The sequence below is a fragment of the Carassius carassius genome, chromosome 15, assembly GCF_963082965.1.
Source record: "Carassius carassius chromosome 15, fCarCar2.1, whole genome shotgun sequence".
NCBI lineage: Eukaryota > Metazoa > Chordata > Actinopteri > Cypriniformes > Cyprinidae > Carassius > Carassius carassius.
The window spans coordinates 6,755,008-6,806,747 of NC_081769.1; the positions used below are offsets into that span (position 1 = coordinate 6,755,008).

General features: G+C 38.3%; 1 protein-coding gene across 1 annotated transcript; it reads left to right on the forward strand.

Moving 5' to 3' along the window:
* The first annotated feature begins 709 nt into the window (after window positions 1-709).
* On the forward strand, window positions 710-29,495 carry foxo6a (forkhead box O6 a). The gene is made up of 2 exons (XM_059567307.1): window positions 710-1,368; window positions 27,456-29,495. Exons 1-2 carry the CDS (start codon window positions 940-942, stop codon window positions 28,869-28,871), a joined length of 1,845 nt encoding a protein of 614 aa, XP_059423290.1. The 5' UTR covers window positions 710-939; the 3' UTR covers window positions 28,872-29,495.
* Window positions 29,496-51,740: the final 22,245 nt, after the last annotated feature.

Sequence of the window (51,740 nt, forward strand, 5' to 3'; positions counted from 1 at the left end):
GAGCTGTGTATATTTTTCTGAATATGTGAATGTGTTCTTCATCTGTTTGTCCTCGTTGATTTTAACTATCCAAAATTAGTTACATTTTATTAATTTAAAAAAAGATGGGGGTTTTGACAAATGTGAAAACTATTTTAACTACAAAATATTAAATTTTTCTTGCATATATATATATATATATATACATATACACACACATATATATATATATATATATATATATATATATATATATACATATATATATAGATAGATAGATAGATAGATAGATAGATACACACAAACTAAAAATGCGTTATGTTTATTAATAGGAATGACACAAACCTGGATTTATGCAGTTTAAATTGCATTCAGACATTCCAAATTTGGAAGAGAATTACAAACTCCACAGAAAAAATGAATAGAAAATCAGAATATATAGAACAGAATACATAAGAATCGGTTACTGAAAAGAAACACAATCAGATTAATGCCTCTGTGGTCACTCTGTAGAGGGAAAAACTGAGTCTTCGCAGTATTTCGGTTTTTTTTGCATTCTATATTGTTTTGAAAACACTATAATAATAGCCTACAATATAACTGAGTAAAACCGAATATGTTGGGGACCAAATATGCATCAGTGTTACGACACCCACATGCATTGTGAAGTTTTTAGATTTGTCATCTGTTGCTGCTCCAGTTTGCTTGTAATAACCGGTATAGAGGAGGAGGAGGATACTGCTGCGGTCAGAGTGAGTTAAAACCGGGATGGAAATTGAATATGAGCCGCTGTCTGAACACATAAACCCATTATTTCTGCAAGACAGACTCACTTCAACGCGATGCGCTCTCGTCCACAGCACCTCTCTCTCCTCCTCTGTGAGGTGGGCTCATTGAGGCGTTTCTGAGAATACAGTATCACCTGACGACGTCTACCTGGCATCGGCTTATTAAGAACAGATGATGATGATGATAGAGGAGGATGAAGCGGAGGCTCATCAGGTGGATATGGAGTCGGATTTGGTCAGCAGACCTCGCTCATGCGGCTGGACGAACGACTTCTCATGCGAGGTGAACGCGGATCTGTCGCTTAACCTCTCCATATTTAAAGTAGATTCGGATCATGTTCCATCACCAGCGTGCAGGAGGAGGATGATGATGCTGAATGCCGGAGGATTTCACGACTTTACGGGAGCTGCGCTGCGCAAAACCAAGGCATCCTCCCGGCGCAACGCGTGGGGAAACCAGTCCTACGCGGAGCTCATCACCCGAGCCATCGAGAGCACACCCGAGAAAAGACTCACCCTGTCTCAGATCTACGACTGGATGGTCCGATATGTGCCCTATTTCAAAGATAAAGGAGACAGCAACAGCTCTGCCGGATGGAAGGTAACACATGATACATGCGTGCTGTGCACACGATGACAATTCACGTTTGTTGGTCAAGTTACACTTAGGCTTGACTTGGTGATTTGCTCTAAAAATAGTTAACACTCCACAGCAATTTGTCATAGCATTACATGAAAAGCAATATATATTCACAATTCAATAGGTACTGTATAGACATCCATAATACTATATAATAATACAGTACACAATATAAAATATGTATGCAGGGTGCATAATGAGTAAAGAGAGCAAATGAAAGCGTTCTTAAAATATTATTGTTCATTCATCTGTATTTACAACCCTATTCCTGAACCTTTTAAATAATCTGAGACAGATTCATTTAGGAAAGACTGAGCCTCATTCTTAACCTCTGGTTATTTCATAAAGAGAAAAAAAGCAAAGAGAGGAAAAATGTGGGTGTGGGAAAGAAAGTATTTATGCAAAATGTATAAATATAATACAATGTGTATTTCATAATACACATAAAGTGGATGATGATGGAACACAAAGCATTTTAGGAGGGAAACATCTGCATAATGTAATCATGCGTTATCAGTTTCCCACTGCTCCAATACTCTGCAATCAGACTGATTCATTCCAAACACTTGATTCACTGGGACACCTTTGTAATTTTCTTTTATTTCTGATTTGAACTTCACACTTTATTAATTTACAGTTACAAGCATCAGATTTCAAGAACAACAATAACAACCAGTATTATTTACTTCACCAGAGTTCTGAAACAACTCACCTTTAAATGGTCCTTTATTTTCAATTTGGAGAGAGCTGTAGTCTTTGTTCAGGGGCGTCTCAAAGTTCCCAATGCATTCTATAATTTTAGCTCTTACTTGTTCTATGCATATTATTTACAAGATAGAACAAGTATGTAATATACATATATATATATATATATATATATATATATATATATATATATATATATATATATATATATATATATGAAATGTATTTGTCTTAATTTTTTTGTCTTGCTCAGTGTTAATATCCGAATAAAAATGTCACTTGCGGACTAATCAGACAAATACAAGTTATTTAGCATTCAAATTATACAAGTTGGGATTTTCAATGATAAATAATTTCCTCTAAGAATTGTAGGGCTGTTTGTTGGGTTACACGTGAAACAGATAACTAGACATCAACCGCAAATATTACAAATGCTTATGACAAAAGTATTGTTTGTTGGCTATAATAACATCAATTCTATGGTTTGCCACTTGGACAGAATGAGTTAGCAGCCTCACAATGGACCCACAGTCTGCTTAGCCCTCAAAGTTCAGGGCAAATGTAAGCCCCTGTCATTAAAATGAGCTCTTCAGAGGTGTGTTGAGAGGGAATTAGCTGCATTATCTTAGTATCCACCACTGCCGCTAAAAAAAAACTGTTGAGACGTGTCCTGACCCACACAATGAAGCCGATCCTTAGCTTTATCCTGACGTTGAAAAATTCATATCCTACTGTCTGAAACAATGGAAAACAACTGGAAACTTTAAAGAGGACAGACAAGCATCAAGGGCAGACATTAGATTGTATTCCAATAGTTCTTCAAATTTAATCAGATCAGTTTTTTTTATCATACTATGACCATTTGGTGACTATATATTTCTGAAATTAAATCCATGGACAATTCTTGTTTAGCTGTCTAAAACGTTTTACATTTGTTATTTATTATTAATAATAATAATAATAATAATAATAATAATAATAATACAATTTTATTATATTATGCCAACCAGTAACGATGTGGGAATTGTTGACACAGTCCTATTGATTTAAGAGGGAAGTAAAAAAACAGAAAATATTTCTGTAAATATTAATAAACTTTCATATATTTTAGATTTAAGATTAGAGGTTTTTATTTAAACGCACAGTATGGAATTTTTGGCCACCAGGGGTCATCAATCAAAATAATAACATAAGACGTACTTTGATGACGTCGGGAAAGAGCGTAGGCTCATGGGAGTTGTTGTTCATTGGAACACGCGCTCTGTCGCTCCCCACATTCCTCACTCATTTTAACTGAGGCCAGCGACACACTGGATGCGTGGCGCAAGCGTCTCAGCTGCGTGGCGTGTCAGTTTTTAATCCGGCTCCCATGTTAATAGGTTAGAGCTTGCAGACTGCCTGTGTGAGCCGCGCGTCTCAGGCGCGGCTCAAGGCGCGCGGAAAACGCGTGCTTGCTAGAAATAGAACCGACGCCTATTTTTCACGCGACACGCACGCGTGTTGGAAGCGTTTCCAGGCAAAATATAATAGGAAAATATGTTTATATGTAATTTTGTACACAAATACATATTAATTCATGACATTTTGTTGTTTGAAATCTATAGGTTGACATAAATTCAGATATAAATGTAATTAAAAAAACAAGTAAATAATTATCGATTTTCAAATATTGCACCTGTCAAACATCGTCTATTTTGCCGTCAATACTGTTGACAGGTGTCCTTTATCAGTAGGCTTTATATTTATGTTCAACATGAAGTATAGATATTGTTGTCATGAAGACAAGAGCCTGGTCTGTCAGCGGTCTCCCTTCACCTACAGCAGCAGCAGCCTAGTATTTTGACAATCACGTCTTTTCGAACGGAGAGATATATGAATTATCAGACCCCTATCAAATCAATATTCCATCTAGCTAGCAGTAATATATGTATAAAACACAATATATGTTAAAAAAGCTACTTTATCCAGCTAGATATAGAACACATGTAGATTTACATTATACTCTACATGAGAGCTAGTCCGTCTGCGTTTTACACAAGACATCATCGTTTCACAAAATATACGGATAGATATAGTAAGCTGAATGGATGCATAACTGTTTATTAGAATGCAAGCATCTCTCTGTAGTTTCAGCTTGTCACGAAGCTCTCTCTATCTTGGAAATGCAACTCCAATATTTACCCGTGTCTTGTTTGTTCTCTTGTCCCAAAACCTTCTCAGGTCATTTATTTCACCCGTACGGTTGCGCTTCACAGAACGTGCAGGCAAAGCATAATCATGATCCATAACTGTTATTGATTGAAGTATAAATACGAATATAAACCATATAAATATAAAATATAATAGTCTCGATCAAGACTAGCTACTACTTTTTCTTCTTCGTCTTGTCTTTGCTTCTGTTCACCTTTGTATTTGGCGGATCCGCCGGGTTCCGCAGGATGTTAGATAAACTAGAGGGGTCAAAGTTTATATGACGCCATAGACAGGCGACAAAACGGAAATAAAGAAACGTGACGTGTCTTCTAATTAAACTATAATTTTCTCTGGATTTGAAAGTTCGTGGAAACTTTTGGGATAATGTAAGTACACAACTAAAAAATATATATAACATAGATATAGTGATATCTGCTATTTTTAAAGCAGAAAAATTACATATTGCGCCTTTAAAGGCAGGGTAGGTAAAAAATGTATAAACAACTTTCTTCCAAATTTGTTTAAACTTTCTATATATATCAATGCATAATTAAAATGTAAGTACTCTGATAAAAAGAGTATAAAAATCGAGTGACTCTAAACCGTTTAATCTGTATTAAACACAGCTCATTATTTCCATTCGGGACGAAACATAGGATTGGCTTAAGCGACTGTCACTCTCTCGCAACCATGGCAACCACCCTTTTGCCACACATGACCTGCCCACTTGCGCGCGCACGTTTGATTTGAGGAATTCAAGAGGCACGGATCCTAGGAATACCAAAACAATGGCAGAGAAACAGCAAGCAAAATTCACAGTACCGGTCTATGCAGTTAGTGAAGGCAAACCAGGCAAAAAAAGGAAGACAGTAACAGTACAAGAAAAGGCAATGAACAAAAAGTCTTTGGATAAACAAAGAAATAAAACGTGAGTTAATATCGGCGTGGCTTTCCAGCGATGGCGAGAACTGAGGGAACTCAAGGGGCTGAAAAGTGACTCCTTGATGGCTTTATATCTGCTGGACAGGTAAATCTTTCTTTTTGTATTTTGATCATACATATTTTTTTGTTTATTTTTTCATGAAGCATGTGTCATTAGCACACGTAGCTGCATAATATAGCTAACATAACATTACTTAGCGAGCCGTAGTAGAGACGATAAATAATCTATAGGAGCCCAGAAGGGAGGGGGTGGAGTGAATGGAAATAATGAGCTGTCTTTAAAACAGTCATGAGAGGTCTACAGACACTCGATTTTTATACTTTCTTTTTCAGAGTACTTACATTTTAATTATGTATTGATATATAAATAAAGTTTAAACAAATTTGGAAAAAAAGTTTTTTATACATTTTTTTCCTACCCTGCCTTTAATTTTTATTTATTTTTTTATCACTAATAGAAAAGTTGTCTTGACAGAATGAGTGTGAATCAAAATGACAATCATTTTGGTGACACTGTCCATTTATAAAACAGAAATTAGGTTGTTACCCAACCCAGATTCCTTTAAATATTTTATAGTATTGTTATGAACACTCAGTTATGCATTCATAATTTCTACATAATTAGCACAGTTGTGAACTTTGATAACTGCTCAGTGTAACTTTCAAATGCACGTAAATGATGGTCTTTCACTCTTTCTTGACTGTCATTTACTCTGTCTGTGGTCTGGTTGTCTGTGGTCTAGTTGAAATGAGTAGATGAAGAGAAGTGATAACATGACTTGAAGCTGCTATAGCAAGCAGCGCCCTCTGTTGCACTAAACAAACCCCACATGACAGAGATGGAGTCTGTCTTGCCTCATTAGGTATCATCTCACTGTTGCTGAAACAGTAAAAAGTACCAGGAAAACTGATTTTTTTGGCAACTTTGTGTGAGGAACAGAAAGCTTCAATGTGATTACATAAAACAGACTGTGTACCACAAAATAATGGCTAGCTATATATATATACAGTACAGACCAAAAGTTTGGACACACCTTCTCATTCAAAGAGTTTTCTTTATTTTCATGACTATGAAAATTGTAGAGTCACACTGAAGGCATCAAGGGCTATTTGAGCAAGAAGGAGAGTGATGGGGTGCTGCGCCAGATGACCTGGCCTTCACAGTCACCGGACCTGAACCCAGTCGAGATGGTTTAGGGGTGAGCTGGACCGCAGACAGAAGGCAAAAGGGCCAACAAGTGCTAAGCATCTCTCGGGGAACTCCTTCAAGACTGTTGGAAGACCATTTCAGGTGACTACCTCTTGAAGCTCATCAAGAGAATGCCAAGAGTGTGCAAAGCAGTAATCAAAGCAAAAGGTGGCTACTTTGAAGAACCTATTATATGACATATTTTCAGTTGTTTCACACTTTTTTGTTATGTATATAATTCCATCTATAATTCCACATGTGTTCATTCATAGTTTTGATGCCTTCAGTGTGAATCTGCAATTTTCATAGTCATGAAAATAAAGAAAACTCTTTGAATGAGAAGGTGTGTATACATACATATATATATATATATGTTTTATATATATTTACTGACTCAAATGACTTTCCTATAAGCCAGTTCTTTTTGGTGAGTCAAAAACACACAACATTTTCTCCTTAATATTTTTGTGGAAACTGTGATAGTAAACAATTTAATTGAACCATTTAATAAATTATTATTTTATTATTATTATTATTATTCTTTTTTTGAGAGAGAGAAATTAATTATTTTATTGAGCAAAGATGCATTGAGCTGATCAGAAATGACATTTATAAGGTTACAAAAGATTTCTATTTCAAATATATTCCGATTTTTTTTTTACTTTCAATTTACAAAATACCGATGTATCACAGTTTCCTCAAAAATATAAAGCAGCAACAACTGTTTTACTGTAGTTTGATCAAATAAATGCAGTCTTGGTGACGAAGATGTACACCCTAGTGAGGTGAAGTAAATATATTCAAATTGATCTGAAATACATTTATTTCATGCTAAGTATACTACAATTACAACTTCATGTACTTAATATAAATATCCTGCAATCATACTTTTGGTGTACTAAACTGGTATAATTAAAGTCTGCTAAATTTTGTACATAATGCACTTTACTTGTGCGAAGGTAGTGCTTTTTTGCATTTAAAGACCAATATTATTAAAAGATCATACAATCCTTATCAATAGTGACATTAAAATATATTTTGGACTTAATATTAAAAAAGTAATATGCCAAATAAAGTTTCATTATGATTTTTTTATATCAGTAAGTCTTGAGTGATATGTCAGTAAATATGTTAATAGATTGAAACTATATTTAATAAATGTATTTGAAATATATTAATTTTTTTGACTAGGGAAATGTTCTCTGAAACCAGTCTCTAAATGATTTCTGTACAAAAACAAGTAAAAAATACCAATAAGCTTCATGATCTAGAGTAGACTGTCTCTGGCAAAATGTTGGTCTACTGATGGATGCATAAGTGATTGCCTGTCACAACAGAAAATTACTCTCTCTTCATTATTGTCTTCTTTTTTTCAATGTTTTCAATGCCCTTATGGGTGTGCGCATTTTTAATTTACCATTTGAAAGAATGTAATGTTGATCTTGTGTGTGTGTGTGTGTGTGTGTGTGTGTGTGTGTGTGTGTGTGTGTGTGTGTGTGTGTGTGTGTGTGTGTCAGTGTGATGGCTGGTAATGTGCTGCCAGGGTGTTGTGAGGCAGGTCAGTACGGGTGCCAGGCAGTCAGTCAGACTGTAATGTGAAGTGACTAGAGTGTTATTTATAACATGCCTTTAAGGTCTTTAATGGTTCAAGGCAGCAGGGCAAATAGTCAGGAGCCAATGAAAGAGAAAGAGAGACAACAGACATTGAAATAAAGAGAGAGCAAGCAGGTTCAAATTTTGTATTTTTAAATACAAAAACAATTATTACATCTGTTGTCTAATATTTATTTAAGATAGATTTTAAAATGCATCATGGGAGACCAGTAAGTGAAGTACTGCTTCCAGCATTTGTATAAAAGACTGTAAAAAACTGACACAAAGTATTTGATTAATATCATGACACTAAAGATTTCTGCTGAGAAATTCTGATTTACTGATCAGTTTGTTTCTTTAAGTGGGAACAAAAATGGCTTCTTTGCAACAGTGCAAAAGAATACAGGAAACAAATCATGTGGAAAATCTTACTTATGGGGAAGAGGGGCTGGTTGCTTATCCACACCAAGGTTATGGCTTCATTTCAGTTGTGTATATTTGGATAAAAACATTTACCAAATGCAAAATGTAAGGTATGTAATTATCTAAAATGACTTGCACAGAAATACAGCAGAACGTTGCACGTTGCACAATGCAATAAACCACACACAAATGTGTTTGTGCTTTTAAAAATGCACAGTCTGATAGATATTTCTAGTTATTTCCCCAATCGTAAAGAATGACTAATATAATGAACAGGATTTGTAGTCCTTACCACTAGTATATGACATGTTGCTATTTTTTCATTCATTCATTCATTCATTCATTCAGTCAGTCATTTATTAAATGAGCAGATTTCAACCAATTTCTTGCTCAATGTTATATGAATGTCATTAGATAAATAAATATTTTTACTAATTTAAATGCATTTTATATGTAGATTTTATGGCTTAACCCTTGTCTTAAACCATCTTAAACTATGAAAACTTGAGAACAGCGAGTGGCATCAAAGGTGCAGAACAAATTAGACATGCACATGCCACTCATGGCTGGCAGACAGTGGTGGCTCTCTGGCTGTTGTTGCCTCCAGGAGTGGTTGTGGTGTCATGGTGGATGCTGTCAGGTGGTGTGCTGTGGGGATGTAGGCTGTAGCAAGGTGCAGGTCCTCAAACTTGTGCAGCAGGTGTCATGGCTGTGTCACCTGTCATCCTAAAGTGAGTTGGTCTGGGTAAGAGGGTTGTTTTGGGTGTTGTTAGCCAGTAGGCTATCCATGGTATGGTACCTGTGGTTTGAAACAGTTGGGTTGGACTTTCACTGGTGAGAGTGCAGGTAGTTCCGGGGTCGCAGGGAATTGTTATGGAGATTTTGTAGTGTGAAGAGAGTTTTAAACTGACTTAGTGATGGTGCCAGGAGGGTAGCAGGTGGTTGTTAGCCCTGTGTGTAGCTCGATTGTCACTAGAAATCTGATGTTTGCAATGTCGCTTTGATCTTGTGGCAACACTGTCTTGAGCTTGCCTGAGTTGTGTTGGTAGAGGTTTCGCTGTTGGGCATGTGGGCCTGTTGCTCAATCCATTGTTGTCTGGCTGCTTCTGGGGTGTTGACTGATTTTAAGAGATGCTCCTCCCTTGGAGGGGTCTGATGCTGTGTTGCATAAGGCAAGGGGTCAGAAGTTTGTCCTTTCCAGTGCTACTCAGTTGAGTTTTGTTCAAGGAGCTCTTTGCCAGTGTCAGCAGCTCCTGTAACTCAGAACCCAGCTGTCCTTGTGTAGCCTCCATTCTGCACCTGTGTGAAGGGTGTGGAGGAGGATGTTGTGGGGGACTGTCGCTGGACATACTGTGGGGTTCGCAAAGTGAGGATAGTCTTTCTGGCTTCTGCCAGTGCACTGTAAAACATTTCACGTTGGTTAAACTTATAAACGAAAGTTCACCTGCTGCCTTAAAAATGTGAGTTAACTCAACTTACAGATACTCTTTGTTTCAACTCAAGAAGATAAGTTTTACAATTTATTAAACGAATGGTCATTTGTTGTTTCAACTTGATGCTCTGAGTTAAAACAACTTACTGTGTTACATTATCAGTTCAAGAAAACTCAAATCAGCTCATAATAAATAGACTTGTAACTGGTCTGCTCAAAAATGTAAAAAATTTATTGAAATATTCAAAAATTCAAGTAATGTTGTACAAGCTTTAACATTGGTTTGGGAATACAAATTCTTGTAAGGAAACAAGTTTTAAAAAGCCATTTAAGAACACAAGTGCTTAAACATCCATTTCATCAAAACATCAAAGATTCTCTAATAATATACAGAACTAGAAGAAAGGTAGATGAGTGGTATAAAAGAGGTACAGAAGATGTAACTGAGGGGGAAAGAAAAAGGCATGAATTGGGGAAAAATGAGGAGTGGCAGGCCGTGTGTAATGATACAAAATAACGGCTCATCAATCACTTTAAAGATTGTAAGTGTTCTCTATATAAACAAGTACATGTAGCTTTCTGACCTTTGAATGATTTGCACAATACATGGTCATTGACTGTGTTGAAAAATACTCTCACTAAAAGCAATAAGAACACACATGTGAAATTGGTCAATTTACGAAAAAATGCTCAAAGGTTTTTCCTTATAGTAAACACTTGACCAACATTCAGCATTTGAGATTCCAGATTCCAGATAAAGCAAAAAATTAAAATTAAAATGAAATAAAAACTTTAATATTTTGTTAGATTTGTACATGATATTATTGATGACATGTTTAGGCACGATATATAGTATAGTACTTAGATTGACTGACAGTCAAAAAAACATTTTAGCATAAATTATTACTGATTCTGGGATAAAATTATAATAAATATATTGTAATAGTTAAGCTGATTTACTTTTTCCCTACACATACTGTTTTACAATGAATTCAGTATCATCAGTACATTCACAAGATTTAAATATATTTTCTTACATCACACATCTTGATTATCTCAGAAGTCTCCTCTGAAAGGAAGCGTAGAAGGCCAAGGCAGCTTTTCTTCTGTTCCAATGTGTATCCTACATACAATCATAAACAAGACTGAGTGACTCCAATATATATATATATACATTAGAACATTTATATTAGGGCAAACTGTTCAAATTGAGTTCATTTTTATTCATACCTCCTTATCAAGGCACTGTATAACTAAGGCTCAAGCTCCTGCTTGATGATACAGATGCTTTGTACAGCTCTAAAAGACACCAAAGCATCTAGTCCATCCAAGAATGACTGCAGACGATCGATGGTGAACTCTGTGCTCATCTGAAACAGACACAAGACAGGAGGAAAAATGGAGCCGAAGAGACTAGTAGTGGGCAGCAAGTACAGATGAAAAATAATCACATATGTAAATCACATGCCATCTTATAAGATATTAAAGAGGTCATGTATAGAGGTCATGACACAAGTAATTAAATCAAGAATAAAGAATATTTTAAAAATAAGCAAGTTCACAATTACCTTATTGTAAAATGAACATCCTTCACACAACTTCTTTAAAATTTTGTAGGGTGACACTTTATATCTTGAGGTGACAATAACTTTGAAGAGGAATCAACAGCTGTAACGGTGCAGAAAAGCAGTAGCATATCAGCAGAAGCAATATAGACTAAGCATATGAAATTGTACAAAAAGAATTGCATGGTCTGCATTAAATATGTTGTGTGACTGCATTAGGCCTACAACAAATATACAAGTTAAACAGCAAAAGATTTTAATATCAGTAAGGATGTGTTAACTGTACCTCATTGTAACATGAATGTCCTTAAAATCAGCTTCTTGAAAACTGCAGGGTGACAACCTTAACCTTATATCTTGAGCTGACAATAACTTTGAAGAGGAAGAACTGTAATGGAGTGCAAAAGTATTAGACAAACAGCTGTCAGAAACGTATTAAAGTAACTAAAATATAAACATTGAAAACTGAAGTGAAATATTAAGCTATTTTAGCATTTGACGCTTTAGTAAACTGTAAAATTAGCGAGGGAAAACCCTGTGTCCTTATATTGCCCCATTCAAGTGAGTCTTTATCAGTGTAACGTTACCCGGTCAAGCAGCCGCTGCCTGGATTTGAACATTTGTCTATTTTTGAATTACAGTACAAGTGCGTGGCGTGGCCAAAAAGCAGAGAAAGACGCTTTTTGTAAGCTTAATGTATCGCGGCACCTTACATCCACAAACAGACGTGCAGCAAAATGCGGGCGGCGACAGGCTTGACCGGGTGTTCACAGACGGTGGCTCAACTGACCGCGGTCACTCGCGGAGCACGGTCAATGCAATAAATAATAATACCTGCAGACTTCAGGTCGAAGACCAACTAAAATATAAGCACCGTGAACCAAAGTGATATAACTATTTTAACGTTTGAGGCTCTGGAAAACAGTGAATTAACGAGGGGAAAACGTGTGTTGTCGTATTACATTCGCGAAGCACAGTAAAATTGGCTAACATGCAATAAATCGCAACATTATTAATTTACCATTACAAATAAAAAAAGAAAAACTCACCTTCCTCGCATTCTTTGTGTTTCTCGACACAAATTCGTGTAAGGTCTCCAGGCAGCTGCATTAACTCAAAATGGCGATGACTTCTCTCTGTATTTCGCGCTCTCCGTGTATCGCCCCTCCCCCAACATATAACTTACAGACAGGAGTTAAATGAACTTTTACAAGCCAGACAAAACTCAGAAGAAGTCAAGACAACACATTACTTTACGTTTAATTTTCAATAACGTATAAACTTAAGTTCAAGTTCCAAAACTTAAAGTGACAATTTAAGTTAAAGAGGAAAAGTAAGTTCATATAACTTATTTGGGCTGTGATGTTTTACAGTGTGGTTGTTCTGGAACCTAGGTCATTTATCATGGTGACTGCTCTGTCCTCTGCCGGCTAGGGGCTTTCTGTAGAAGGGGTTTGCATTGTGGCAATGCTGGGTGCCTTCTGGTGCTCACTTTGGATTCTGGGTTGTGAAGTTTAGAATCAGTAAGGTCTTACAAACACCTTCAGTGGAGGCCTTATGCTTGTTAAAGGCATTCTGTGTTAGGTCATGCAGCTGTTGAACAGGCATTGTGCGGCAGGCCATAATGCCTAAATGATCACTTACAATAGGAGTCTTTCTCCATCCTAGGTTCATTGCGAGCTCCGAAGTAAGCTAATTGAAGTCCGTGGTAGTAAGCATGGGGAGTTTCATGCCGGCACTGTTTGGTTTCAAGGGCAGCGATTAGTCCGTGTTAAGACTCTGGGTCTGAGAATTCTCTTATGACGGCTTGTTTAAGCTGCTAGTAGTCTGATTGGATGTGTCCTGGCTGTTGAGCCTCTGGGCTAGAGGTGATCCAGAGCAGATCGGGTCTGTCTTGGTGGTTCATACTGGTCCAAGACTGCTGATAAAAGTCAATGTCTTACAGTTTGGCATGGACGTCGTGGTCTCCTGCAAGTTCTGGTGTGAATGCAGTGATGTTTCTGGCCATTAGGTTGAAGTCTTTGAGTGGGTGTACAGGGGTGAGGGGGTTTAAAAGGTTTGCAGTGTGACGTGCAGCAGGCTGACCATGCACGGTCTGTAGGACTGTTTCAGTTCTTTCTGAACTGTGTCAAGCTCCTCTTTAATGATGCAGAATTGCAGAGTCTGGGTTTGGACTTCAGCTCTGGCTGCATTGCAGATGGCCTTCTAAGGACTTAGCTCTAGTGTCTCTCTCATTAAGTTCCACATACCCTGTTTTTAACAATGTCTTTGTGTGAAACAGTTCTCTTTCTAAGTCCTGTCTGATGGCTTTTTCCAGCTGTGCTTGGTGTCCAGCAGCTGTTAGAGCCTTCTGAAGAATGGTGATTTCCTTCTGTTGCGCCATTCTGTAAGGTTATTTACATCCATTCTGTGCTTTCTTTTGCTGAGCGGTTGTCAGTTCCCTGTAGAACTCGGTGACTTGCAAGTTCAGTTCATTTACCTCCTGTCTGAGGCCCTTGAGGGTGTGGGCCAAGGAGAGGATGATGCTGGTCAGATCCTGGTGGTTGAAGCTGGGTGTCAGGTGTCCACTTGTCTTGCAGTTCCTTTGTCTGCCATTGCAGGTCGTTGGCTGCTTTGGGCTGAAGGATGTCCATCACAATGCTCTGCTGGGTTTCCAGGTGGTCCTGGTGAGCTGGCAGGGCTGGATGTCTGTGTAATGTCTGTGACATACTGGAACACTTGTGGGAACACGAGAGAGAGTGGCAGAAGGCAAATGCAAGAACGTACAGAGGTGTTAAGCTATCTGTATGGGGAACGGCTGCATAGGCCGTGTAAGATGTGAATAGTTGGTGAGGGTCAGCTAGTGAGGTAGGGTGCTATTTTTTTGTGTTTGTGAACACAAAGAGAGAGTTTGAGTAACTTTGTTGATAAGGCTGTAAGCAGGGGTTACCTAATGACCGGGCTATAAGTAATATGAGGGTTCACAGGTTTGGTCACTATGAAGGTATCAAATCAAACAAAACTGAAATGAAATAAAATCAGAAAGAGACAGAGTGAGAAGGAAGGGCTTTCCTTACCTAGTTAAAGCTAGGAGAAATGACTAAGCAGTTATCACTTGTTCAAAGAAATGCAGCAGTATTTGTTATTAAATTGCATCACCTTAATGACTACAATGATACACAATAAAGTAAGGCCTTAATTTAGGGAGATGACAAACATTGCTCAAATCACTATTAAAAGTAAATATATTGCAGCAAGATTTTTTCTTCGCCCAGTTTTAATATAACTGCCAGTGCCATTTCTTCGCCAGGCATCTTAATTCATGCTGCTAATCTGAGATTTCTTTGTCAGATTTAAGATTTATGCATTTAAAACTGAAAGTGGGGATTTCTTCATCCAATAACAGATTAATTTATTCTGGTACCATTTATATGGTCTGCTAATCTGAGATTTCTTTGTCAGAAAAGGCTTACGTTCTACTAACAACAGAATTAAGGATTTCTTCGCTAAAATCTGATTCGTTTCTTATCGTACGATTTAAACATATTATAGCACTGAAAACTTTCTATTGCTCGTAGAAAGGCACATTCGTTTATCTGAATTCATCAGAAGCTGGTATGCATGTGTAAGACGTTAATAAAACCAATGAGACAAACACACAAGTCTGATACTGAGTCCTCTTGCAAATAATGTTTAAAACGATTTCCCCCCATTCTCCTCCATAATATGTAGTAAATTGGAATAGGAATATGAACAACAGAATATGTTTATTGCTAACATTTTTATATTAAACTGCCTTGCGCTGACAACTGCCATTTATTTGGGTAAATATTTTGTATACAAACATGTTACTTGCACTTAAACATTGAGTTAACCTGCTAAATACAATTTGATTGCATTTATCATCCCATCATCTCACAACCTGTTGATTGGTGGTTATCTTGCAAGTTAATCCATTACACATATCCATGCATGTGTTTAATGCATACATATATGCTTGTCTTTGTGTCTGATGTTTGTGTCTCATCTCATGTGAGCACGAATGTACGCACAGGGTGTGTTGGGTGTTTGTGTGTGTGCTGATGAACTCAGTTGGAGACTGAGTCCTTTAGGGAACAGCTCTTGTTAATAATTCAGACGTGGCTTATTATCAAGGAAATGCAGATTTCATCTTAATTGCAGGCAGTCTGTTATGCTCAGTATCTCATGAAAGCATAGATGCCTAAATGTTCAGCTCTGCACACACACGAAACAGCCTCCTAATCTTTAAGTAGCTTTCAGAGGCAGTATAAAATAACTCCCTCGCAGAGACAAATGGATGCCAATTGTTAAAAAACGTCTAACAAGTCACAAGCCATTGTGAAGTTTGGTGAAGTGTAATTTTTACACTTTAAAGACCACGTATAAAATTCGCTGCATGTTAAAATACTTCCTCCTTTCCTTGTTTATTGTGCTAGTTTATTCATGCCATGACTTGAGAGTTAGAAGATGAGGAGGTAGGAGTGTTTGAGAAACCTGTTTGGATACAATTATATGAAAAAATAAATACTGTACAAATATGGTGATGACGTTTCAGGAACGTGTATAATATTGATATCGATATAGTTTTAAAATCATTCTTAATTTCTAAGAACAGCAGAGTCAACGCCACAGCTATAACAATGGCACAGAGTTATGATATTATTGGAATCAGCCAATCAGAATCCATCCTGTTTTAAAGAGCTTGAGGCAAAGGACACAATTGCAGCACATGCTTATAAAAATAAAGTTATAGTGCATTGTGTGGACTCTAATGCAGTATTAAAGCTATCTTTATAGTTATTGTTCTTGAAGTGAACAGGCCCTTATAACCATATATTTCGTGATATAGCGCCAGATCTATGAAAAGGCGAATTAGTGTCAAGGGACCGCAATCCCACAAAAGCGTTGAAGATAGTATAAAGTTGATCTACTGATAATGAAAAACCAAACAGAACACAGACACAGCTGGATCATTTCCATAAATACCAACACTGTCCACCAACTGTTAAGTCATGCAGTTGTTTTTTGTTAAATAATTGCGCAAATACCAGTAAATTTACTATCACAAACCTGAGTCAATCACATTGCATGATTTATTTTAATATTGTCGTCCCCATAAAAAAGTATCTTAAATTGAAACTGTGGTTTTAGTAAATACTTACAGGATTTTTTATTTGTATTTATTTTTATATTTTTTTCACACTTAAAGAGGGTTTGCACAGATGCAAGCTATTACTAAATCTGGCTCATATTGTTAATAAAACAGTCAACTTGAACTACCAAAATTTGATAAAAAGTACTGATATCCACCATAATAATGCATGCCACTTTATGAATCAGAAATGGCCTGTCTTTAAAATATGCCATTATTTATTTATAGAAGGTGATATGATTTATAAACCGCATACACAGTAAAATAAGGTAACTTACATTTAACCAATTAACGTGTTTTTAATGTAGAATTTTTACAGATTCATTTTCTGTAAAAGATTGTGTTTTTACAGTTTAATATTTTTCTACAACAGATACTGTGGAAGCAAATATCTCCATCTAATTATATAACCAATCCAAAAAGTTTAATAATTTCAGTATGCTGCAAATGTTCCATTGTCTGCATTACACCAATAACACACTGTAGCGTTGTTTCTCTGCTTTGGCAACTGCAGTTACTGGTGTGTTAATATTTGCAGTATACAGTGTATATAAAAGTGAGAGTTGTGGTTCTGTTTGGAAAGTATACTGAACTGCCAACAGCCAGATTTAGAGTCTATGACATGGTATTGTGTTGCTGGGTAATGATCTGTCTGTGGTGATTGATGTCTGGGAGAGGCTATATCTCACACCATTCACAGTTACCGCTGACAGGCTGACACACTGTTCAAACAGTTTGGGTCATCCAAGGTCCTGGCTTTTTATGATTCCTGGAAAGCAGTGCTGATGCTCTTTAACAAATATGGAAGAAAAATGCCAATGGTACACTTCATTTAGTATTGTGTGTTTCTGTTCATATGAATGAGTTTCCTATTTGTTAATTAATGACACAAAAGTGCACTCACGAGTGCCCCCTGCACCGGTGGTCTTTATAGCAAGCGATTACCTGAGAGTGAGGACAGCAAATGCTGTGGTCATCAGGACGTTTGAGACAAGGCCAGAGTAAAACTCACTTTGACGCAGCATGTGTGTGCTGCTTCTTTAATGTGCACTGACTCAGAGCTGTCCAGATGAGTGCAGACGGAAATGTGGTGAGGAGCTGAGCAGTAGAGTAGAGAAGTACAACAAGCAGACAGACAGGCAATGTGGTTTACAGGAGCCCTTGTGAATTCAAAAGGCAACGTCTAATATCAATCAGGAAATGGTTTAATAACCAAGTACTCAATATGAAGTCAAAACTAATCCAAAACCACAGGAATTACACCATAGAACTAGAGATGATGTGTTCAGAATAGCAGCAGTAAGAACTGGATGTGCACAGTGTACTCAGCAGGGGTAATTGAGGTGCTGAGGGAGGTACACACGGTTGAGATGTGGCCGTGTGCTGTTTGATGAAAGTAGGTCAGTCTGAAGGCTGGATGTTTGCTATTCCATCCATGTAAACTCTGAGCTCGGAGCCAGCAGATAGCAGCCCCACATGAACCCATGCTCTTTATCTCTTCCATTATGCAACTCTTTTCATTTGTTCTCTTCATCTCTTTTCCCCAAACTTCTCTGCTGTTCTTTTTTATCGGCATATTCAAGATTCTGCCTTTTTTTATTTCAACTTTTCCAAAATACTTTTTTCCTTAGTCATTGTTCACTCTTGTTTCTATTACACCACTGTTTGTCTGGAATATCTCAAAAAAGCATACATACATACAGTTTTCATATGTATAAATTTCATATGCACAAAGAAGCAAAGTCTCGCCAGTTTGGAACGACACCAGGGTGAATAAATAATTGATTAAAAGTGTTTTCATTTTTGGGTGAACTATTTAATATAAAAATATAGAATTCTCATACTTGCATATGAGTCATACATCCTAACCTAATCAGATCATTGCCTTTCTTCTGAGAGATATTCAGCAAAAATTACTTTTTTATTATTATTATTATTAAAATGGATCAATGGATTTGCCTTATTTTGCAAGGTTCATGCCGTAACATTAAATTTGACTTTACTTTTCAAGAGAATCCGTAGAAGGTCACAACCTGCCCCAACATTCTTTAAAACATGCACTGCCAAAATCTCCTCCAGACATGTATCAGCCATTCATGCTCCATCTTATTACCGCAGACACTGGACTCAGCAGTCTGAGCTGAAATGCACATGAATATTTTAGCATCTCGTGTTCAGGATCTCAGAAATGCATCTCTTTTGTTTCTCTTCTCCATCTCTGAAAGCTTCTGCCTTCTTCTCTCTCTCTCTCTCTCTCTCTCTGCTGCACATTTACTATCAGACTCTAATTCAGAGTGACTTAATTGGATTTTTTTTGTTTTGGGAAATAGCTGGCAGCTCATCAAGGAGATGAACATTTGTAATTACCCAGCTTTCCTAACACTAACATCAGGAAAGCGGCATGTTGTTTCTGCTCCTCATTTATCAAATATATTCTCTTGATACTTTTTGTCTACTCTTGCAAAGCAAAGTGTTAGTTTAGAGTTAGTGTTAGTTAGTCTATCCTGCTTGTGTTTTAGCCTGTTGTAATCCCTAACATGCTAATTAACCCAGTTGAAATGAATCCCAAAATCATTCTTTTCTCAGCTATTAGTCAAGTCAAGCAACCTGCATCTTTTGCTTTCTCCCACCATGCGTGAGTGAATCCCAGTCCCTCCCCCAAACTCACCCATGTCACTTCCACAGGGATGGGAAACTGGTTAGGAGGAAAAAAAGCTGCTATGGCAACAAGAACCCTGCCTTTCTCATGAGTCTCCTTAGCAACTGGTCGCTTAGTAGTATTGCTCCAAGTGTGCCCATTGTGCCAAGCGTGAATATGTGTGTGGGTTATTACTCTGCATAGCGTGACTGGGGCATGGCATACAGCCTGAACGTGGCCTTTAAAGTGTCTGAGCTTAATTTATTTATGGGATGACTGACTTTAAAATGAGAGCTGACAATGTCTACATGGACAGGGAGACCTCGTTTATATTAGTCAGTGTTCAAATGTAAGACGTACACATGCAGTTTTGTATGTCTGAATAGACGCAGCATCAGCATTCTGACAGGATCTAAAATGTGAACACTTTTGATATGTATAAATCTTTATGAATCTTCAGAACTGAGATCACAAGAAGCTAGATCACTGCTGAATGTAAGCAAGCTCAGAACTCAGACACAATCTCTTTTTCAAACCTCGGCTGAGAATGGTCTTTTTAATGGCAAAATTATTCTTAAAGGTTCTTTCCTTTCAATTTCTGTGTAAATAGTTGAATACATGCATTCTTACAATTTACCCAAAACGTATAGATGAAACATGGATCATTTATTTATTATTTTCATCAAAGACTGCAAAATATCAAAGTAACAATAAATAAATCACAGAACAGAATGAAACCATTTATAATGTCATAGTAGGTATCTGTTAAATTCTTTATTCTTTAAAGCTTCCATTATTCATAAAGATTCTTTTTACATTAAAGATTATTTGGTCCCACTTTAGATTAAGTGCTCTTACATTAATGATTTGTTACAATGCACTTATTGTGTACATAATGTACATGTTTTTACATTTTACTTATATTTTAAAAATACCTGCATGTACTTACATCTTTAATTAATAATTTCTGTAATTACATTTATAGTTACACTGTTGACCCATCCCTTACACCTTAACCCACACAACCCTTAAAACCCTTAAACCTACCACCAAACCTGTCTCTGTAACATTACCCCTATCCCACCTCAACAGCAGCAGAAATGTTTTGCAATACAATATGAACACAATAAATACATTGTACTTCTTTTTTTGAAGTAAGTACATAGTAGTTAAGGCCACTTAATATATTCTGTAGTGGGACCGATTATTATTATTATTATTTTATATACTGTACATTTCAGTGTCTATCCAAACATATAAAAATGTACAAGTTTACAATATCAAAAGGTTTTTGCATTGCCATAGAGAACGGTGCACATCACTGATAATGCTAAAAAAAATTTATGCTAAACACACACCTCACATATTTGATTAAATAGCCAATTATGTGTAATAAATTGTGATTAGAGGTGCATTGACATTTGCAATAAAGAAAATCTGATTATTATTGCTGTGATGAGATTATGCAAAGATAAAAAGTGCTGCCTGCATTTGTCTTATACAGTCAGAAATAAATGTACAAAAGCTAGTATACCTTTGTACCTTATTTACCCCTAAAAGATGCATATTGGTACCTTAAAAGTACATATTTTTACCTAAAGTGTCTATTTTAGTATCTAAATGATTGATATTGAAAGGGTACCACCCCAATGACATCTTTTGTTCCTTTTGTCTGAAAGTGTACAGTTGCTTATGTTCTTCAGTAAAGTGGATGAGATGTCCTGGTAACATGACTGTGACGTATTGTATTTTGAGGTGATTTTTGTGGACTGTGGACAGGGGGGTCCCAGGTCGCACCCATAAGGCTGAGCCAAACTGGCACAAGATTCTGGATTTTCCGATCTCCTGTCTGCTTCTCAGATGCTCGGCTAATATGGTGGCACTATTTATAACTACCTAACCCATGCTGACTAGCACCCACACCCACAGATCCTGCGGGAAACACAGCCTGCTCATGGCAATTAACACACCACAAGCCAAGAATCACCCACCACTTCCGTTACCCCTCAAGCAGACAATGGAGTGAGCACATTTCTAGGGATGTTAATGTTATTATTGTTCCATGCAATTCAGGAAAAACTGATTTTTAAAGGTTTCTATTATGTGGCTATTTGGTGTGCAATCAGTTTTAAATCTTAACCACATGTTTTTATTAATGTCTTTTATTAATGTTTTTATAAGTGTCTTTAATGGCAAAGGGACACTGTATATTTTTTATAGCCCTATTATGATATATAAAGTATCTCAGTGTTAGTTGTATGTGGTCAGTGATTTATTTAAAACCTTTTAATAGTAAATTGGAAATGTATCTCGATTTCTTAAATTAAAAAAATTATAATAATAAATAAAAAAAATTATATACATATATATATATATGTGTGTGTGTGTGTGTGTGTGTGTGTGTGTGTGCGTGTGTCTGTGTGTGTGTGTAATTAGTTTTTATTATGTATTTACCATTTAATAATCTTACAATTATTTGAAGATCCATTCTACTTAATGAACATTGTTGAATTATGTATTATTTTATTTATTTATATTATACTGTATGTTTTATTTAAGTGATGCATAAACTGTCAAGGTTTAATAAGAGTGAAACAGAAATCTGTCAAGAAATACACATTCTTGTTTTCTTTTTGCAAATTATATTTTTTTCCCCATTTTTTTTTTCCTTAGAATTTGTGTCTGGATGTGTTTTTAAAAGATTTACTATCTATCAGAATTATTTCTATAGTGAGTTAGAAGCAGCTGATATTTGCAAAGTTTGGCATAGTCAGATCTGGAATCCATGGCAGCTTTCTTTAGCCAAGACCGACATATCAAACAACCAAACACAGTTTGTTTCATTTCATTTCATTTATTAAAAAAATATACTTTTGTACTTCTGGCAAATTCTAGATGAAATTCTAGATGGCGCAGTCAACCTAATGACTTCATTATCAAGTCACAGCTGATTGGTTCTCTCCTGTATCGGTAGCCAATGAGTGGTCAATATTCATCGTTCATTCTTTTTTTATTTTTATTTTTATTTATTTATTTAAGTTTATTCTTAACACCAACCAGGTGGCCTACAAAAATATGCCGCATTTCCACCAAAATTACCCGGAACATTTGTAACAAGAACTTTTTTCTCCCCAGACCTGTTGCTTTCTGCTTTTCCACCGCGGTGTAAAGTACCGTGAAGATTAGGGAAATAGACTGGTGACATAGGTCTGCACGCGTTTCTCAATACAACGTATGCTGATTTTGGTCATGCATCCTCAGTAGTTCGGACTTTGTGCATTTGACATTCGACAACGCGAATCCGGTAATTCTACAAACAGCAGCATATACTTGATAACTTCAGTCAGCTGACCATGGCTACTGCAATTTTCCTCTCTGTATATTTACAATAAAACGAAATAGGATATCAAATACCACTGCCTCCTTTCGCTTTCATTTGAACATAATAACAGCTGCAGAAATGTACTTAGTACTTAGGGGAAATGTGTATATATACAGCCATTTTTAAATAGGCGCTGTCTTTATAAACCGCAGATTTGAGTTTTAAACAATTACATTCTCGCCTGAAATACTTTTAAAGTTACATTTCATGACACAATAACAGTAATATTTTGAAAATGGTCCGAATAAATGGTGGTTGAAATCACAATGCTGTGTGAACTCAACCAATCAGGATGTTTAGCACCCAAGTCCCGCCCCTGAAAGTTCCAGAACTTTGAAAAAGTACTACCTCGCCAGCAGGGACTTTCTGAGGGGCATTTTTTTACCCAGAAAACTGTGGTGTGGAAACACACCGAATACCAGCCCAATGTCACTAGTTCCTGGATAAAGTTCCTGCTGTGGAAACTGCAAACCAAAGTCCTTTTTTGTGTATCAATACAACAAGTTTTTGTTTTAATTTGCCTTAATATTTAGATGCATTTTCATGAGACCGGGCACATGTAAGGAGCGGGAGAAAGAAACAAGCAATTTGCCTTGCCTTATTAGGAGTCAGGCTATACTTTACATAACCGTAGCTCTCGATGGCTTAGAAGGCTAGTGAGCAGGTCAAAGAAGATTGCTAGCATCAAGGGATCAGCATAATGAACATGCAGTCTGGGTGTGGCTGGAGCAGACAGATGGGTGGCAAATGGTGTCAGGATGGTAGAGTCTCATGGTGGTGCTCGTAAGTATCTGGGCCTCACCTCTGGGACACATTCCCTAGAGCAAACAGAGGAGGAGCAGAGAGATTCATCACTAATTATGCACAAACATGACTGGGGAAAAGATCTCCAGCTGTCCTATAGCAATCTACTTAACACAGCGAGAAAGTGGGGTTAGGGGTAGGGTGTTAGAACTTACAAAAACACAGCCGAATTTATGTTAATATTTGTATAATTGTTTTACCCATTCTTTGAATTACACATTGAATTGTACTGTGTTTTTGGGTTGTAAAATGGTTCTGGTTATTTCTTCTTCCAGGATGTATCCATTTTTTAACATATTCTTTTTAATATATTTGGTTGGTTAAAGAAAAATTTTGTATCATATGTACGTGAAAACTGCAAACCAAACCAAAGTCCTTTTTTGCGTATCAATACAACAAGTGAGAAAGAAACAAGCAATTTGCCTTATTAGAATTAATTTAAAACTGATATTTCAAGGTAAAAAAAAAAATCTTACATACCAATGATTTAAGAATATAGAAAAACAACAACTTGTCCACAGTGAGCAAAGAAAGACATTCTCAGAGCCCCAAATCCAGGAATCACAGTGAAATGAAGCGTACCACACTTTATGATACAGAACTGTTTTAATGACTGTGGATGAGGAATATAAACCAGTCCATCATTGCAAAGATAATATGGCTTTGAATGTTTTAAGTTTAGCCATCTTGTGATAAGGTGATATTTATTACACGTGTTGCATTTTCTATTGCAAAAATTATATTGTACTGAAAACGTCCCAGTGCAAAGAACAAAAAAGAAATGATTTTGTTTTGAATGCAGCGTTTGGAATGCAGATCCATGGTGTGTGAGATGGGATAGTGTTGGATTTAACATTTGTGAGGCAAAATAAAATAAACATGAACTGTATGCCATATTAATGCTTTCATTAATAATTTCAGTATTGTTCATGATCTGTGATGTCATGCCCTATGGATCCTCATCAGAATGGCATGCGTGTTCCGAATACCTCTGAAGCTAAGAGACGTTCATCTGAAGTAAATGATTCTTGGAACATTCTTGAGCAGAGAGTAAGTTTCTGTGGTTAACTTACCCTAAAAGTCACCCAGGTTTTTGGAGGTTACTGTATATCAATATGAGGATATGTTGCTGTTGTAAAGCATTGGGAAGGACACTGAGAGAAACATAAGGCCAAGACTATACCTGCATACTGAGAGAAAAAAATACTGTTAAAATGTATTTTGATACTCCACTTTAGACATTCTACTAACTACTTTGCAAAGTCAACTAATTCTCATTAATTTGCATCTACGTTTCTACTAATTCTTAGAGTAGACTGTTAGGTTTAGGGTTAGTAGAATAAGTTGGCATATAAATATAACATGTTGATTTGCAAAAGAGGAAGTTTTTTGTTCATTTGTCCTGTCAGGACATTCCATGAGTTGACTGGAGTCAGTGGTTAATTAAAAAAAGACCCTGGAAGTGTTCTAGGTGAGATGCAGAAGGTGGAAATGTTGACTTTATAGCCTTTGACACAGCCTCTCTTCTCTTGTTTAACAGGAGCAGACACAGTGTCAATGCCAGTTAGCTTCCCCAGTAGTTCCTTTCTACTGGACAGGAAAATGGTGGAGCAGGGGAAAGTATACAAGACATGAAATGCCTTAGAGAGAGACACTGCATGATATCTTACCTCTGGGCTGCATCCATGTCATCTAAATGAACATTCAGTATATCCTATTATTGAACGATCTGTTAACCACCATTAATTATCCAACACATAATCAAAGTCATTTTCAGAGCAGTACACCTCTAATAAGTGCAATCTTTGCCTTGGCAGTGAGTTATTCACCCAATTTGTTAAATAAGGATTAACCTTGAATTATGTGTAATACCCAGAAGAATTATTTGGGGTATCATTCAGAGATATTGATGGCAGTTATTTCTAGTTTCTAGAGGTGTTATGCTCACGAACAGCTGAAAACTGCCGTGTTTTACTGCAGCTTAATAATAAGGATCCCTGTTTGTCTGTCCAAAACCACCACAGATGACTTCTTTCATTTTCTTCACGTTTCCATGGCTACTCTCTTTGTATTGTTAGCTTAGGACACCTTTTGTATGAGATGCACCTCTATGAGACATAATGCTTAACTTGAAATAACCAGAAGGTTATTTAACATTTTATTTATTCTTTTCATTTTGCCTGTCAGTTCTGATTAAAGTGGTATATTTGCATTGTTTTCATTTTAAACATTTTATTTTAAAAATATTAAATCATATATATTTATTATTTTTGCATTTCTATCACAATTTAACAAACCACCTGCAGATCATGAACAGTTCAGAAACCCCTGGGAATCTCAGACTTAATGACTTTCCGATGGCCTTTCCAGTGTTGCCAACTCTTTTTTTTTCTTTCCTTTAAATCAAATGTCATAGTTTGTTTCTACTCTCTTAGACAAGCTTGGCTTTAAACAATGATGATTATTTTATGATATTAGATTAGTAGATGAATTTAACAAAATGGTGTAAACACTGTGGCACTTTGAAAACATTTTCTGTGTTTAAGTAACTCAACAGATAATATTGGCTTTCTCCCAGTTGGCTTGGTGCTGCCAGTGTCCCAAAATTACACACTTTACTTTAAAATATGTCAGTATATTCAGTGTGACTTATTAAGAGTATTTAAGAATATAAGCTTTCCACTAAACATTCCTAATGCTTGACTGACGGTAAGTCTGAGAAGAGTATTAGGTCTTATCTATGCAATTTGACCCTGGGGGTAAAAAGAACGCAATGAATGAAAATTTGAATGAATGTTTGAGATTAAGAGATGTGAGTATGGAAGAGACAAAGTCAGAAGCTTTGAGCCAGAGATTGGTCAACATCCTCCCTATTACAGCACACATTTTTATGTCCAGCTTCTAATTTTTGTTTACTTTTTATGTATTTATCAGACTTAATTATATATGTGGCTTATACTGTTAATTAATATTTTGTTTAAGATATTCAAAATGTATACTTGGTCTGTAATTGTGAACTCCTTTGATAGAGTGGTTTTTGCCCAACAATTTTTTTTAAAGTCAGTTATTTATATTTTTTGCTGTAGTGTGTCAGTAGTAAATATCATTTTACATTTCCAAACATTATTTTTGCCATTAAATGTAAAAATCTAGTGAGATTTATGTTTGCACAAGGAGTCTGACAAAAGCTAGTGCTACACACAGAGATCTAATCTCATCATCATCCAGTATGTCTGGAAAATAAGAAACAGAACAAACTGAGACAGACTCAATCCAGAAGAACTGTGGCAATGTCTCCAAGACACTTCAAGAAACCTGCAAAGCTACAGTACAGTGCAAGGTTTTAGGCGCTTGTTTAAAAATGCTGTAAAGTGAGGATGTCATTAAAAAATAAATATTATTTTTTATTTTTTTTATTAATTAACTTCTATTAACTTAACAAAATTAAATTAACATTTGGTGTGACCACACAATGTGTAAAAAAAAAATAATTCTGTCCTAGGGGGACTTGCACATTGTTTTTCAGGTAGCGTTGCAGGTATGTTTCTTGGAGACATTGCCACAGTTCTTCTGGATTTAGTCTGTCTCAGTATGTGATATGTATGTGTGTATATGATGCAATTTCAATTTTTCCTTTCTCTTTGGATTGTTACAAGCTCTTAGTGCATGAAGAAGATCTGTAAACTTGCAAAGACTAAAGTCTCAAATTCTTATTTCTTTAACAAAGTTAAGACTCTGCCACGCCCCCCTAAAACACCCACACGTCTACGTCACTATGTGGAAATATTTGCATAATGCCACCCAAATGTTCTCGCAAAGAAAAAAGGCGTGGTTTCAGTAACTGCAGTTAGTATTGAAGCAGCCATGTCAGAGAGATGCTGTGTGTATCTAAACAAATTTTTTTAATAAACCACTAAGGAGATTTTTACATTGTGCTGCATTTTATATTACAGATTGTGATTAGATTTTTAAAGGTTTTCTATTGTAACTATATTCTTCTAAAACTTGCATCTTTTTTCTCTCTCTCTAGAACTCCATCCGCCACAATTTGTCCCTGCACACACGTTTCATCCGTGTGCAGAACGAGGGAACTGGCAAGAGTTCATGGTGGATGTTGAATCCTGATGGATGGAAGCCAGGGAAAGCTCCTCGCCGTAGAGCTGTCTCAATAGACAATGGCACCAAGCACTTGAAGAGCAAAGGTCGAGTGAACCGTAAGAAAATGGCTATGAAAACAGAGCAGGGTACAGAGACATTGTTGGGGTTCAGTAGCTCTCCAGAGCATTGTAGTCCTACTAGGAAGTCTGGAACAGGTGGTGTGGTGATTAAGGAAGAGTTTGAGACCTGGACAGATCTTCATTCATTTGGCAGCTCTTCAGCTTCAACTCTTAGTGGTCGTCTATCACCTATACTAACCGAGGGGGAATTAAGGAAACCTGAAGTGGAGAGAATTACATGTTCGGCATCTCCACACCTATACCCCAGTCCCTCTAGTTCCCACTCACCTGCTTCCCACTGTCTTGTAGATCCCAGAGCAACAATTAGCTACCAGCAGCACAAATCCCCATGTCATAAACAGCCTTCTTACCAATTCACCAGTGACATGAAGGGGCAGGACTCTAGCTGCGAAACACTTTATGGCCAGCCAGATATTGGCCTGCTTCAGCACCAATCCTCCATGCAGACTATAGAGGAGAACTTCAGTAGTATGCAGGCCTACAAGGGCACAAACACTCTCCAAAGTTTGCTGACCATAGGAGGACCCCAGTTCAGTGTCAAAGACATGATACTTGGAAAAGAGAATGTGGTCCACTCAATGACGGTTGCTCAAGGATCCAGAGATCTGCATCACAGTGAGAATAATAACCCTACCACTAACCCTTCCTCCAAACCAATTCACAGCCACAACATCATTCGAAACTTGAGCCAGGACCATCAGCCTGCATTGGTCCACTCTCAGCCCAGTGATGGACACATGCAGTCATACATACATAAAGCCCCTTATCTATATAGTCCCCCAGTCAATGCACATCTTCCAGCATCAACTATGCTTCCCCCAATCCCTGCAGGTATGCAGGGAATCTCACAGGACACATGCCACCTTGCTACAGCTCCATACCCACAACACCATCCTTACATTTACACAGATCCACATCAGCACAGTATGGCATATGGACTGTACCGCCAACCTCAGGGGATGGGGACAGGTTACCACCACCCTCACCAGCTCTACCCACATGAGCGGTTGCCAGCAGACCTGGATATGGATGTATTCTACAGCAGCTTGGACTGTGACATGGAGTCTATACTCTTACATGACATTATAGACTCGGGAGAAGAGAACGATTTCAATTTTGATTCCTCGCTGACACAAGGAATGGGCATGGGTTTTGGGTTTACGAACTCACAGCAGAGCCACAGCAAACAGAGCTGGGTGCCTGGATAAATACTACAGAATCATCAAATAATTTTTTATCAAGACATAACTACCTACATGCCAGCCAGCAGTGGGGTCCCAACGCTCCACCACAATTCAGGGTGAATACACTGTGCTGACGCTGAAATCAAATGAAGATAGAAATCTCTTTTTTGAAAACCGTTTTTATGTTGTCTGTACCTTACTGCTTGTATTTCTATGTTCTATGTTGTGTGTCCACGTATTGAAAACTGCTCTGTTCCCTTTTGTTCCATTTGCTGTGAGGAAAACCCCTTTTGTTTTGCTGACTGAACCATAATGACAATCTAAGCTATGTTATCCAACATTGTTTTGTTCTTCAGTCAAAGTTATCTTATGCACTTTAATTACATCGAACAAATCCACCTTTATCATTTTTCCCTCAGAAAGGAGGAATGCTTGGGACTCTAATGTAGCAAAAGCCTGGACCCGTACCAATTTGAGTGAACATAGGTGCTACATACTGCCATTTGTATGTGGAGTCTCAGTGACAACTCATTCTCATTCTCCTCTCCAAACACTTCTTTTGGCCTCTTGAATAAAGCAGGTGGACATTCAGTGAGGTCTGCCATTGTGTCAAAAAGTCCATTTTACTCCTCTAAATTTGTATCTAACCCCATCTCCCCATGTCTAAACACCATTTTTTATTCGTGGAAATTTTTAACACATTATTTTATTTTATTTACTTTTATTTTTTTGTTGTGATCCATTTAGCAGTTTATCTCCTTGTGATTTTAAACCCACAATCGTAGACCTTATCCTGTTCATGCTTTATAACTGTAGTGCTGCTCTAAATAGCTCACTGCATTACAAAATTATAAAAGGAAACTCTACTAGGTTCCTAATCTACTGGTATGCTGACACAGGCATATGATAAATACATGACAGTAGTCTAAGAAACTGATACATCAGAGACTCTTTCTGGTTCTTTGTGTCTGTGTCCTGATACTTCATGTTGCTTTCTGTGTTTGAAATAGAATCATTGTTTGGTCTCTCTATTCTGACTTTTATTTTGTAAAAACAATATATTGAGAATATTGTACTATAGTTTTTAAGAAATTACAAGGTGTCTATTGATTCCAGTGCTTATTTCTTTTTTTAAAGAGAATGTTTTCATCATTTGTTGAATTTGTTCATTTGTTAAATAAATGAGAAGATAATGCTGTCATCTGGCTGGATTGGTTTGTTCTTTTCTTTTGATTTGATTTATTTGACCATTTTGTTTCAAATACGATACATCTTTGCATCATACAGTGAAAGAAACAAAGTCAGGATAACACAATAAAGCCCTAGGGCTTATTTCCATTAGGGTCCTGAGTAAAGGTAGACAAAGCAAGTGGCAATAAATCAAACATCAACCATCACACCCATATAACACAAAATAAAAACCATCAAGACAAAACTATAAAATATTGTCATACTAACATTGGCATCTGAGCCAGCTTAAAACCTCCTAAACTTCTGGTCGTCTTTAAATTCCCTGGCAACCTGTTCCACAAGCTTGTTGCGACAAACAAGAAGGACTCTTTACCTAAATTACTCTAAACTTTTGGAGGTACAAAATCAGTAGAGCTGCCTCTGGTAGAGTAGCTGTGTACAGTACATCTCTCACTCTATTAAAATAATTATTCAAATATTTGACAGCCCCGTGCACAGTCCTATGTACCATGCACAGATGAATCTGAGAGACACGATCCTCTACTTTTAACCACCCAATAGTCTCAAAATGAGAAATATCAAGATGAGTTCTCATGGGGAGGTTCAAAACAAGCCTTATAGCCCTATTTTGTGCCATCTGAAGCCTAAAGTTCAGGTGCTTTAAGACACCATTATACCAACATCAACATGCATAATCAAAATATGTCTGAATTAGAGCATTTGCCAGAATTGGCATAGCTTTTTTGTCCAAAAACTTTGAGATTATGGACAAGAAACATACTCTTTGATTTACCTTCATAAGTAAGTTTTATGTTTATATATATGTCAGTATGTGTGATCATACAGTAGAGTGTGTGAAACTGACATGTACCACTCAGATAATTTAAAAAACATGATAGAAAAAATTTAATATTATTTTATTCTTTGGCAGCATGTGTTGAGGATTGTAGACACATGATTAGGACGTTATGTAGTGTTACTGTAAACAGGTTATTTTTACACATTTAAATGTATATGATCAATATACAAACCCGATTCCAAAAAAGTTGAGACACATATATTTGATTCACAATAGAATATAGATAACATATCAAATGTTGAAAGTGAGATATTTTGGAATGTCATGCCAAATATTGGCTCATTTTGGATTTCATGAGAGCTACACATTCCAAAAAAAGTTGGGACAGGTAGCAGTAAGAGGCCGGAAAAGTTAAATGTACATATAAGGAACAGCTGGAGGACCAATTTGCAACTAATTAGGTCAATTGGCAACATGATTGGGTATAAAAAGAGCCTCTCAGAGTGGCAGTGTCTGTCAGAAGTCAAGATGGGCATAGGATCACCAATTCACCAAATGCTGCAGTGGAAAAAATGGAGGGGCAATATCAGAAAGGAGTTTCTCAGAGAAAAATTGCAAAGGGTTTGAAGTTATCATCATCTACAGTGCATAATACCATCCAAAGATTCAGAGAATCTGGAACAATCTCTGTGCAGAAAGGTCAAGGCCTTGAAAACCATACTGGATGCCCATAATCTTCGGGCCCTTAGACGACACTGAATTACATACAGGAATGCTACTGTAATGGACTCAGGAATGGGCTCAGGAATACTTCCAGAAAACATTGTTGGTGAACACAATCCACCGTGCCATTCAGCGTTGCAAGCTAAAACTCAATAGGTAAAAAAGCCATATCTAAACATGATCCAGAAGCGCAGGCGTTTTCTCTGGGCCAAGACTCATTTAAAATGGACTGTGGCAAAGTGGAAAACTGTTCTGTTGTCAGACGAATCAAAATTTGAAGCTCTTTTTGGAAAACTGGGACGCTATGTCATTTGGACTAAAGAGGACAAGGACAACCCAAGTTGTTATCAGTGCTCAGTTCAGAAGCCTGCATCTCTGATGGTATCGGGTTGCATAAGTGCATGTGGCATGGGCAGCTTACACATCTGGAAAGGCACCATCAATGCTGAAAGGTATATCCAAGTTCTAGAACAACATATGCTCCCATCCAGACGTCGTCTCTTTCAGGGAAAACCTTGCATTTTCCAACATGACAATGCCAGACCACATACTGCATCAATTACAACATCAGGGCTGCGTAGAAGAAGGATCCGGGTATTGAAATGGCCAGCCTGCAGTCCAGATCTTTCACCCATAGAGAACATTTGGTGTATCATAAAGAGGAAGATGCGACAAAGAAGACCTAAGACAGTTGAGCAACTAGAAGCCTTTATTAGACAAGAATGGGACAATATTCCTATTCCTAAACTTGAGCAACTTGTCTCCTCAGTCGCTGGACGTTTGCAGACTGTTATAAAAAGAAGAGGGGATGCCACACAGTGGTAAACATGGCCTTGTCTCGACTTGTTTGAGATTTGTTGATGCCATGAAATTTTAAATCCACTTATTTTTCCCTTATATTTATACATTTTCTTAGTTTAAACATTTGATATGTCATCTATGTTGTATTCTGAATAAAATATTGACATTTGAAAGTTCCAATTCATTGCATTCTGTTTTATTTACAATTTGTTCAGTGTCCCAACTTTTTCCGGAATCGGGTTTGTATAATGGATAAAATAGAATGCAATGTGATAGGGAGTAGATGAGGCATTTTGTGTTTGTGTGTGAGAGAGATGCTGCTGATGGGGGTGGGGTGGTGAGCATCTAATAAGGCTTGTTATCTCCTCTGAAGCTGGAGTTTGGTCACAGCTGTCATACTCCCGTCTGAGGAAGTCACAGAGGGAGTGTGTCTCTCAGTACAGCCATATTGTTTTCTCACTAGGGAAAACTAGAAAACCTCCTTTTTTTTGTAAGAGACTTTTGCTTTTAATTGACTCTGTGTTCTCAGTCCTTCACTATAAAGGAGAGGAAGACTCAGATTTTAAGGTAAAATGGGACATGCTGAGAGACAGATATAAAAGAAGCTGCTTATTTATCCTATTAGCTTACTTATTGAGGCAAACATTATAGTGTACAAGTCATGTGGACTATGCTTTTGATTATTTAGTTTTTTATCATTAGATAAACAGCATCGTTTCACAGTCTTTGCAAAATAAATGCTTTTCAAATCAAGTATGTTTTTTGTTTTAGTATGTGTGTTTGTGGGGAATCATGTCCTTTTATCCAGACAGCAGTCAAGCTTATTCTGTTATTATCGAGATTTAAGTCACCTTTATATATATAGCACTTTAAACAAAATACATTGCGTCAAAGCAACTGAACAACATTCATTAGAAAAACAGTGAGTCAATAATGCAAAATGACAGTTAAAGGCAGTTCATCATTGAATTCAGTGATGTCATCTCTGTTCAGTTTAAAAAGTGTCTGTGCATTTATTTGCAATCAAGTCAATGATATCGCTGTAAATGAAGTGTCCCCAACTAAGCAAGCCAGAGGCAACAGTGGCAAGGAACTGAAACATCGGTGACAGAATGGAGAAAAAAACCTTGGGAGAAACCAGGCTCAGTTGGGGGGCCAGTTCTTCTCTGACCAGACGAAACCAGCAGTTCAATTCCAGGCTGCAGCAAAGTCAGATTGTGCAGAAGAATCATCTGTATCCTGTGGTCTTGTCCTGGTGGTCCTCTGAGACAAGGTCTTTACAGGGGATCTGTATCTGGGGCTCTAGTTGTCCTGGTCTCCGCTGTCTTTCAGGGCAGTAGAGGTCCTTTCTAGGTGCTGATCCACCATCTGGTCTGGATACGTACTGGATCCAGGTGACTGCACTGACCCTCTGATCTGGATACAGACTGGATCTTCTAAAGATTTAGCAAGTACATCAGGTGTTATGGGAAGTGTACCGGTTCCGGTTTACCTAATTAATGCAGCCTAAAAATCCTTTAACGGATTTGGATATTAGAAGCATATTAGTGTGTTATGTGTACTTTCTTCTCAATGTCAAATTTCAGTAGAAGAACCTGAGGCAAAACAAAGTCTCTTCAAAGTGGGACATATCTTAGACCTCATGGGGTCCCATTGGAATTGTCTAACGATGTTTGTAGAATCATTTGTTTCTGGTTATCACTTACTCAAGTGTGTATTTCCTTACATATAAGCTTGTTAAATAACTGACTGTAAGTTATTTACTAAATTACTGGCTTTATATTTAGAATTCACTCTTTCATTGTATTTCAAAATTCATGAAGGAATTAATTTTGGATGAAACTGCTTTAGTCATAGCATCAAGCTTAAGATAATATAATGTTTAGTGAACTTATGTAATGGTATATGAGTACTAATAATTATATACAGTCGTAGCCAAAAGTTTTGAGAATTACATAAATATTGGAAATTGGAAAAGTTGCTGCTTAAGTTTTTATAATAGCAATTTGCATATACTCCAGAATGTTATGAAGAGTGATCAGATGAATTGCATAGTCCTTCTTTGTCATGAAAATTAACTTAATCCCAAAAAACCTTTCCACTGCATTTCATGGCTGTCATTAAAGGACCTGCTGAGATCATTTCAGTAATCGTCTTGTTAACTCAGGTGAGAATGTTGATGAGCACAAGGCTGGAGATCATTATGTCAGGCTGATTGGGTTAGAATAGCAGACTGGACATGTTAAAAGGAGGGTGATGCTTGAAATCATTGTCCTTCCATTGTTAACCATGGTGACCTGCAAAGAAACGCGTTGCATAAAAATGGCTTCACAGGCAAGGATATTGTGGCTACTAAGATTGCACCTAAATCAACAATTTATAGGATCATCAAGAACTTCAAGGAAAGAGGTTCAATTCTTGTAATGAAGGCTTCAGGGCATCCAAGAAAGTCCAGCAAGCGCCAGGATCATCTCCTAAAGAGGATTCAGCTGCGGGATCGGAGTGCCACCAGTGCAGAGCTTGCTCAGGAATGGCAGCAGGCAGGTGTGAGCGCATCTGCACGCACAGTGAGGCAAAGACTTTTGGAAGATGGCCTGGTGTCAAGAAGGGCAGCAAAGAAGCCACTTCTCTCCTAAAAAAACATCAGGGACAGATTGATCTCCTGCAGAAAGTATAGTGAATGGACTGCTGAGGACTGGGGCAAAGTCATATTCTCCGAAGAAGCCCCTTTCCGATTGTTTGGGGCATCTGGAAAAAGGCTTGTCCGAAGAAGAAAAGGTGAGCGCTACCATCAGTCCTGTGTCATGCCAACAGTAAAGCATCCTGACACCATTCATGTGTGGGGTTGCTTCTCATCCAAGGGAGTGGGCTCGCTCACAATTCTGCCCAAAAACACAGCCATGAATAAAGAATGGTACCAAAACACCCTCCAACAGCAACTTCTTCCAACAATCCAACAACAGTTTGGAGAAGAACAATGCATTTTCCAGCACGATGGAGTACCGTGCCATAAGGCAAGTGGTGGCTCGGGGACCAGAATGTTGAAATTTTGGGTCCATGGCCTGGAAACTCCCCAGATCTTAATCCCATTGAGAACTTGTGGTCAATCCTCAAGAGGCGGGTGGACAAACAAAAACCCACTAATTCTGACAAACTCCAAGAAGTGATTATGAAAGAATGGGTTGCTATCAGTCAGGATTTGGCCCAGAAGTTGATTGAGAGCATGCCCAGTCGAATTGCAGAGGTCCTGAAAAAGAAGGGCCAACACTGCAAATACTGACTCTTTGCATAAATGTCATGTAATTGTCGATAAAAGCCTTTGAAACATATGAAGTGGTTGTAATTATATTTCAGTACATCACAGAAACAACTGAAACAAAGATCTAAAAGCAGTGTAGCACCAATTTTTTGAAAACTAATATTTATGTAATTTTCAAAACCTTTGGCCACGACTGTACAATGGTTTTTATGGTCTCTTACTTAAAAGTACTTAAAAACATACAATTATATATACAAATCAGTAATTTTGGTGTTTTTTAGTTTGTCTTCTTTTTATCAGCCCCTCATTGTTTATTCTGCCATGGGTTATGGTTCATTCTTTATTCCTCCAGACTCCTTAATCATCTTTGAGTGTTTACAATCACTGCTGGTAGATTAGAAGAGAAGCCTTTGAATGACAGATTCTGATTAAAGGAAGAAAATAACCAGTAAATATGTCTCTTGCGAATACTGAGCAGTTCAATTTGTTGAATACTTTGGCCAAACTTTAAGGCAGCTTCACATGTCTCCTTTAAAGAAGAATACAGAATACATTGTGACAAGCTCAGTGAATAAATAAAGTAGAGTCATTGTGTGAGTTCCTGAACAGTTTTCCAAATCAGTCACTTATAAGATTTCGTGATGCTGCTTTAAAAGACATCCAGCTATGCAGGCCGTAAGCAACAAGACTGTTTTCTAAGATTTGGAACTGAGCCCATTAGTCTGTAAGTATCCAGCTGTGGTGTGAATGCATCTATGACAGAGTCCTTAAGCAATGTTAACACACTCTATTCATATCTCCCTACCCTAGAGAACACACATACATACAGAACACTCTCACCATCTTCAGGCACACACACACCAGCCCAACTGTCATTTCAATTGATAAGGCTCTCAAAAATTCCCAAGGTGTGACTGTGCTCCCCTGCAGTAAGTGGCCTGAACTGAAAGCTTCGGTCTAGACTGAGGCGATAGACGTCTCATTAGACTCCTTCACCACACAGCTGCCAGTGTTTGTTCCCACAGCTAGAGAAGAAAGATGGAATTCTAGGAAGTGATAGCTGGGGACTGGGTAGAGTCGATGATGATTGTTGAGACAATAGTTACAGTAGACTTGGACCTGGTTGAGTCGAGCACTGTTTTAACTCTTATTATTAGAGTCAGGCTTTTATTTGTTTTAAGATTTATTTTTGGCGTTTTGCCTTTATTTTTTATAGTGTAGACAGTGTAGAAAAGACAAGAAGTTAAAGTCATGCTTTGGACTATCCACAAAAGTATCTTCTATCTCAGCTTATTCTGTCCAAGAACTACCTGCTCTAAGAGAAACAGGTCAGTTTAGCTCAAAGGGAATTATTTTGGATTTTTATAGGAAATTTGGACAGAATCACTGTTTTGCAGATCACTGCAGAGTCGGCCAGCGATTCAGCGAATGAACTGTATAACATCAACTTTGCCATGGATATTAAAATTAAAAACAAACACTATCACAAACACTATTAATTAGCAAGGCTACAAGATCGGCAGTTTAAAACCTTAAAGTAGCTCATAATCTCCAAAATGGCACTAAGGTGATGTGGAGAGAAACAGAGGAGAGGAATTGTTGTTATTTTTGTTTTCTTTGTGTACAAAAATTAATCTCGTTGATTCATAATATTACAGTTGAACCACTGATAGCAGATGGACTATTCTGACGACGTCTTTCATACTTCTCTGGACTTTGACAGTGCAACTTACTTGGCAGTCTATGGGACAGTAAAAAAGCCTCCCATTTTTCATCCAAAATATCTTAAATTGTCTTCAAAAGACGAACAAATCTTTAACGAGTTTGGAACGACATTGGGGTAAGTGATTAATGAAAAAAAAACATTATGAGGTGGAGTATCCCTTTAAGAGAGAAAATGTGAAAACCAAGTTTATAGCAATATGTGCAATTCCTTAGACCTGATCAACCATTAGTAATTAAATTAACCCTTGCATCGAGTTTCTTAATGAAGCTATTAAACATTATATTAAATGCAACAGTTCAGCTAGAATCTGGAGGTTATACTTTCACGGCCATTGTATTAAGGGATTCCCTTTGTTGGGGTCCTTGCAGAAAGGGTTGCTGATTGGCTGGAAGTCTTTGGATGCCAATGTTTGGGCATTGGCTGAAGATTTGGAGTTATAGGCTGGTTGAAATTTTGACGCAAACACAGTCAGTGTTGGACCCAAAGACACGGCTTTGTGGCAAAACTTAACTCAGAATATGAAACTCTCAACAGAAAGAAAATAAACTAAAGTAAAAGATTAAAAGGGTGTAACGAGACAAGATGTTTTTTTTCTCATTGTGGTTAAGTAGCAGCAGGCCAAAGTATGCTGGAACAGCGCTCGAAGAACACAAAAAGTGCTGGCAAAAAGCATACTTAGAGCAGTGGTGGCAAAAAGCAGAGGCTATAGGTATAATTTGATGGTGTCCTGAGTTTTTGAACTGAGCTGCTGGACACATCCCAAATGGTGTCTTGACAGATTAGACATTGTCTTATCTTGGGGTGTTGCTATGTTTCTCCTCCGAATACATACACTCACCTAAAAGATTATTTGGAACACCATACTGATACTGATTGACCCCCTTTCGCCTTCAGAACTGCCTTAATTCTACGTGGCATTGATTCAACAAGGTGCTGAAAGCATTCTTTAGAAATGTTGGCCCATATTGATAGGATAGCATCTTGCAGTTGAGGGAGATTTTTGGGAAGCACATCCAGGGCATAAAGCTCCCGTTCCACCACATCCCAAAGATGCTCTATTGGGTTGAGATCTGGTGACTGTGGGGACCATTTTAGTACAATGAACTCATTGTCATGTTCAAGAAACCAATTTGAAATGATTTGAGCTTTGTGACATGGTGCATTATCCTGCTGGAAGTAGCCATCAAAGGATGGGTACATGGTGGTCATAAAGGGATGGACATGGTCAGAAACAATGCTCAGGTAGGCCGTGGCATTTAAATAATGCCCAATTGGCACTAAGGGGCCTAAAGTGTGCCAAGAAAACATCCCCCACACCATTACACCACCACCACCAGCCTGCACAGTGGTAACAAGGCATGATGGATCAATGTTCTCAATCTGTTTACGCCAAATTCTGACTCTCTGTTCACTGTGGGTGAGGCAGAGGACAGTGTTGAAACCCCAAATAATTTTTTTGGGGGGGGGTCAACATTGTCAAGTGCAAATTGCAGTAGAGTTTGAACCAACAGAGCCACTGCACAAGATGGCCGCCAGCCCTGAGCCACTGCACAAGATGGCCGCCAGCCCCGAGCCACTGCACAAGATGGACGCCAGCCCCGAGCCACTGCACAAGATGGACGCCAGCCCCAAGCCGTTTCCTGGACCTTTGACTCTAGTGAGTCCAACCATTTCTGAGGTGGTGGATTGCACTGCAGAACCTCCCAAAGTGGCGGCATCTGCTCCAGCTCCTCCTGAGTTCATGGCTTCTGCTGTAGAACCTCCAGATGTATCAGCAGTATCCACCTGTCAACTTCCTGCCTGTCCTGTCAGGGCCACGGAGGCTGCCTATGAACCTCCTGTCTGAACTGTCACGGCCAAGGAGACCGCCTAAGAACTTCTTGTCTGTCCTGTCACGGCTATGGAAGTCATCTGTGAAACTTTTTTCTACCCTGTTATGGCTTTGAAAGCCATCTTTGAACTCTCGTTCTGTCCTGTCACGGCTATGGAGGCCATTTGGGAACTTTCTACCTGCCTTATCATGGCCACGGAGGCCTCCATCTGTTTATGTTCTCTGTTTCACTCCTACCTTTCCAGACTTGCTCTTCTGTGCCATCGACTCCACTGTGGTGGTCCTCTGCTCCCCCATGGTGGGCTTCTGTCCCATCTGCTTGGCTGTGGTTGTCCTCTGCTCCGCCCTGGTGGGCTTCTGTCCTGTTTAATCAGCTGTGGTGTTCCTCTGCTCCATCCTGTTGGGCTTCTGTCCCTGCTGGTTGTGGTGGTCCTCTGCTCCGCCCTGGTGGGCTCCAGTTCTGCCTGCCCTGGCCTAGTGGGCTCCAGTTCCATCTGCTCCACCCCGGTGGCTTCTGCCTTGTCCTGCCCTGGAGGGCTTCTGCTCCTCCTACGCTGCCCTGGTGGGCTCCTGCCTCGCCAGTCTCAACCTGGCTCTCTGCTTTGACTGCTCCTCACTGGTGCTCTTCAGCTGCTCCCTGGCTTCCTGCTCTGCCTGCCCTGCCTTGGCTCTTTGCTCCGCCTTGTCACCCTGCTCCACCAGCTCTACCTCCCTCCCAGATCCATCCACTTCCACATGGACCTGGAATTCCATCCCTCCCCATGTTCCGCCTCCACTCCACCTCCCACCTGAACTTTGGACTGTTCTCAGTTAGGAGCGTCTGGAAGCCACTCCTTAAGGGAGCGGCTATGTCACGATTGTCAGGTGGAGTGCCCATGAAGTCCAGTAGAGGGCACTCCACTCAGGACTATTGCATTTGGGGTCTGAACTCCATTTCCCATAATCCCGTGCCTAGGGCTAATTACCGCCAGGTGTTCCCCATTACCACTCCCCTATATATACTGTGTTTGGACTCTCAGTTATTGTAAAGTCTTGTTTAGGCCAGTCTGTCATTTCCGAGCATTTCTATTTGTGTTTTCCTGCCGTGTCAGATCTTGGATTGTTCAACCGCCTGTGATTCTCTGCCACCTGCCCCGACCTCTGCCTGGTATTGTTACTGATTCTGGATATCCCTTGACACATTTGATGCTGTTATCTGATTTCTGCCTGTCTGACCATTCTCTAATAAAGACTACAACTGGATCCGAATGTCTCTGACTCCTCGTTACATTTATCCTTTCTCAGATCTTAGAACTTTGACATCTGATAATTACCAAATCAAATGTGCTGTAAAACATTAGAGAATTCTCATGTGTAATTAATTACATGAAAAAGTGCTAAAAAAGAAAACAAAATTATTTGCCCAATGTGATACTTAACATTGACACAACAGAGATGTAACAAATCGTCTTTTTTAATCTGATTCTAATTAGTGCACTGTTTTGAGGAATATCACTCTGAAGACTTTGGAGTATTTGTTAACAGCTACATAATGTAAATTTGATATAGTCATAAAAGCAATTTTTTGGGAGGTTGAACTTTTGCTGATGGCACAGAAGTTTTGCCTTCCATGCCAATCAGGTGCTTTTAATATCTATTAAATCTCTTTTGAGGAATTGATGACATGGGGATTGCCACTGTACAATTTGTGCAATAAATGGACTGATGATGTTAGCAGATCACACACTGGTATCAAGCTCTTCATGATTAAGGTGGTCCATAGGAGTCGGTAGACATAGCAGAGGTGGGAAGTGGTCATGGCTGAGTGTGTTAGTCAGTGTGGAGAGTAAATAATTTATTAGCATCAAATTGAAAGTTTGGTCCATTAACCAGAGGCATATTTAACCTGCAGACACCATGACTGTGCCCAATGATTGGCACTATTATGCTATATCAAAAATATTATGCATATTTTCTGAAAACATCATATTCATTGCTGATTATATGATATGCCTGTCTTCCAATTGTTCAATTAATTGTATTTTAATTGTAACCAGTGTGCAGAACATGAGTCAAAAATATGATTATTGCATATTTGTGTAAGGCTTCTGCTATACTGTGTAGATCTGTTGGTTATATGTTGGGCAGTGTGTGATAGTAGATGTGATGAGTTTTAGCAGTGTGTCTCTCTTACATATCAGTGACTGCAAGTTTATTGTTTACTGGGCTTAAACCTACATTTATTTGGTGGTTTAATAAGGCTAATAAATGAATTTAGAAGATAAATGTTTTTTCATAACATGCACTTATGCTGTATGAAAATGCAATTGCATTTTAAAGAATTCAGAATAATGTTCCTCAGAATAAGGCTTTTAAGGTTATAAAAGTCACAAATATCATATAATTCCAAAATAAAATCTTTATTAAGATTAATTTTCCTTGTCTTTAAAAGTGCTGCAGAAAAAGAAGCTATATGAGAGTTTCATGACATATAATAAAATTTTACATATATGACATGTTTCTTTCACATTATTTACTACCAGCCAATAGACATGCAGTGACTGTAGGCTACCTGTAGCTGTGCCCAATTACAGATTTATAAACGAAGATGTATGGCATGTGCATCAGGTGTTCACAGATTTCAGGGCTGAAATATTATTCTCATTTTATCTAGCATTATGCATCAAAACTGGGAAACATCAATTGTGTCAGGATGAAAGAAAGTGTGCATTTGTGTATATATTGTATTTGTTTTACAATGTGAACAGGCTTAGAATGACTTTTTTTTACATTTGCCCAGGGTTGCTGATCTCTCGTGTTTGAAGGTCACACAACCCAGTCTCTCCTGTCCTCCATTGTATCCCATCTGCAGTGTCTCAGTGAGCATACACCAGGTCACTCTCAGTGCCTGCCAGCCACCAACAACCTTTAGCCAGAGATAATGAACAATCTGACTCTCGGATGTTTGCCTGAAGGTTTGTGTACATTTGTGAACATGCATCTCTACGTGTATATCTTGCTTACCTTCTTCATCTGCTCTCCTATCCCTATCTATTTCCCCTTATTGATCCTTGTTTTTCTCTTTAATTAATAATTATATATATAATATACTTTTCACTTCAGAACAGGGGTCAATATGTCTAATTCATATTGTTCAATGTACTTAATACATGGTAGATCACAGAAGTTTTGTACATGGCTAAAGTGGTGACATTTTTTTTTCAATAGTCCACTTTAAACATTCTGCTAACTGTGAAACACTGTGATTCTTATTTGGCTCATGCTGTAACACAGACCTTTTTAGGTGAAGCACTCCCACATGGAAAAAACCTATATAAACATATATGTTTCAATATAGGTTTTGAATAAATGTGACATATATAAAATTGGCCGTTTTCCTATATTATATGTACATATATGTACATATATGCACACATATATATGTACATATATACACATATATGTACACATATGTACACATATATATACACATATATGTACATGCACATGTCACACCCAGGGGCTGGCTATGCTTTAACTAAGCCACACCCCTTCTCAACTTCCACCTCGAGGAGGTCCCCAAACCCGACCCAATGGCCAAGCAACACGAGAACAAGTAAGTGATAAAACAATCTTTATTTAAATATTTAAAAATAGCTTAGGGAATAGGGAAAGGGCAATTAAAACTAAACTCTGACTCGGCCCTCCAGATGGGCTATGGCCGGGAAGAGGTCAGGGAGCAAGGGGGCCACGGGGATCCGGGGCGTGGGGCTCGGGCCCCGGCCTGAGTCTTAGGTATCCGTAGCGCCCTCCTTCTTCCTCCTCTTCGCTGAATACAGCTCACGGTAAGTACTGGTTCACTCAGTTCGTTCTCGAGGTGCCCACTCTCTTTCTCTTCCTCCACAGGCAACAGCTCTTCGCTGATTACAGCTCACAGTAAGTACTGATTCACCCAGTTCGTTCCTTGGGTGCTCACGCTCTTTCTCTTTCTCCACAGGCAACGGCTGGGACACACAGGCACAGTTAGTTCAGCTTGGTTTTGCTCTCACCTCTTCGCTGATTACAGCTCACAGTAAGTACTGGTTCACACAGTTCGTTCCTTGGGTGCTCACTCGCTTTCTCTTTCTCCACAGGCAGCGGCTGGGACACACAGGCACAGTTAGTTCAGCTTGGTTTTGCTCTCACCTCTTCGCTGATTACAGCTCACAGTAAGTACTGGTTCACACAGTTCGTTCCTTGGGTACTCACTCGCTTTCTCTTTCTCCACAGGCAGCGGCGTAAGTACAGGTTCCCTCAGTCTCTCCTCGTGTTACCCACTCTCTCTCCTTTTCTCTCCACAGGTATCAACTTGGGCACAATAGCACAGTTAGTTTGCTTTGAATGGCTCTCACCTCTGGGCTGGACACAGCGTACTGTAAGTACAGGGTTCGCTCTATTCCTCCTCGTGTTATTCACTCTCTCTCTCCTTTCCTCTCCACAGGTATCAACTTGGGCACAATAGCACAGTTAGTTTGCTTTGAATGGCTCTCACCTCTGGGCTGGACACAGCGTACTGTAAGTACAGGGTTCGCTCTATTCCTCCTCGTGTTATTCACTCTCTCTCCTTTTCTCTCCACAGGTATCAACTTGGGCACAATAGCACAGTTAGTTTGCTTTGAATGGCTCTCACCTCTGGGCTGGACACAGCGTACTGTAAGTACAGGGTTCGCTCTATTCCTCCTCGTGTTATTCCCTCTCTCTCCTTTTCTCTCCACAGATATCAACTTGGGCACAATAGCACCGTTAGTTTGCTTTGAATGGCTCTCACCTCTGGGCTGAACACAGCGCACTGTAAGTACAGGTTTCCTCTGTTTCTCCTTGTGTTACTCACTCTCTTTCCTTTCCTCTCCACAGGTATCAACTTAGACACAAAACACAGTTACTCTGCTTTGGATGGCTTTCACCTCTGGGCTGGACACAGCGTACCGTGCTATCTCCGGAGATCTGAAGCACGCTCACAACATATACTGTACTGAACTAGGCCAGGACCAGCAATCTCCTTGTCCTCCCACGCCGAAGTGCGTGAAGGCGGGGGTTTATCTGACAGGACACACGGCAATACACAGCAGCCCACAGCAATATACAACACCACGTCAAAATTATAGGTTTTCACAGCACGAAGACTCACCCACCACACTCAGTGTACGGAAAGGACACCCGTCTTCCTTCACTTCGCTTGGTTCGGATCTGGCGATGGAATATGCGGCCTAGCTAGTGATGTCGTCGTTGCGACTACTTCAATAAGTATTCCTTCGGCTCTCCCACCACACTATATTAGGGGTAGGGCCACCCTCCTCCTCCTGGAGAGATCTACACAACGCCAGGTCAATATACAGGGCACTTTCGACTGGCTCTTAGTACTCACATCAATGCCACTTCCAATCCCCTTTTTCACGTCGTCTCAGTTCGCCGTATAATCTGTTCACTTCTCAACCTTTAAGGTTCGCGATGTCTTCACAATCATACAATTCCAGCCTGAGGGAGAGAGAGAGTTAGACAGCTACCAGCAGCGTACCAAGACGGGCACAACCCAGTGCTTCACACACACCAAAGAGAGCTTCCTAGACTGTGAAATAACTTGGCCTTAAGTACTGCCTTGTCCAGCGTATCCTCCAATCACCAACCGCTGTCCCTAACTAGGCACAGGTGCATCGAATTCCCTGATTTTCCTTCTTACGGCGCTACCGGAAGTTCCGGTGTTCTGTTTTTCCGGTCCGGGCGGAAACACTTCCGGGCGGAACCAAACTTCCCGAATTTTGGTTCCGCCCCTAAAGATCGTCACCTTGTGACACACACATATATATGTGCATACATATACCTATATAGATACATATATGCACGTATATATGCATGTATATATGTTCACCTATAATAGTAAAATTAAAATCCATAGCTGCTAGGCAACATAAATAAAAGTCCGAAATGTACATTATTTATTTACTCAAGATCAATCAAATAGTACAAAACAAAAAACATAGTACAAGAACAAAAATAAGACAAAAAACCTGCTAGGCAACATAAATAAAAGTCCAAAATATAGAAATGTACATTATGTATTTACAAGAACAATCAAATAGTACAAGAAAAAAAATAAGACAAAAAAAATCAACAATAAAAAAAAAATATATTCTTGTTGCTCTTCTCAGCTCCTTGAGCTTCGGATTAATAGATGTGCCTATCAATATATCATGTTAACATATTGCCACAGTTAAATTCCATAACATGCCAATTACATGTGATACCAATTTCACATGTTCGCACATACATAAGTTCTTGCATAATTTTTTACGTTAATTCTTAGTTTTTGCCTTGATAATAGAAAATCTGAGCTAGGCATCATGTATGACAGTCAAAAATGAGATTTGAGCTACAAAATGAACAGATGCCATTAGCTATATAGAAGACATATCTTGTATGTATGGGCTTATATGTGGATATGAAGAAGCAATACAGGAGACCTATATTTCCTGTATATGCACATATATGCACCTCAATTTTGCCTATATGTGGCATATATACGCATATATGCAGCATATATTATCATATATGTGCATATATGCAGCTTAAATGTGCATATACACTGCATATAGGTTTCATATATGCGCATATATCCACATATAGGTTCTTTCCATGTGGGCTGAGTGATGTGACTGAGTTGAATGCTGCTCAGTAAATGTGGAGTCACAGACACATAGTAGTTGTCTGAGTTATTTATTTATTTTTTGCTCTGGAGAAGAACAAGAGTAAAACAGACTAAGTAACTTTTCAAGTACAACTGACCATTGGCAAAGACCCGCCCTCCTTAGTTACTGTTGCTATCCCTTACAAACAACTCACACTACAGGTAGGCTGCATCCGAAAACAGAAAATTGCCACCTTCAGAGGACGCATTACAAGATAGGAAGGCATCAAGGCATGTCCGAATTCAATGTTAGTTTCACTTCCTGTCTCCTGAGATGCCTTCATCTGGGTGATTTTTGAAGGCAGCATAGATGTATCCTTCACTGCCTTTGATATCCCACAATCCTGTGCATTCCATTCTGTCAGCAAAAAAATAAAAATAAAGATGGTGTCTTGAAAGTTGAGTTTGGTGGTCAGTTTGTGTGTAGATGTATATTTCTGACAAACTTTATGCACTTTTGATGTAATTTCTAGCGAGAAATCAGTATTATACTAATTCAATATTCGTTTAATCATCAAAACTCATTCTATTTTGTTGTAGATCATTAAACCGGTATGCTGTCTCAGAAAACTGTCCAAAATCAGTTTCATGAGGTGCCTTTATGCAAAAACGTTTCCAGTCACTGCCTCATATAGCAGTTTTCAGTTTTCAGATGCAGCCATTATGTTCTTCTCATGCAGTGAAAAATACATTGCAGAGCAAAGAGGAAACTGACATGTAATTATTCATTACATTATTGAATTATTAATTTATCATTATTGAAAAGAAGCTTGTAATACATTCAACAATCCCAATGTATTGACTTGTGTTTCATATATATATATATATATATTTCCCTTTGTATTTGCAGGTTGTGTAGATGAATGCAGCAAATAACAGGTTCGTGTTTTCTTCAAGAGGCACGGACCAACATAGTTTCATGTTTGGTAAAAGTGTCCATAATCAAAGGTAAAGAGATAGGAGGTACGGTGACCCTGTTTTAGTTATCCGTTCACCACACTGCTGTTTATGTGTTAATCTAAGTGGATTTTTAATTATGTATTTAACTGCTAAATCTTCGGGACATCAAAGAGCCATCTCTAGACTGGGACATATCTGTGATTTTTTTTTAATTCATTTTTTTTACCCCATATTTGTAGAAAAAAAAACTGACAAAGCAAATCCAGTTCTTTGACAGGGAAATTAGCACCAGTTGAATTCAGCAGGTGTTTGAGTGTACTCAACCCATCAGAACTCATAGAGGATTAACATTCTTGAACAACAGCTCTGACATCTAGCTTCTAGCTGATAGCTTTTTTTATTTATTATACAATTAACAAAACACAAAAAAGGCATCTAATATTAGCTCATTCTATTCTTTTACTATTCTAGTGTCTGCTAAATGACTAAATGTAAATATAAATCTTCACAGGCATCATAAAATTGCGGCTATGTCACCATCTAGATTTGTCTCTTCAATATCCTAATGATTTAGCAGTTAAATACATAGTTAAAAATTCACTTGGACATATTCATGAACAGCAGTGTGGAGACAGAGTAAAGAAAGCAGGGTCACCTTTTATTTATATAGCGCTTTAAACAAAATACATTGCGTCAAAGCAACTGAACAACATTCATTAGGAAAACAGTGTCAATAATGCAAAAATGATAGTTAAAGGCAGTTCATCATTGGATTCAGTTATGTCATCTCTGTTCAGTTAAATAGTGTCAAGTCAACGATATCGCTGTAGATGAAGTGTCCCCAACTAAGCAAGCCAGAGGCGACAGCGGCAAGGAACCGAAACTCCATCGGTGACAGAATGGAGAAAAAAACCTTGGGAGAAACCAGGCTCAGTTGGGGGGCCAGTTCTCCTCTGACCAGACGAAACCAGTAATTCAATTCCAGGCTGCAGCAAAGTCAGATTGTGCAGAAGAATCATCTGTTTCCTGTGGTCTTGTCCTGGTGCTCCTCTGAGACAAGGTCTTTACAGGGGATCTGTATCTGGGGCTCTAGTTGTCCTGGTCTCCGCTGTCTTTCAGGGATGTAGAGGTCCTTTCTAGGTGCTGATCCACCATCTGGTCTGGATACGTACTGGATCCGGGTGACTGCAGTGACCCTCTGATCTGGACACAGACTGGATCTGGTGGCCACGGTGACCTCGGAACAAGAGAGAAACAGACAAATATTAGCGTAGATGCCATTCTTCTAATGATGTAGCAAGTACATAGGTTGTTATGGGAAGTGTTTCCGGTTCCGGTTTACCTAATTAATGCAGCCTAAAAATCCTTTAACGGATTTGGATAATAAAAGCATATTAGTATGTTATGTGTATGCCAGGTTAAAGAGATGGGTCTTTAATCTAGATTTAAACTGCAAGAGTGTGTCTGCCTCCCGAACAATGTTAGGGTCTTCATACCTCATATGTCTCAGATTAGAAATTTTTGTGTGTATCAGTCCAATGTGCCACAGCTGCTCTGAACTTCTACTGCTTTCTGAAGAGAGTGCATGAAGAGTCCAGGCTTCTTCAAATGTGTCCAAGTCTGCCTGGATTCTTGGGAGGAAAGTGCACTGTACACTAAACAGGTCCTCAGTAAATCAGTGATGTCATCTCTGTTCAGTTAAATAGTGTCTGTGCATTTATTTGCAATCAAGTCAACGATATCGCTGTAGATGAAGTGTCCCCAACTAAGCAAGCCAGAGGCGACAGCGGCAAGGAACCGAAACTCCATCGGTGACAGAATGGAGAAAAAAACCTTGGGAGAAACCAGGCTCAGTTGGGGGGCCAATTCTCCTCTGACCAGACGAAACCAGTAGTTCAATTCCAGGCTGCAGCAAAGTCAGATTGTGCAAAAGAATCATCTGTTTCCTGTGGTCTTGTCCTGGTGGTCATCTGAGACAAGGTCTTTACGTTATGTGTATGCCAGGTTAAAGAGATGGGTCTTTAATCTAGATTTAAACTGCAAGAGTGTGTCTGCCTCCCGAACAATGTTAGGTAGGTTATTCCAGAGTTTAAGCGCCAAATATGAAAAGGATCTGCCGCCCGCAGTTGATTTTGATATTCTAGGTATTATCAAATTGCCTGAGTTTTGAGAACGTAGCGGACGTAGAGGATTATAATGTAAAAGGAGCTCATTCAAATACTGAGGTGCTAAACCATTCAGGGCTTTATAAGTAATAAGCAATATTTTAAAATCTATACGATGCTCTATAGGGAGCCAGTGCAGTGTTGACAGGACCGGGCTAATATGGTCATACTTCCTGGTTCTAGTAAGAACTCTTGCTGCTGCATTTTGGACTAGCTGTAGTTTGTTTACTAAGCGTGCAGAACAACCACCCAATAAAGCATTACAATAATCTAACCTTGAGGTCATAAATGCATGGATTAACATTTCTGCATTTGACATTGAGAGCATAGGCCGTAATTTAGATATATTTTTGAAATGGAAAAATGCAGTTTTACAAATGCTAGAAACGTGGCTTTCTAAGGAAAGATTGCGATCAAATAGCACACCTTGGTTCCTAACTGATGACGAAGAATTTACATCATCATGTTTCCTGATGATATCTCCCAAGGGTAACATATAAAGCGTGAAGAGTAGCGGCCCTAGTACTGAGCCTTGAGGTACTCCATACTGCACTTGTGATCGATAGGATACATCTTCATTCACTGCTACGAACTGATGGCGGTCATATAAGTACGATTTAAACCATGCTAATGCACTTCCACTGATGCCAACAAAGTGTTCAAGTCTATGCAAAATAATTTTGTGGTCAATTGTGTCAAACGCAGCACTAAGATAAGTGAGTGAAGTGAAGTGACATTCAGCCAAGTATGGTGACCCATACTCAGAATTTGTGCTCTGCATTTAACCCATCTGAAATGCACACACACAGAGCAGTGAACACACACACACACACACACTGTGAGCACACACCCGGAGCAGTGGGCAGCCATTTATGCTGCGGCGCCCGGGGAGCAGTTGGGGGTTCGATGCCTTGCTCAAGGGAAAGATCCAATAAAGATCCAATAAGAATCCAATAAAATTAAGATCTTAAGATCCAATAAAACTAATAGAGAGATACACCCACGATCAGATGATAAGAGCAGATCATTTGTAACTCTAAGGAGAGCAGTCTCAGTACTATGATACGGTCTAAATCCTGACTGGAAATCCTCACATATACCATTTTTCTCCAAGAAGGAATATAATTGTGAGGATACCACCTTTTCTAGTATCTTGGACAGAAAAGGGAGATTCGAAATTGGTCTATAATTAACTAGTTCTTTGGGGTCAAGTTGTGGTTTTTTGATGAGAGGCTTAATAACATACATATCCTAATGACAATGAGGAATTAATAATAGTCAGAAGATGATCTATGACTTCTGGAAGCATCTCTTTTAGGAGCTTAGATGGTATAGGGTCTAACATACATGTTGTTGGTTTAGATGATTTAACAAGTTTATACAATTCTTCCTCTCCTATAGTAGAGAATGAGTTGAACTGTTCCTCAGGGGGTCTATAGTGCACTGTCTGATGTGATACTGTAGCTGACGGCTGAATGGTTGCAATTTTATCTCTAATAGTATCGATTTTAGAAGTAAAGTAGTTCATAAAGTCATTACTGCTGTGGTGTTGGGAAATGTCAACACTTGTTGAGGCTTTATTTTTCGTTAATTTAGCCACTGTATTGAATAAATACCTAGGGTTATGTTTATTTTCTTCTAAAAGAGAAGAAAAGTAATCGGATCTAGCAGTTTTTAATGCTTTTCTGTAGGATATGTTACTTTCCCGCCAAGCAATACGAAATACCTCTAGTTTTGTTTTCCTCCAGCTGCGCTCCATTTTTCGGGCTGCTCTCTTTAGGGTGCGAGTATGCTCATTATACCATGGTGTCAAACTGTTTTCCTTAACCTTCCTTAAGCGTAAAGGAGCAACTTTATTTAAAATGCTAGAAAAGAAAGAGTCCATAGTTTCTGTTACATCATCAAGTTGTTCTGAGGTTTTGGATATGCTAAGAAATTTCGTTACATCAGGAAGATAACTTAAAAAGTGATGGTTCTTCCATACTTGTAACAAGAAGTAGAATTTACAATTTTGGCTATATGAAGTTTGCACAGAACTAAATAATGATCTGAGATATCATCACTTGGCTGAATAATTTCAACACCATCAACATCAATTCCATGTGACAGTATTAAATCTAGAGTATGATTTCGACAATGAGTAGGTCCTGAAACGTGTTGTCTAACACCAATAGAGTTCAGAATGTCTATAAATGCAGATCCCAATGCATCTTTTTCATTATCAACATGGATATTAAAATCACCAACTATTAAGACTTTATCTGCAGCCAGAACTAACTCGGATGTAAAATCACCAAACTCTTTAATAAAGTCTGTATGGTGCCCTGGTGGCCTGTATACAGTAGCCAGTACAAACATAACAGGGGATATATCATTAACATTTGTTTCTCTGGATAATGTTATATGAAGCACCATTACTTCAAACGAGTTATACTTGAAACCTGCCCTCTGAGAAATCCTGAAAACGTTGTTATAAATTGAAGCAACACCTCCACCTTTGCCTTTGACGCAATTTATATATATATATATATATATATATATATATATATATATATATATATATAAAATAGTCCAGATATGCAGTTGCTAATAAAAATATGTTCCATATAATAATTTAACATTATGCTTTGGTACAAATTACTACAGTTTTTAAGTGTATTTATACCTGTCTTGTCAAGTTCATTTCACCTCTTGACTTTTACTCAATTTAGGCCTAAATTAAATTTCAGACAACTGTACATTACCGTTGATTATGGACACTTTTACCAAATATGAACTATGTTGGTCCGTGCCTCTTG

Coding starts and splice junctions, on each gene's coding strand:
- foxo6a (XM_059567307.1), top strand. CDS start 940: ATGATGATGATGATAGAGGAGGATGAAGCGGAGGCTCATCAGGTGGAT. Junction 1,369..27,455: donor ACAGCTCTGCCGGATGGAAG/GTAACACATGAT, acceptor CTCTCTCTCTAG/AACTCCATCCGCCACAATTT.